The sequence below is a fragment of the Cheilinus undulatus genome, linkage group 13 (assembly GCF_018320785.1).
Source record: "Cheilinus undulatus linkage group 13, ASM1832078v1, whole genome shotgun sequence".
NCBI classification, from domain to species: Eukaryota; Metazoa; Chordata; class Actinopteri; order Labriformes; family Labridae; genus Cheilinus; species Cheilinus undulatus.
The window spans coordinates 37,981,575-38,033,873 of record NC_054877.1 but is presented as its reverse complement, the minus strand read 5'-3'; the positions used below and the strand labels follow the sequence as shown (position 1 = coordinate 38,033,873).

Sequence of the window (52,299 nt, the reverse complement as noted above, 5' to 3'; positions counted from 1 at the left end):
AGCAATAATGGATGAAGAAACAGACTTTGGCTGTTTGATGAAAGTTTCTGCCTTTATATAGATACCACTTAGTTTGAAACCTCCATCATATCAACAAAAAAGGTGACATACTGGTGAGGAGAAGTCTAAAGGAGCAGTGCAATCCCTCCCTCCCTCCTACTTGCCTGTGGTGAAGCTTTCTGAACGTTTCCTGCTGCATTCAAACAGCGATTCAACCCTGACTTCAAGTGGGGAATTATTAACAAGTAAGCAGGGAAAATCTCCTTGCCTTGAAACAACTCTGCCGTTTACATGCCCAGATGCAGCTCACCTAAAAAAGGCAGGATTTTTTCACAATTAACAAACTGCAAACACCAGAAATGAAAGAAAAACATTCAAATGCAAAAAGTTAATTATTTTCTCCTTACTTCTTTTACAAAAATTAACCACGGATCATCCAACTTAATCAATATAACATAATTATCTGGCACAGTAAGGCCTTTTTATGTTTTGAGGTTATGGTGGATCCTTCAATTTTATTTTTAAATCCATGACTATTTATTGGTCTTTTTGAAATATTGAATTCAGTTCCAATCCAGACATCTACTCCCATGCACTTTGGTGTTGAAATAGCCTATTATATTTACTCTTAGCAAGGGCTTACATCACAAACTGAAACTGTCCTGGTTCAATAACAATGAAAGTCAAGTGTTTAATACAAGAGATAAACTGATAGTCATCACACATTCCTCCACGTCCCCTTATGTCTGACTCCCTCTTAGGTATGGTCATGCAAACATGCATCATTTAAGACGGTGACGTGAACAGAACAAGTTCAATCAAACTCTGGATAGAGATAAACCTCCTGCTGCTTGATCTAACAGAGTGTGGAGAAATGCTGTTACTCTCTACACATATTGTCTGCGTCTGCGGTTTTTCCTATTGGCAATAGTTCCTGATTATCACCAAGCAGAGGTCTCAGGGCCAAAACAATTCTTTGCATCCTGTGATGGAAGCACTATCAGCACCTGACACCTCGAAAACAGGAAAAACAGTTCAGCAGGAGCACAGATGTGTGGAGGGTTCTGGGGGAGGAGCATGGAGACCTTAAAACCCCTGCAGCCAGTAATCTGAGCTTCATTCGTCCACACAGCAAAGGGAACAAGCATGTCGTACTATGAGGTAAGACTTGTTCATTCATAAATCTTTTTTTACTTTTCCATGCTTTCTCTGCATCCTAAATTATTCACATCTCATCTGTCTGTCTCCAGCACATCTTCCTGGACTATGACTTCAACGACACGGGCTCAGGCTCTGGTTCTGGGGATCTGGGAGAGGAGTTTGAGGAGCCGTGTGGTGTGGAGCATGTCATGGCTGCTGACCTGCATAGGGTCTTCTTACCTGTAGTCTACGCCCTCATTTTCACACTGGGGATCACGGGAAACGGCCTAGTGGTGGTGGTGCTTGGTTGCCAACGCAGGTAAGCAGACGGGTGGCGGGGAAAGTGGTTGATGTCTCTAACTTGGATACAACCTAGTGTTAATAGTAGTTAAGTATTGAAACTTTGGTTGAAGTTAAAGTAAAAGTTAAAGTAGCAGTATTTAGTCGTTGCTTGTCACTATACTACTTGAAACGGCGCGAGCATCCTCCTTTGTGTACGTTCTTTACCAAAAACGTTAATATTAAACATCCAATCAGGATTAGCTGACATATAACTAGCCAATCACGGAGAGCTGGGGAAGAGAATGTTTTGGTTGCTTGTCAACGGTCGAGTTGTCAAATTAGCTAAATGTATATACTGCTATATCAGTAGTGCGGAGGAGTGGCTTTTAAAATCCCCAGGCAAATAATATAAATAGAATATAGTATTATTTTATTAAACAAATAATTACTCCATTACCTTCATCAGAGTCTGGGAAAAAAGTTTTGATACTCTCCTACCCATTCTTTTGTAGGGAAGCTAATCTCGATAGGCTAATAATAGGCTAATATCCCTTAAAGAACTGCTTTGGGCCTTAAATGACACCAGAACCAACAGCACTTGCACTGTACAGAAAGGGAAATTATGTTTTTTATACTTCTTTGATGGATGTTTATTTAATAACTCAAAGGAATTGTATTTGAAAATACGAAACAGCTATATTAACTAGGCTAATGCTCCCAGTAAAGAGTCAAGCATGCGCAGTTACAGAACGACCCAGAGCAGCTTGGTAGCAATATTCGACATAACGTGTTACTACGTAAGATGAGTAAAAAGCTCTCCTTTGGCGTTCTCTCACACATGTTGCCACTTCTGAAATGTTTAGATCCTTTGACTCGAACATGAATTATTTAATGTGCCAGTTACATGAAAACAGTTAAATGTTTATGCTGCTAGGCACCCCATTAACTGTTTGGGCTCTGTTTGTCTCCAGGTCTAAATGCAGCCTCACAGACAGGTATCGCCTCCACCTGTCTGCTGCTGACCTCCTCTTCGTCCTGGCGCTGCCTTTCTGGGCGGTGGACGCAGCTCTGGCTGACTGGCGCTTCGGAGCGGCCACCTGTGTCGGTGTTCATGTTATCTACACGGTGAACCTGTACGGCAGCGTGCTTATCCTGGCCTTCATCAGTCTGGACCGATACCTGGCTGTGGTCCGAGCCACGGACACGAACACGGGCGGGCTGAGGCAGCTGTTGGCCCACAGGCTGGTCTATGTGGGTAAGTGTTTATAAGGGGTGAAAAGTAACAATTACATTTACTCAAACTACTGTAATTGAGTAGCTTATTTGCGTCCTTGTACTTTTTGAGTATTTTTTAAGTCACGACTTTAGTATATTTTGAGGGAAGTATTGTACATAAGTACATTCTCCGAAGTATCAGTATCAGACACTGATTAAAAAAAAATAACACTTAGAGGCAAAACAAGGAAGTCTTAGCTTTCTGCCAAAAACAAGAAAAAGGTTAGAAGTCTGACTTCCACAACACATGACTGTGAGTAGCAAATAGCAAGAGAATAATCTTACATTTCACCCCAAAACAGCTATTTCATTTCACGTTATGTTGTCACACCTTATAATAAACAAAGCATTATTCTGCGCATTAAGGAAAAGTCACATTTCACCCTAAAAGCCATAGGATCAGAAGTAGCTACCCAGTACTCAACACTGAGTAAACTTTAAATTCCAAACTTTTTACTTGAGTAGATTTATAGACCACAACTTTTATTTCTGCACAGGTAAATTTTAACCAAAGTAACTCTACTTTTACTTGAGTACAACAGTCTGGGACTTCTAACACCTCTGGTGTTTATGTTTCGAATTATGAAAAACTGTAGTGATACCAGTGATAACATGACATAAAAATACAAGAGCACGAACACCCATCATTGAGTACTTTCTTTGTTTTAAATACCACAAAGTGTAGGCAATTTCTGCTTGCTGTCCAAATTCTTGTTATAACATGGCAAACCAAAACATTATTGGTATAAAGCCAGTAGTCCCCTAAATGGTATAAAGCCAGTAGTCCCCTAAAATTGTCTCATGGCATTTTTTGGTTAATGAAATATCTGTGGTTTTATCCAAACCCTACTATTATTTTTGGATAACACCAATCATAAAAATAGAAGGCATTGTATCATTGTAAAAAATGTGCCATTAAAATGTCTCATCTATCAAAATTTGACAACCTTGGGCTGCTAATTAAAAAAACCTTTATTCATAAAGAAGAATATACAGGAGAGCTTTGTTACATGTGTAAAAGCATACTAAAAAAGCCTTAAATCCCAAACATAACCTAAACAATACTAGAACCCAAACAGGAAAAAAAACACAACCAGCATTGTTAATGCAAACGTCATAGAAACCCAAACAAGAAAAAAATGCACTAAGGCCAGGAGGGTTATCTAAGAGGATGTAGACAATTGAAAGAGAAGGAAACCGTCAAAACAGATTAAAGCAAATGAAAAAAAAGGGTGGCAAATTGAAAAAGTAGAGATGCATGCTGCAGTTAATTCATGATAAGAATCTGGATACTGGGTTCAGAACACCATCTCAATTTTTGACATGATTCAAAATTACCTTTTTTTTAATTGCTTGACAGTGAAAATGTAAAAGTCCCCATTTATATATCATCTTTTACAAAAACCTGTTTTTTTCTTTAATTTCTTAGGTAGCGTGGTTCTTGAAAATTTTATTAAAAGATTTCTGCATTTGACTGTTAAGTATATTGCAGAAATCAGCATAAACAACATTAAAAACAGCATAAAATAAAGACATCTATCTGTTTCTCCTCCTGCAGGTGCCTGGTTGCCCGCTGGTCTCCTGGCAGTGCCAGACCTGATTTTTGCTCGGACCCAGGAAGGAGGAGAAGGGGCCACCCTCTGCCAGCGACTCTACCCAGAAAAAAACGCTCCTATCTGGGTTGCAGTCTTCCACCTGCAGCTGGTCCTGGTCGGTCTGGTGATCCCCGGCCTTGTTCTCCTTGTGTGTTACTGTGTCATCGTCTCCAGGCTCACCAGGGGTCCTCTGGGAGGCCAGCGACAGAAGCGCCGTGCAGTCCGAACCACCATCGCTTTGGTTCTCTGCTTCTTCATATGCTGGCTACCATATGGGGCGGGGATCTCTGTGGACGCTCTGCTGCGGCTGGAGGTGCTGCCTCGCAGCTGCAGCCTGGAGGCGGTGCTGGCCGTGTGGCTGGCGGTGGCCGAGCCCATGGCGTTCGCACACTGCTGCCTGAACCCACTGCTGTACGCCTTCCTGGGAGCTGGGTTCAAGAGCTCAGCTCGCAGAGCCCTCACTCTGAGCCGGGCGTCCAGTTTGAAGATCTTACCTAGAAGACGTCCTGGGACTTCGACCACGACTGAATCCGAGTCGTCCAGTTTACATTCCAGCTAGTTTTTTTCTCATTCTGGTCATTTCTCTGGAAAACATCAGGAGACTGCTGTGAAAATGTCTTCAATGAACATTTTTCTATTAATCATGTACAATCCTATAATACTATGGTTTCTCCCAACTCTTATTTAGATATTTTCTTAGCAAAAAATACATCTGATTAAGAAAACCAGAAAAGTATTGGTTGTACAACTCAAACAAGTTAATTTTCATATTCAAACAACAGAACTGTTATGTCTTAGCCTAGGGATGAGTTCCTGTCTGGATGTCCTTAAATCAGGACCTCTTCTTGCATGGAAGCTATTCTCTTCCAGTATTCATTGAATTTCAATAGTCACATCAAATTCAACCTAACGGATGACTAATTTGGTGCCTACAAGACAAGCCATGGTATAACATCACGTTGCTGGAATTTTTGTGGCTCATCATCCAACAGCAGAGTGAAAGATGGTGCCATGTTGTGTAAAATATGTGGTCAGGGTTTTTCAATTAGACTTATCTGTAGTTTCAAGTTTAAGGCTCAATCCTGTCTCTAACTTTAACCCTTATCCCTTGATACCCCTTTGAAACAGGGGTAGTGGGAAATCTATATATAAGGTTATCCCTATATAATGGGACGACCTTTCAAGACCCTAATATGTCATTATAGTTATTGACAGCATTATGTAAACAGACATGCCAGTACTGGACATTAATACCAGTAATTTTAAAATCTTGCAGATGATTCAAAAAGTACTTTTGGAGGTTTTCCATAACACTTGCTTTGGAGTTGGCCGCTGGAAAATCTTTGAAGGTCAACGTAGCCTGAGCACTTCATCCTATCTCTCAGTTCCAACAAGAATCAGGACAAACCTAGATGTCAATGTGCAAAACGTTGGCGAGCTAAGTGGTAGGGGCAAGGGTACACAGTATAAGTATTCTGTTGTTTTAAATGCACATAAACTTGTTTTTATCACATTTTCACTCCATGACAATTACTGAATCTTATTTTTATCTAAACCAGTTTTGGCAACAAAACACCTAATTGAAAGTATTTAGTTGGGAGAAATGTCCTTTACAATAAAACAAAACAAATACAATGCATATACATACTTTGTCAAACCAAAGAAAGATTTTTGAAGTGGTCCTTTATATGTACATACTGTAAATGTAAGTGTAAGTGTTTAAAAGTTTTTAACAAAGTATTTGAGAAAATAAGGAGCAGTCTGCTGGCTCATGACTGTGATGTTTCTCTTGTGAATACTGTTTTTAGTCGTGTTTGTGCTGCTGTGCCTCTTTTTTTACTGTTGTTTTTAATAAAATATTCAAAATACCCTCACGTGTGAACATGTCTTCTTGTACTGATTTAGATTGTTGCTTCCTGAGTGAAACAGTGAAATCCTTTCTTGTAGTTAACCATTTGACATCAAATTCCACCCTAATAAAGAGATAAAGTGTGGCCTCATTAAGGCCCAATAACACCAGCGCTTCATAAAGCAAAATAATGAAACGCAGATGAAGGCATTTCAGCTTTATCACAGAAAACAGACTGAAACTGGGGACAGGAAAGGTGGAAAAGGAAAAATAACAAGCTCAAATCAATTCTCTTCGGTCTTGTTTGGGGTTTAGTTGTTGGAGAAAGCTGCTACATTATTCCAAACTTTGGATTTGGAAGTGCCACTGGTGTTTGGGTGTGCTTTGGGGATTAAAGTAGATGGTTTACAGATACAGATTGTTTGGAGAAAGTGTGGAAATCAATTGGTATTGTGTGATTTGCTCATCTAATCTCCATCCTGATCAGGCGCACTGTGTTGATTCAGAGTCAGTCAGCTAATGGCCATCTGAGTCCACTGATCCAGAGCGTGAGCAAGTTTCTTTAGAGACATGAAACCGTGCCTTTTGAAAGTTAGACCTGTGAAAGCCAGGTGTATCTGACTCACATGTGCATCATTCAGAGTGTGTGAGAGAGGGCAAATACGTGTGGATGTGTTTGTTTTGTGGGAGCAGGTCAGATTTATGTTGATGATATAAACAGTTTGTTTCTCCTACGTGGGAGAAAGAAGGGAGCATGAGGGGTCAGGAGGTCCATTTTTACATGGCTTCAATGCACACACACACACACTAAAAGTGCTTCCCACATGCCTCCTTCCACTTGGAAGTGAGAGAAACAGAAGCTGGAAGTTTACTGTGTCCTGTTTCCTGCGGGCTAAGAGGAGAAGGATGAAGAGGAGGGCTTTAAGAGACGAAAAGGAAGAATACAGTAATTTAGCATCACAATGAAGTCCTCACGGTGTTTGTATAACTTTGTTCATCACTGTCTCTGCATCCTGAAGCTTAAATGTATTTGTATTAACAGAGTTAGTGTGTTGAATCACTACAATCACAGCCAATGAAGACAAAAACCTGCATATAAGTTTTCATATTTTTGAATCTCTCCCTGTCATTCTCTCTCTTTCCACAACACATACACAAACCTACACACACAAGGATACACACTTCTCTTCTATTCATAGTGTATTCAAAACAGGAAAGACTTCCTGCGGCTCATTTTAGGAAAAACAAGCAGCTAAAACAATCAAACACCCCGGCGGCTCTGAGCTCACACCACAGAGTGAGCTACAAAATAAACCAGGATAGAGAAAGAAAAGGCTGGAGGGGATCAGGCATAATGATAATAGTGTGTGTATAATGGTGTAGAATTTGAGTTTAAATCTGTTTCACAGAATAAGAAGGTAGGATATTATTCTTTATCATGAGAGAAAACATTATAATGAACCAATCAGTTATTCTTTTTCCATGCTTCAAGTCTGAGCAGAGGTGAAAAAGGTAAAATAGGACAAAAAGATATAAATATATCCATGAAAAAAATTACACAGCCAAGAACATATTTACATTGGAAAACATACACATAAGGATTAGAACTCTAGAGGTCACAAGACGGTATTTTACAATACCATACAATAAGATATGATACAATAGGATTCAGTGCGATACGATGCAACGTGATATGACACAATAAGACACTATATGATATGATGCATCCAACACGATGTGATATGATACAATCAAATACATTACGATATGAAAACGATAACATTCCATGCCATAAGATATCATATGATTGTATTCGATGCAATACCATACCATACCATACCATACTAAACTATTCCACACCATACCATACTAAAACATACCATAAGAAACAATATATTGTGATACAATATGATATGATACCAAAGTATTCCATAAAATACTAAACAATATAGATTTGATGTGATACAATACCATACCATACATACAACTCCATAAGATCTAATATGAAACGATGTGATGCAATGTGATACTATACCACGCCACACCATACCATATCACACCATTCTATAAGATATGATGTGATGCGTTACCACTTCATACCATTCTATAAGATGTGATGGAATGTGATACCATAACATACCATTCCACTAAATATGTGAAGCAATGCAATATGATGCAATGCAATACGATACGATATGTTACGATACAACACAATACGATACAAAACAATTAAAAATAAAGAAATAAAATGGGCCTCTATAAGTAACAATCCAAACTGATGTGATCAAGTACAAAACAGTACAATGCAATGCAATACAATACCATTCCATACCCTACCACAACACAATGCAATACGGTACAATGCAGTGTGATGAGGTACCATACCATAACATTCTATACGATACGATACAATACTATAGATGATGATATGATGCCATATGATACAATTCCGTACCACCATATAATAAGCTATGATACAATTTGATGTGATGCAATATGATTATATCATATGGTACCTTACATACCATACAGCTCTGTACCATACCATGCTATACCATACAATGCAATACAATACGATGCAATATGAAAAAATACAAAAATAAAATAGGGCTCTATAAGTAACAATCCAAGCTGACATGATAAAGTACAAGCAGTACAATATGAAATGATGCAAGACAGTTCCATTTATATAATAAAAATACATAACTTTATGATGTGATTCAATATGATGCAATGACTAACAATATGATAAAATACAAAACCATGCAATGAGATGTGATACAACATGATCCATTACCATTTAATACAATACAAGATGAAACAACGCGATGGTGTGTGGTGCAATAAATATGATGCAATGGGCAGTATATAATATATAGGTATTTAATATGATATAATACAGCAACAGTCTATAACTTCTTGTCACTGTTGTCCAACAGACAACATAAACTTGGGATTTGTTTCCATTTATTCTTGATGTACTTCTTAAGTTGCTCTACAGTGCAGAATTTTGTGATTACTGCATGCACACCAGTCTAGTAATGGCATGCCACTGAATTCAAGTAAGTCAGCACACTGTACCAACTTTTACCACCATGATGCATATGTTAAATAATATCAGTGGACATGCTTAACAAAATATACTCTGCTGTAAATATATCTTTATTATATTCATCTTCTTCATTAATTCTGTAACAGGGATCTTGCATTTGTATTTATTATATTGAGGATATAACACTGCTGAGGTTTCATTTATTTTCAGGTTAATTCAGAGCTGCAGATGCCCCCCCCCCCCCCCCCAACCCCTTTGCATTGCACAGCGCATGTGAGCATTAATGAACTTAATTGCCAGCCCTTCAGATAGTTGCTGCTCTTGTTTCGAGTCGTGTGTTCATGTGCACAGTCTAAACAGTGAAATAACCGTCTAAATACAAAAACACCAGGAGGAAAAATATTTTAAAACCATCAGTCTCCGTCATATCCTCCTGCTCTTGTAAATGTTTGCTCCCACTGTCTTGTTTTCACCTTTTACCACACATCAGAGTTTTGATCTCTATGCCCAAACTGGTTTCATTCAGCTGCTCGGGGATCACCCTACAAATACATGCAGGAGAGTAACCAGAGAATGTCTGATCCATATCCGAGCTTTAAGTCAAGATTATATGATAAGAAAATGTATGTAACAGTGATAATGCTACTAATGGTGAGACTCAACAGTTTGGAAGGTTTATGTTTTTTACCCAGCATATTGACACTCGTGGTGTTTATATGTGAGCATGAGTGGTTTTATGTGTATGTGTCTGCATTAGTGTGTGTCTACAGATGGTCAGCTCCTTCATATTCAGACAGACTGAGTTTCCTGCTGCTGAACAATCGTGGGAACACCAGAGGTCAGGACAAAAGGAGAAATAAAGAGGCAGAGAGAGATTGGGCTGAGTCCAAATGGCCTGCAATAACTTCCTCCTTTGTTCCTGGTTGATTCATACAATGTGACAGGTGAAACCAATAGCCTGAAGGAGTGTTTGTGTTGACCTCAGCAGGTGGAGACGTGAGAACGATGTGGGAAAAAAATAGAAATTAATGGAATAATAGAGGAGAAATCACAGTTGGTTTGGCACAGGTGGCCATGGGACTGAACGCTGCAGCGGCTCCTGATGATTCAGATGTTCTCACGTACGTGTAGGAAATCCTTTGGCTGTCACGTCTGAGAGAGCTCAAAAGATGCCCAGTGGCTGCCAATCAGTCCTTAACAATAGGCATTATTCTGAAAACCTTTGTAGTACTGTACAGCTATACTGTAAAGCTATAAGACATTAAATAACCTCTACTGTCTGTTATGAAGTGTTTATTAACTGTTAAAGAAACACAAAGACAGGATGGTACAGACAAAGGTTGAGACCTCATGTTCCAAGTGTAAGGATTGAGTCTAAAATGACTTTCAATGTGTGTTTTTTTTAACATAAAAAAGGGTCCAAAAAAGAATTAAACAGCATCAAGATACTCTCTTTTAAAGCACGGTGAACTGCAGTTGAATTTGTTTTAAGGTGCTACATCAATAAAATTTGATTGATTAATAATTCACCATGCCTTAGAAGTTGTTGACGCCGCTCTGTTGTTTCACATTGTCTTCTGCTTCATGGTTGAGTTGCTGTTGTTCCTAAATGCTTCCACTTTCTCATAATATCACTTAAAGCTGACTGTGGAGTATCCAGCAGGGATGAAATTTCACAAACATCATATTGCAAAAGTGGCACCCATCACAATACCACACTTGAAGCCTCTGAGCTCTTCAGAATGACCTATTTTGTATAAAAACTGCAAGACTGCGTGGCTAAGTGCTTGATTTGATTCACCTGTGGCAAGGGGTCTGATTGAAACACCTGAATTTGGTGTTGTCAAGTACTCAAGCAAGGGATATGCACAAGCCCATGACCTTGACCTTTAACCTAGTGCCTCCGTCAGTCAGGGTGAACATTTCTGTTAGGTTTGATGAAAATCTGTCAAAGTGTTCTCGAGATATCACGTTGACAGGAATGCCCCTGACAGATGGATGAACAACTTGAAAACATCCTGTCTCCACCCTCAGCTACGCCAGCACAAAGGTATAGAAAGTTCCAGGGGGAGGATCCCTGTCACCAACAGATGGGTCTTAGCAGAGCCCCTAAATGCCCTCATATTAGGCAAATTTGTCTCACTGAGACATGTTGGTCTTTGCCTTGGTCCTCTATGTAACTAAAACGACACCTGGACATTTATCTGTTCAGTTCCTATAAAAAGTTTGTAACTGGTTATGAAAAGAACCAGAAATGATACTGATTCATCTTAATAAATCACAAAAACAAACAAGACAATGAGTGGGAAGGGTGAATCATTTCTGTGTCTTCCTTTATATCATCTGAAACCACAGCTGGTGGCAGGTGTGAGACTCTGTGACCAAGAAAGCACTGCTGGAAGAAGAAATGACAAAGAGATGACTTTTTATCAAGTAATTATTTTGGTAGATCCCCATGGACATGTTCAATTAATGAATCAGAGGATTTCTGTTTCTACGATTTGCTGCAGAAGAACAGCTACTGCACCAGAGACGATCTTATATTCTTATTTTTAAAGGTTACACCTGAACTACAGATATGCATAAATGTTTAGATGTGGTGAGGTTGAGTTATGATGCACACTAAGAGGTGATAAGCAGGTAATGTTGGGTATTTATATCTCAGATCTGTGAACACCCAGCAGTACTGTGGCTTCAGCTGAAGAGAGATGCTAAAAAATATGTTGTTCACGCACTATGATTCCTTTTTTTTTTTTTATCAGTCTTTACCGGGGGCCTCCAAATGACCAAGACTGCTCCCAGAAATAATGATATTTACATGAATAGATTGCTAAAGATCTTAGGTGAGCATGGCCACCCATACAGGGGGATGAAGGGGAGGGTTTCTGGGAGACCAGCCAAGTCAGGGGGCCATAGAGGTCTGCAAAATCATGGACTCTTTTTTCAGTAATACTGACAATGTAGATGGGTACACTAAAGTAAACCATCAGGAAAATAACATCAGACTTCAAAGATAAGCCATAATATGCACAAACTTCAGGATGCCAAACATTGAAGTAGAAGAAACTAAAGCAGCTTTAATGGAAAAAATTAAATAACTGTGAAAAGATGCACAAATGGACAAAAAGGTTGGTTAAAGAGACAAGAATAAGTGAAATTCCCTAAATTGGTTAAATGTTAGTTGAAAGTGGGAAAATAGATGGAAATAGTGGTGAAAAATTGATTTAAAAAAGTGTCTAAAGCGGGTTAACAGTGGCAAAAACAGTGGTAAAATAAATGTCACAAATAATGTATAAAAGATGCAGGAATGAGTAAAAAGTGGCATATTGGGTAAATGCGTGTTGAAAGTGCCAGACGTAGATGAAAATAGTGATGACAAGGGGTTAAAAGAGGCAAGAATACATAAGTGGCAAAAAATTGGTTAAATTTGGGTTAAATGTGGCAAAATGGATGGAAATAGTGGTGATAAAGGGTTTTAAAAGTGGCAAAAAATTGGTCAAAAGAGGCAAGTATAAATGAAAAAGGGCAACATTTGGTAAAATGCGGGTTGAAATTTGCAAAATGAATTGAAATAGCGTTTAAAAGGGGTTAAAAATGGTAAGAATTGGATAACAAGTATCAAAAACTGGTTAACAGTGGCAAAAAAATGTTGGTTGAAAGTGGCAAAAATGGGCAAAAATAAATAATTCCAACAGCAAAACCCCAAAATTGCTTGGCACTCTTTTCAGCTCCAAAATGAGGAAACTATGAGATGGGACACATGCTAGCACTGCTACTACTGATCTGACACACATGCATTGATACCATCAATAAATCATAATTTAGGAGCAGTGTTTATTTTGGTAGCTATTTTCAATTTTAATCTCAGTCTTAATCTTTAGATGAAATGGCTTTTAGTCATTTCTACCCTTTATAGTTTTAGTCTTCCTCTGGGAGGAATCTTTGCAACGATAGGGACATTGGATGAATGCAGAGCCAGCTGGTTTTCTCAGGGGAAGGAGGAGGATGTAGCGGTTAAGTGTGTGAAATATTGCTGAGGTCGAGCAGGATGACAGCAGGACACCGGGGTGTTTCTTGTAGTGTTTAGTCTTAAGTGTTTTGTTGAAGAGCAGTCATTCAGACCTCCTCTCCAGCATGTTCTACATCTTTGCTGTTGATTTATTTTGTAATTGGGCAACATTTTCTCCAGGATATGCATCAATATGAACTGTTTAAAGCAAAGTGTTACTACAATAGACAGTAACATAATATGTGAGCACATTAGTGCTAGAGAAGTGGACGATTTTCCTGTTTTTCTTAGTAATCAGTATGCTTATTCATATGTATTCATTTGAGATCTTTTTTCCACATAATTGGTTTTGATTTTTTTATGCTGCATTTTATTTGTCACTGAATAAGATACTCTAAAATGCTCTTTGTATTTCTAATGAAGTTGTCTGATACTTTCAACATGGAGGACATTCCTAATTGACTCTTCAGTTATTTAAACCTCTTGAAAATTGTAGCTCCTTGGCCTATTTTTGTGCTTTTCAAAATAAAACACTGTGCATATTTAGTTTTACAATGTGATTGAAGTTTACTTCAACATGTAAATGTCTTTAGGCAATATTATCAAGTATGCACTTTAGAAATTGAATAACAAACTGCTTGATTGGAAACATTAAAGACCTTATATAGATATAGATGAATATTTTTTTACTGCAGTGAGCATTTGATTGATTTAGAGGGTTGAGAGTATCTCAAAGCTGCATTTTATTGAATCATGAGTCGTCACAGCCCTTCAGTGGTCACAAAGGGGAAACACTAACTCATCCGTGCTGAACTGAAGGTTGACTTAAGTTTGTTTGTATCGCCTCAGAAATCCATTTTTTCACTGTCCTTCCTTCTTTATTTAGTCCCTTGAAACTTCAAAAGCTCATTTAAAGGTAAATAAATAAAAGTGTGCTTTGGTGAGCTGTGAGTTGTCATTGATGCAACTGCACTAAGCAGGAAAGAGTTGAGCAACAGGCCTACAGATGGCATCAAACATTTGAGAAACAGCACCATCCTGTGACCTTCTTGTGTTATTGTGAAATACAAGGAAGGCCGGTTAAAGGGAACATATTATGCAAAAATCCCTTTTTCAGGCTTTGTAACAAAAATGTGTGCCCCCGGCCTGTCCACAATCCCCTGAAGTAATAGAAAAATCCATTCACTCACCCCCTCTCTTTCTTCACCTTTCAGAAAACGTGTGCTGAAACAAGCCGTTCTCAGATTTTCCCCTCATGATGTCATGTGGGGAGTTAACTCCGCCCCCAGGTTCGGTTGGCCTTCCCCGCTTGGAAGAAAGTTCTGCCCTCCTCTCGACCCTCCTCTCAGCTGTCAGCTGAGAGGAGGATCAGGAGAGCTACATCCAATTCCTGAGAGGGGCATGGTCATTAACATTCAAAGCCACAGACACAGAAACAGCTTGTTCTAAGCAGGGCTGAAACAGGGTTTTTTTTTTTTAAACTTGCAAAAATCCTATACTGGAGAGCTTTTTCAGCAACAAACCTCTGAGAGCAAGATGAACTTGTCTTAAAAAGAGTAAAATATGTCCCCTTTAATGGCAATTTATGTTTTTTACTCCATTATGAGTTTCTTTTCTTTTTTGTGGAATTCAAGTTTTTTTATTGAAATTTTTTGCAGGCATGGTACATACATGGTACAGAATGCTTTGCCTCAAGACCGATCTTTTACATTTAGACATAATGGAGGCTGATTTCAACTCCCAAATCCGTTATGATTTTCAATTCGTTGATCACATTCAATTTTGAATAAACACCTGTTTATGTGTCCTGTGTAAATGTCTTGGATCCACAATAGATCAGATGGGGCAAGATAAATTGATTGAAAAAAGATAAGGGGAGGGGGAAGAAAAAAAATAGATAAATTAAAAAAAACACAAACACAAAAAAGAAAAGCCCTCTCACTTTTCTCTCCAGTATTTTCCTGTTAGATTTTTTTTCCTCCTCTCCCTTCTTCTCTTCCCTCTTACCCTGTATTCGCCCATGTTTTTTCTGATTTTTTTTTTTTTTTTTAAATTACAGCTAAAGCAGCTTGAGACACAAGGAATCTGATTTTTTTTTTCAGATCAGGAAGGTTACAGCATAAGTTTAATACAAGAAAAACAGATTTTACACAGTGTGTTAAAATAAAAAAAATATATAGTAAATTTACAATCATAGGCTTATAATAATTATTAGTATTTTAAACAATGAAAAAAAAAAAGTTGTTTCTCTGTTGCACTGTATCTGAATGTGCACGTAGTGTACCATACATATATTATGACAGGTGTCAAAACTTCAGTTTTTCTCATATTTTGACATTTTACACTCCCAATTTTGAATTCAAATCATATTTTTAACTTTTAAGTCATCATTTTGAATTCTATCTTGTATTTTGACATTTTCAACTCTTAATTTTGGCTTTTTAGTCCCACATTTTGAACTATCATGCTCACAGTTTAAAATTTTAAGTCATATTTTGACATTTAAACTCATGGTTTCAAATTTGATCTCATTTTTTGACTTTTCAAACTTATGATTTAAACTTTCTCTTTGTACATTTGCTCTTTAAAACATTCTTTTTCTATTTTTAATATCGTGTTCTGATCTTTTGAACTAATGAATTTGATTTTTTATCTCAGATTTCAGCCTTTAAACTTATCATTTTTTACTTTTTTGAATCTCTAAATGATTTATCATCAGTGCTGTTTTTTGTTTTGTTTTGTTTTTTCATATGTTATCACTGATGAAAATGGGGTTGATAGTTATGGTTAAATGTTGACCCTGTTAGGCCCTCAGGTGAGACCTAAACCAGAATCCGGTCCTGCTGTGATTGAGTTTGACACCCCTCGTCTATGGGTACAAGAGCCTCATCAATCAGTGGAAACACTTTGTTCACAAGGGGGCGCCAAGTCGACACAAACCACAAAGTTACTTTCTAGTTTTCAGTACTATCTGAAAGTTCGATTTAAAATGACATACATTTACAATATTGTGTTGCAACACTGATTTCAAGACAAATCCGAACCTCGTGTTCTTCTCGGGGAAGCTTTTCTTAGTTTATGGTGGCAAATACGAAACAAGATGAATGACAGCCTTGTTATAAGACAAACGGAATATTTTTTTGATTCAAACAGTTTATGTATTACTTCCTGTTTGTGTTGCATTTGTGATAATTTCACGTGTAAAGAGACGCGATGATCAATATTTCATTTTCCTTCACAAGTTTCTCAGTGAACGTCACAATCCTGAAACCGGAAGCGAACCACCGAAGCAACAGAAGAGGCTCGTCATTTGACTCTGTCGCTCCTGATTGGCCACTAGCTATAGAATATTAGAATAGCTTCGCTGATTGGTAGTAAATGGCGCGCCAAAGATCACGTGCCCCATTTTTCGCGCGAAACAGTCACTCTGCAGTCGGGACTTCAGAGTGCGGTGGGTGTCTGAGCTGTTGTCAGGATCTGGTCAACTTTTTACACTTTTTGTGATTTTTGTTCGCAGTTTGACAGATTTTCAGAATGGACGTTGCCACAGCAACAGCGGAAAATGCTGGAGAGATGGTGAAGGACGAGTTGGCTGAAAAATGTCAGAAGTTATTCCAGGCTTTCTTGGAGGAGTGAGTCTCTTAAATTATTCTTTGTGTTGTTGGGCTGCACACGAGTTGGTGCACCATGCGGCATGCAGCTCTGTATTAATGCTCTCAATCAGCAATTATTGCGATCAGCTGATGTTTTGATTTATTTAATCGTGTTGTCTCCACTTTTCCTCTGCTTTCTGTGTTTGTGGCCAGGTTTCAGACCGGGGATGGGGAGGTGAAGTATGTCCGGGAGGCCGAGGAGCTGATCCGGCCTGAGAGAAACACTCTGGTGGTGAACTTCACAGACCTGGAGGGTTTTAATCAGGAGCTGGCCACAACCATCCAAGAGGAGTACTACAGGTGAGATTAAAAGACACCTGAACTTCCTCTCATGAATACTCTGTGTCCTACAGCTCTGTTAATATCCAATCTGTCGCACAAGAAAGTTACAGTATCAGTACTAATGAATAACAGATGACTAAATGCTATATTTTTCCTCTTGATATTGCTGAGCGTCTCACTGTCTTCCAACACAGTGCTTCTCATGACTGAATAATATTTATCCGCCACACACTTGTGTAATATCCTATTTCTTAAAGTCAAATAACACTCGACTTCTATCATTGGTCAGTCCCTGACACAATGCCAACTGTTACCCCAAAACCACATTTTAAGTGAACATGGTTAAAATTTAATATTTTTATAGCTGTAAAAGGGCCCATAGTTTTTGCTGTGATTTAATCAATACATATTATCTGCATGAGTATAGATAATATGGATGTAGACTTGTCCAGTCCAACACTACTTTTTTTGACACCATTTCTGATTCGTGAAGCACAATCTGAACCAAATTCTGGTCTCAAAAAGTTTAAAAGTGACTAAGGACTTAAGAGAAAGTGGCCTTCCCCTCACTGGAATTGGTGTCATATAAAATTGATAACTCACATCATCATGTCTTTTTTACAGAGTTTACCCCTTCCTGTGTCGGGCTGTGCGTAACTTTGCCCGAGATCATGGAAACGTTCCTCTTAACAAAGAGTTTTACATCGCCCTTGAGGATCTGCCAACCAGACACAAGTAAGTAACATGATGTTAAAGGGTCAACAAGTGCCAGTTTTGTTTAACTAGACTTTGCACGCACTTTATTTGAATTAATTCCTTTATTTTCCTTCAATTTGTTTTATGATTTACAATGGTCATCACTTTCTTTCTTGTGTCTATTCCAGGATCAGAGAGCTGTCCTCAATGCGTATCGGGACCCTGGTGAGGATCAGTGGTCAGGTGGTGAGGACGCATCCAGTACATCCTGAACTGGTGAGATATTCTGCAGTCAAAAGCATGTATTGAAGTAAACAGTTTTATGCAGCAAGAATAAAAACCATACATTTGTATGAATCAATACATTGTCAATCAGCATCATCACAAAACCAGAATTAATGACACAGTTCTAGTGAAAATTTACTGTTATTGATGCAGCAGGAAAAAATAAATAACAATAAAAAGTCCTAGACAGTTGCTATTGGATAGCATGGGTCGACCTTTTTTTTTTTTTTCCTAGCCAACACAATGCTGATTATTATGGTTTCATAAGACCACTTACTGATATTTTGAGTCAATGTGCATTTATATTAACAAACAAAATGAACTTAATGTGAAAAAAATAAATAAGTGCATGATTAAACCAGTGAAGAAAATTATTTATCACCAGCTCTACTGAAACAAGAATCTCAGCAGAGTAACATAGCACCAGCATGATAAAGGGAAGACTTCTTGCAGCTTTAGAACAGAAAATGTCTACTTTCCTTACTGCTGACAGCACTAATAAGAAGTGTAATTATTAATATTCTTCTCTTACAGAAATGTTTACTTCAGATTATATGAAAATGCAGTTTTTTATATGATCTTTGAGGAGTTCAGTTATAAAACTTTGGTACTATAACACTGCAATTTAAATCCCAGGTCACTGAATTAAGTCCAATCACATCTAAGTGATGTTGGACTGATATACAAATAAGAACAGTTTTTTTGATCAGGTTTCTGAATAAGAAAGTGTTGCAACTATTGTTTGATGGTGCAGAGACCAGATGATCTTGAAGATAAAACCTAAAAGTAAGCAGTGATGTAGAAATGTGACACTGATGATGGTATTGACTTATTTGTGGTTGCAGGTGAGCGGTACATTCTTGTGCATGGACTGTCAGGCGGTGATCAAAGACGTCCCTCAGCAGTTCAAATACTCTCCACCGACTATCTGCAGAAACCCCGTCTGCAACAACCGCTCCCGCTTCCACCTCGACACACACAAGTCCAAATTCATCGACTTCCAGAAGGTAAAACAGGGCTGTGTTTGATGTGAGAGGAGATAGAGTTTACTTGAGAGGTTTCTCATTCAGCTTAACTCTCTGCTCAGGTGCGTATTCAGGAGACACAGGCAGAGCTGCCTCGTGGGTCGATTCCCCGCTCCTTGGAGATCATCTTGAGGGCCGAGGCTGTGGAGACGGCTCAGGCTGGAGACCGCTGTGATTTTACCGGGACTCTCATCGTCGTGCCGGATGTCTCTCAGCTCAGCACTCCAGGTAGATTTGGACCACAAGCTGCCTTAATTACATCCTACAACTTTGTTTTATAAATTGTTTCTAAATGTCTCTCTTTCCTCTCAGGTGTGCGAGCAGAGTCCAGCACCCGTGTCCCTGGTGGACGTCAGGGTTTTGAAGCTGAGGGTTTGAGAGGCCTGAAGGCTCTGGGAGTCAGAGAGCTCTCCTACAGACTGGCCTTCTTGGCCTGCAATGTTGCCCCGACTAACCCACGAGTAAGAGTCACACAGAAAAAAGAAAAACTGGATAAATCTATGCACTTGCCTTGTATTTAGTTAAAAAATTATCTTTTTTTCTCTAGTTTGGTGGTAAGGAGCTGCGTGAGGAGGAGCAGACAGCAGAGAGCATCAAGAGTCAGATGACAGAGAAGGAGTGGGAGAAAGTGTTTGAGATGAGCCAGGACAAAAACTTGTATCACAACCTGTGCACCAGCCTCTTCCCCACCATCCACGGTCAGTCCTGCAACAACTGATCAACATTGTCTCTAATCAGGAAAGCTTTATTCAGTGATATTCCTGTTAAACTTAAGATTTCTGACCTAACAATGACATTTTCTATGTAGGCAATGATGAGGTGAAGCGTGGCATCCTGCTGATGCTGTTTGGAGGTGTTCCTAAGACGACGATGGAGGGAACATCTCTGAGAGGAGACATCAATGTGTGCATAGTTGGAGACCCCAGCACAGCCAAGAGCCAGTTCCTGAAGTAAGCAACACAACACAGGCACATCTCCTAAATAAAAAACCTGGGATAAGCCTAGAGCAAAGAATAAGAAATAAACTCAGTGCACAAATCTTCCTGCTTATTTGATTGGTATTTGTATTTCTAGGCATGTGGAGGAGTTCAGCCCTCGAGCCGTGTACACAAGCGGTAAAGCCAGCAGTGCTGCAGGTCTGACGGCCGCTGTAGTCCGAGACGAGGAGTCCCATGAGTTCGTCATCGAGGCCGGAGCTTTGATGCTGGCTGACAACGTGAGTGTTAAAGTCAGAGGGAAACAGCCATTTATTATTGAGTGGATCAGTGGTATTGATTAATTTACTTTCCTCTCAGGGTGTGTGCTGCATCGATGAGTTTGATAAAATGGATCTGAAAGACCAGGTGGCGATTCATGAAGCCATGGAGCAGCAGACCATCAGCATCACCAAAGCTGGAGTCAAGGTAACAAAAGAGTCTGCCGACCTGCTTTAGCATGAGTTTGTGAGAGTTACAGGGGCAAACAGTTGTTGTGTGAGTGGGTAAATACCACAGCTGCTAGTGGGGTGATTAGCTCAGAGTTAGCCACAGTGGCAGTCAGAACTCAGTTTCTTTACTATAACATGGGCAGAGAGCTCCAAAAAAGCTGTATTTTTCAAATGGTGTAACACTGGTGATAGCATCATTTTGACACTTTTATAGTTTTTAATGTGTTAAAAATTAATGGTAGATGTAAAGGGTGACCAATAGCAATTACTCATGTCAAATGGAGGTACAAGGTTTTGGCTTGACACCAGCATTATGCAATTAGTTGCAATTAATTAATCCGATACCGATCCATTACAACTTAAAAAAAAAAAGACATTTAAAAGCCATTTTAAATCAGCTTGGAGGTGTTTGAGTCACCTCTTCACTTCTTTAAGCAGACTGCCTCCATTTCCTCCAGGCTACTCTGAATGCTCGCACCTCCATCCTGGCTGCTGCTAACCCTGTGGGCGGGCGCTATGACCGCAGCAAGAGCCTGAAGCAGAACGTCCAGCTGACGGCACCCATCATGAGCCGTTTTGACCTCTTCTTCATCCTGGTGGACGACTGCAACGAGGTACTCTAGCTTTTGATTCTGCAATCATCGTGTTTTCACTAATTACTTTGTAGCAGTTTTTCTTTTTGCATCTTGTAATGATAAAACTGCAGTATAGTGACTCTAAAAATTAAATTGGACCTGTTCATCTTTTAGGTGACAGACTACGCCATTGCTAGACGCATCGTGGATCTGCACTCCCGTGTGGAGGAGTCTGTGGACAGGCTGTACTCTCTGGATGAGATTCGCAGATATCTGCTCTTTGCCAGACAGTTCAAACCTAAGGTGTGTGTCCTATCATGGCTGTGCTTCTTCATCTGGTTTTACAATTATAACTTCAGCATTGCATTTCCACTTGTGTTTCTGTAGATCTCCAGTGAATCAGAGGAGTTCATAGTGGAGCAGTACAAGCGTCTGCGGCAGCGTGATGGAGCAGGAGGCATGTCCAAGTCTGCATGGAGAATCACAGTGAGGCAGCTGGAGAGCATGATCCGCCTTTCAGAGGGCATGGCCCGCATGCACTGCTGTGATGAGGTGAGCATCGAAAAACACGAAAAAGATGCAACAATGAAGGAGAAGAATCACGCAATTGAACCTCATGCTTCCTGATGCCTGCAGGTGCAGCCCAAACATGTAAAGGAAGCTTTCCGCCTTCTGAACAAATCCATTATTAGAGTGGAGACGCCTGATATTAACCTGGAGCAGGAGGAGGAAATGGAGGAAGAGGAGGAGGAGCAGCAGCAGGATGGTACAAGCACAAACATGACATACCTACACTAGACCTTCAGTTTGCATCCCCCCCTGGCATTATGGCTGAATCTTGTGTTTGTATTTGTAGGAAACATCCCTAACGGAGTAAATGGTGTGAATGGTCATGTTAACGGGGTTAACGGGATCAACGGGCATGCAAATGGAATAAATGGCCATGTTAATGGTATAAACGGACATGCTGAGCCTGGCAGCCAACCCAAAGCATCCCTCCGTCTGTCCTTCAGTGAGTACAGACGCATCTCCAACCTGCTAGTGCTGCATCTACGCAAGATGGAGGAGGGTAAGCCACTGCCCCTTAGTAATAAATGCTTGTTTTGTGTCACTTCAAGCGATCATTCAGTCTAACTTTCTAATGATATCTGCAGTTGAAGAAGAAGAGGAGCTGAAGAAAAGTGCAGTGGTGAACTGGTATCTAAAGGAGATCGAGTCAGAGATCGACTCTGAGGAAGAGCTCGTCAATAAGAAGGGTCTGATCGAGAAGGTCATCCACAGGCTGGTGCACTATGTGAGTACAGATAAAACCTTCATGTTTCAAACAGCCTTTGACCAAGTTGAAACTTACAGTATCTGATGACATGCATCTTGTCTCCTTCAGGATCACATCCTTATCGAGCTGTCCCAGGCTGGTCTGAAAGGCTCGGAGTCTGCAAGCACAGAGGAAGAAGTTGTACTGGTCGTCAATCCCAACTACACCTTAGAGGATTAAATTCTCGATTCAGCCCTCTGCTTTGAAGCCCTCCCTTTCTATAAAACATGTTAAACTTAAAAGACGATGTTAAAAGTGTGTTTGATCCCTCATATGCAACACATAACCAACAGTAGCATATGAAATGTTACAAGACTTGTTTTGAGTTTACCAGCTCTTTTGTACAGACTATTCTGAGGCTCTTGAAGAAAAAAATGTTTCTCATTCAAAGCGACTTATGTAAATAGACTGCTCTTTTTCCTCTAGTTTGCTGTTTGGCATCTAGTCAAGGAAACTGCCATGTAATGTGTCAGTGCTAAGTTTTTGTGACTGTTTTGCAGGTATAAATGAAATTCTACCTTTCTGTGGTTTCAAGTTAAGCTTTTTTGTAAAATACTGGCAAGAAGTGAAGAGTAATGTTGTATAAATAAATAAAATGTTAAAATTGTACCTGAAATTGTATTTTCAGTACCATTTAACCTCCTTCGTCAAAGAATCCTCATGTGAAGACATAACATTTTTAGATAATTCATGTTGGGTTATTTGCCATTTTATTTTATACAGCCATGTTCAAAAACATGTTCCTGTAGACATAAAGACTATTAAGGAGATATGATGTACTATTTGCCTTTCATTTTGTAGTACAGCCTTGTTTAAATATTTGAATAATGATGTACATTGGCAGATTTACCAAAAGTGTGCAATCTGTGGCCTAAGAACAAAAAACAAAACAAAACAAAACAAAACAAAAAAAATTGTAGAATTGCATCAGTCTTGCATATTAAGCAATATTTAGGTATTGTCATTAAACACAAAATATATTTCAGATAATCTTAAACAATTATATTAAGACCCATTTAAAGGGTACTTGGTTTGTGAGGTGGGTGTCATGAACCAAAACCTCTAAATTTCATTTCATGAGTAAAAAAGTCAGTTTCAACAATTTTTTTTCTACTGCATTGTTCAGAAATAACTTGGATTTATTTTACAAAGAAATAAAAAGGACATTTATTTCATATATATTTTTTGTCAACAACACTGCTGTCATAACGGCATCAGCATTGTCACTACCATAACATGGCAATATTTCTCAAAATATATTAAATATTGAGCCACTGTTTATGATGTTTTGATATTTGATTAAATGTGCATTAAAACTAATGCATCCTTAAATTTGACATTAGTTCAAAAATAATTGTTTCTTTCTTTTTTTTTTTTTTTTTTTACAAAAAATATAATTAAAATTAGATATATACCCAAAGAAATAACACTTAAAATGTTTAATAAAAGGCATTAACTAAATAATTTTGAAAATATATTCTGCATGTACATTCAGACAAAATCTGTGAAAGTATAAATGTGTGCCTAAAGTTTTTATCAAAGTGCATTCCTAATTAATCTCACTGAAAAAAGACCTTTTCTCTCAGGATAGTTCCAACTTTGTTTTGCACCAATTAGGTAGGTTAGCCCATATTGCGTTACACAATGGTATCTTTAATGTGTTATACGAGGATATCTTTTTTAAGAATGCTTACTGGTTAGGTACAATGTTTAGATGTAATTATGAGGACCTTCAAATCCCAAATAAATGGAAGATACCAAAAATGCATCACAAATGAAAACTCGGGTCTCCTCCTTCTCCGGGTCTTATGAAGTAAAGAAAGCGCTTCATCGAAATTGTCCAGTAGGTGGCAACGGTCAGATATCTTTAGAATGTAACTGCGCATGCCCGAGTATGATTACCCAACAAACATGGCGGCGCCCTACGTGACAACGATTAGGACAGCACTGACAGGTAAAATACAAATAGTTTACCACCTTATGGTACTTCATTTCTTATGTCAGTTGCTTTGAATTACGCTTCTGAGGCGTTGTAGTGATATTTTGCTAGAACTATCCACGATACAGGTGAATTATCATTATCTTACGACATAGAGCTTCTAGTTGTCTATCATCAGTGGCTAGATTTTCAAATAAGCGTATCAAAAGTACCGAGATTTCTAATGTATTTGACCAGACAGTTGTCCATGAGCAGAACTGAAGCTATAAAAAACTGAAAGTAGAGTTGTTCAAGTACACTGACAATACTTGTTTTAAGAGATTTGGATATTGTGAATTTAGACCGTATACACAAGTTTTATTATTTAAAACAATAAAGTGCATAGTTCTAGTCCCTAGGACATCACATCAACGTAAATACGATGACGCTGTATCGAAGTTTAACATGTTAATCGCGACAACCCCAGTAACAACATTAGATTTGTACATCCCATTACCTGGATTTAATCATGGACCGTTTCCTTTCCCAGGTCTGCACTTATTTCCAGGCCGTTTGCTCCTGTCTCAGAGGATCCAAACCCTGACAGTGTGTCAGTCTTTCCGGCTGCAGGCTGCTCGCAGTCGGCTGCTTCATGTCTCCTCTGCGCCCTCTCTGTGCAGCTCCAGGATGGAGTCCCAGCCTCACATTAAAGCCAGCTCACAGTCAGGTGATAAAAAAGCAGCTGAGGAAGAAGAGGAGGAACCTGAGGGTCCAGACTATATCCCTAGGACCAAAGCGAAAAACCCAATGATGAAGATTGGCTACGCCTGGTGAGCCTCCTCTGTCCGCTCATACACAAGAAGAGGGGTAACATCAGTAAACCACATCTTATATGTCCTTTTGAGACACATACCTTTACAAAGGAACACAGGATGGTTTAAGAAATGTAAAATGCCATCAAAAGTACAGTGTTTGAAATTGGGAGCATTGGTAATGGTCAGATTCTAGATTGTGATAACTTGTTACTCTAGTCACCAGAGGAAAAACCAGTGGAATTTAAAAATGTCTGTTATTTGGTCCCCTCTGTGATACTGTAGGAACATGCAAGATATAAAAATCCAAGATGGCAGTCTGTAGAGGTTCCCGTCCCACATATGATGAATAAAAAAGGAGTAAAACCATTTCATACACTCAGGTGATTAAACACAAATTTAGATAGGTCTACTTAAAAATAGATTTCATTTTTACCAAGTTTCTTCCACTAGGCTGAATATTACACTCTGTAGCTTTAATTCATAGGACTAGAAACATTAAAATTACTTGTATTAATTAGTAATGATAATAACTATAGCTTGGATTTATGGGACCCAAGGACACTTAGATAAATAACCGGATTCCATGAGGGGAAAGACTGGATAATGTCATTGAACAATGTAGATAAAAAAAACATCTGCTGGGTTCCAATTTACCCCCCTCTGATTCTGCAGTATGTTAAAGGTTTCTGCACACAGCCTCAGTAATGAATTCTGAATCTGTTCCCATCAGATCAAAATAGCTTTTGACCTCTCCCCTCCAGGATGATCGGCCTCCCCTCGGGAATCATCGGCTTTCTTCTGGCAAAGAGACAAGTGGACAAGAACCGCCTGAAGCAGCTAAAAATTCGACAGAGGATGAGGAATTCAAACGAGGGAGAATATGAAGGGAGCCGCTACCGCCATCAAGGAGAGGAGGTCAAACTAGACCGATAAACTGGACCGCACGCATGGCTGCTGTGATTTGCACCAAATCCTGAAGATCTCTAAAGAGAAGCTGACTCCTTCACTGCAGCCACACAGACTGAAACACAAAAGAAACTCTCTGGGAGGTTGTGATAGGGCTGATGCTGGAAATCAGTGGAGTATATGACTGAGCCTTTAATGGGGACATTGGATCACAAGTATGGAAATGTCTTGTAAATTTGAACCACTGACCCATTTTAACATGAATTAAAGTTAAGTAAATGACTAATATGTGTAAGCTTGTCCAATATGGTTAAGTAGCTCAGTGCAGCAATCAGATGAGACAGCTGTAATGGCATTCAAAGTAAATCCTGCAGGGAAAGGTTGTCAAAATTTGGACACTTCAGTATGTTTTGATACTTCTCAAAACCATATGCTATAAAAAAAAATGCTATATCTGCGATTTTAATGTTCAACAGAATTGAAAGTTATCAAAGCTTTGTAAAAATTTGTTATTTTCAGCCTTAGTTTTAACCAAATGAGTCCTAGCAAAAGACAGAGAAATGTCTAAGCTGCACAATAACTTTGGCAGCATTTCTACACTGAAACATTGCCAACATATTTGGGAAATTTGGACATTCTGCAAGAGTTTGCCTGTGAATAAAAGCTAGAATTTTTCAAAATTGAGTTGCCTAGGACTTGTGTTTTTGTTGCTGTGGTATCAAAACAAGCATTGGTGTGGTCTTCCTTCTACTAGAGTCTTGTCAAAGTTTAAAAATCTGGTTTTGTGAAAACTCTGGTGAGGAATGCTTGTGATCCAACCACGTCAACAAAAGAGTGCCCATTTCTGCTACTGTCAGGCTTAGGTTGTAACTGTTTTAACATATGACAGAAGTGATTCCTCCAGAGAAAACCAACGGTATTAAAGTTGTTTAAGGAGAAACAGAAGTAAAATGCTGTTTAAAGTCAGCAGACTTCAGAGAACTAGAGGGTTTCTTAACACAGGAGTTGTTGGATTGTTGCTTCTTAGATCAGATTTCTCTTTTTCATTTGAAATAGTGTGGCTTGATCAAATAATAAAATTTAAGATCAAAATACAGTGAACAATTCAGGGTGCCAGGGATAAGAAACCTTGGTACTCTGTGAGAGGAAAACGACTGTTTGTTTCTGGAGTGTGGTAACTTTGGAGACTTTAATTCAGGAGCGCATTTCTCTCAAAAACAGATGTTAGACACTTAGAATAAAATCTGTCTCATTTTGACTTGAGGATTACTTTGCAGCCGTCACAGCTGTGCAGACTGCAGCTGCAGACTACTGCAACAAAAAGCCTTTAAGACAAGTAAATTCCACTTAAAAACAGTTTAAAATAGGTTTAAGTAAAAAGATTTAAAGAACTGCTCTTTGAGATGGAGCGCTACTTTGTATTTTGGTTGAATTTAATGGAGAAAATAAATGTTTATTTATGATTGTGTGAATATGTAAAAAATAAAGCACTGTTCTGAGCCTTATGTAAACTCACAAATACAAATCTTTATTTGATATAAAAGGCAAACAGATCGTCCTCATCATTGATATGTGTATTTACACACTGATCATCGTCACTGCACATTCAAAGTGTTTGCCTTTGTTGTTTGACGTTTTTGTAACTTAAATATGAACATGTATTGAGGAACGGTTGTGTGAAGCTGTCGGGCAGCTCCACTTCAGCTTAAAAAACTCTGACATTCAGGAATGTTCCATTAATTTGATCCCAGAGTTTACCGTGATATCCTGTTTGGAAAAAAACTTCATCCTGCTGACAGTTTTGACCTAAATGTGACTGAAACACATGAAAACGGTTTGTAACAATAATATAAAAGCTAAAGAAGTACTGCACCTGTAATAAAGTAAAAAATTCCCAGGAACATTAAGAAGGCACCGAAGTGATTGAGGATGTATATGGTTACCATAGCAACACTTCTAATTAAGACTATAAGTAAAGGCTTTAGATGAACACCTGACAGATCTGAGGCTGAGCGGTATATCAGGGGTGGGCAGAGCAGTAACTAAAGAATAATACACATTTTGTTTGGGTATACAGACAATCATAAATACCATCAGGGTTTAGCCACATTAACACTCTTCATTACACAACGTTGGGTTTTGAATATAGAACTATTTTCCAAAACTAACCAAGTTTTTCTTGAAAACATGCATAATATTGGAGTTGATATATTTATAACCAACTAGTATAACATACAGAGAATCACGCTTTTTCTTGCTATGTTTGACCGATATACTGTGAAAAAATTGTAGTGTACAACTACAGTATTGTGCAGGTCTCTAGGCACTATTTGCTTTGTTTTGTGTATTTATATTAAGCAATTGCTCTACAATACAATACAATAATCTGCATATAAGATACAATTATCAGTATAGGAAATATTTAACAAAATTAAAAAGGACAATCTTTAGCAGAAAATTCAGTACTCAAGTGTGGCTTCCCTTTGCATTTACCACATCCTGAACTGTTTTAGATTGACTCTTTTAGTTTTATTCTGTAATCTTGAAGCCATCTTTCTTTTCTTTCTTTCTTTGTCCACACAATCTCCATTCAATTTTTGTTGTCATGCCCATTAATAAAACCATTCAGACAGCAGAATGACCTAAAATAAAACAGATAAAACAACAACTACAAATAATGGCCTGAGGCTTTTGCACAGCACTGTATTTCTTTAAGAAACCACCAATTAAAATTTAAAGGAAATGCCTCATATATAGAGACAAATATTAAAGATTCTTGCTCTAATAAATCAAACATTTCCACGCTCTGAAGTGACAGAACACAAGCAGCTTGTAAAAAATAGAATTAAAAAAATCCACCAGTATGGATATCTCGATTAGCCCTGGTAATGTAAACCACTCATAGTTTTAGAGCCCACCCGACCCTACTGGTAAATTTTGCACCAGAGTGAACAGAACTGCTCACATGTTCAACATGAATACAGGACCTGGTTTATGTTTCAGTATGTTTACATGCAGAAGAAAATGTTCAGACACTTTCAGAGTGAATAAATGCTACGTTCCAGTGATGATAGATATTAGCATTATGTATATTATAGCATTAGTAATATTCCTTAATAACCACTGGTAAGCTGCAAATGCAGATATAGACAAATATTGACTTCAGAAAAAGTGCATTGGTTTGTGCATAGGATTGACCTACACTCTGACAGAATATCCTTCAGCCCTTAGATATTAACCTGGAGTGCTTATAAATGTATTCTGATTCTGACCCCAAACAAAGCGAAGCTTTTAAAAACAGGGAACGATTCTGTGCCCATCGACCTCAGGTCATTGCGGTCACTTTGGTGGCTTTATTTGGTTGAAGCTCCAATGATCTGCAGCAGGAAGAGGAAGATCTGGACGATGTCGACGTAGATAGACAGCGCCGCAAAGACGTACTCCTCTGGACTGATAGAGTGTTTCCTGTTTCCTATCAGTAGCTGTGTGTGGTACGCCAGGAACTACAAAACACCAAAAAACACCCAGAACAACACTGTGAAAAGTGTTCAAAGATAGACAGAGTGACTCAACAAGAGCAAAAACACTCACCAAGGTGAAGGCTATGGCTCCTATGGCTGCATAAAGCATGTGAAGCCACAGAATCTGCAACAAAATAACCTCATTTAAGTCAGGCACTAGTAAAAATATGACACATTAAACAACTTTTGACTGAAAGCAGATCAAACTCACATATTTGAAGGATAGCACAATGGCAGAAATGATGCCAGTCACAAAAACTACGATCCCCAGGACACAGAAAAGGCCCTGACACTTAGTGAAGTCCACCTGGAAGAGGAGACCATGGAAACATAAGGATCCACATTTGAATAAACAAATACACTACAGCCTTTGTCAGTGCTCTCTCTCTAACACACAGTCTACCTTTGTCTGGAAGCAAAAGACGGTGACAGCGATGCAGACGACAGCGGTGATGCCCAGAGCAAGGAACACTGCTTTTGTGTCATAGAAACTAAAAACAAAGTACAGAACAGCGTCAGGCCAATGGGAAAACATTTCATAGTATCTTTAATGCAAAACTAGTTTTGTTTTCTTTACCTGGAAATGGATCCTGTCATGTAGGACAAAGCCAGAGTCTGTAAACAATAAAAATATGAAAGAAAAACATTCATTTTGCTTTTCAAAAAATACAAGACAAATTTTAAACTATTCATTAAAAAGCTATACAAAGAGTTGGACAGAAATATGAGCAGAAAGGTGACAATAATTAACCTGACACACCAGATAGACTGTTTCATATCTCCACTGCATGAATATATTTCACATTTATCTGTGAAAGCTCCTATAAAAAGCATTTGGGAAGAGCAGTGCTTTTAAAAAAAATTCTCAGAAGGTGATTGGAGGAATGTACTCATGACGGGCCAATCAGAGTAACAACACAACATTACGTTGTACGCATGTGCTACTCTTGAGCTGACAGGCTACTGCTCCTGTAGACTGTTAATCAGCTTCTCTGTAAATAAAGCTGAAGCCAAGACTGGTCTGGTGACATGCAAAAACAGATTCTCTGCCAAGATGTCTTCCAGTGCGGCTCTTTGCTCTTGTTTAACAGGAAATGTGGTCCAACATCACTGAACCTGTGAGACTTGATATCGAGTCTCAGCTAAAAAGTTATAAAGTTTAAAATCTTAAAACTAAGAATTTCAGTGCTTTGAAAAATTACGTAAGTCCAGGAAGCAGAGTTGTACATTGGCATAATTAAGGGAGAAAAAAAACATGTTAAAGGAGTTTATCTGCAGCTTTCAGGCAAAATTTAGCACCTACAAATGAGTCCTTAAAACTGATTAAAAACAGTTCGGCTCTTCTGAAATAGTTTTAAAATCAACATGTGATATTATTTAATTAGATATTTGTTTAAAAAAACACATTAGGATCATTAAATTTTCTAATCAATGTCAAACTGAAACATTTCCGTACATAAATGTGTGTTTGATCAGTCTGTAAGGGCCCTTGACTGTATTAATCTGGAGAGGCCCTCAGTCTCCAGTTGTAAAAAAGTGAAACTGAAATATTTCTGTGCAGGTGCTGACTTTTTGTTCTAGATTTGTCATTCAGAGTGAAGACATGCAGGGAAGGAATCTTACTGGTGGAAACCCCAAATTGATGCTAAAACCCACAAATCAGCCAGAAATGATGAGACTTACAAAGATGAACAGCAGAATAATGTTCCATGGATGTTTCCTCCTGCAAAAGAGCAGGAACAAGAAAAAAAAAAAAACACATTTATTAACACTCTCAAAAGTTGTCAAGACACCAGAAACATAAAAAATTCATCAGTTACATTGATAGCTGTTTCAATATCCTAGTTACCCAGTGTTGGTTTATTTCTTGATTCAGTAACCAAACTCCTGCACGCTGTCTAACTTACAATAGGTCTTCAGTTGTTCCCCCCAAAAAAGCCTTGACCAGTTTTAAATAATCCATCTAGCTCATGACTTATAATTCAATGAGTGAATGTTAATTTGACCAGGCTCCCACTGCTCTCACTCTTTTGCTTGAAGATTTTGGCTAAAATAAGACTCAAGATCTGAACATTTCATAAAGCTCAGGTACTTTCTGATATCAGCACAGACTAAAATAATATATATATTGTTATTCTGAAACACAAGATATTGAAAGTTAATGAAAATTTTGAAACCTCACACTCTGAGGACACTTTTTTCAATACTTAAAAAAACTCAAGCACTCACCTGGGCCCCTTACAGCAGACCAGCACCATGTGGGTGATGAAATACACTGCACTGAAACACACAAATATAAAGAATTTATATTAATTAATTTAATTTCTCTTGATACAAAACTGCATATCTTAGAAGTACTGGAATCACTACGTTATCAGACTTACTATGACGCCCAGTAGATGGCTTGGTTTCTCTGCACGAAGTATCTGACAGGCTGGCTGTGAGAAACAGAGGCAGAGTTACAGTGTGGCACACAGAACAAAGACAAAGTCAGTTTTAAATCAAATCAGCAGAGGCCAAATGGGATACATGCACTCTATATAACGGCCTGCTGCATGTACATATAAAATGACTGAACTAGAACCAAAATCTACAGTGCTGTGAAGAAGTACTGGCCCCAATCTGATTAACTGTGCTTTTGCATATTTGTCACACTTAAATGTTTCAAATCATCAAAAATATATGAAGACAAAGATAACCTGAGCAAACAAAAATGGAGTTTTTAAATGATTATTTCATTTATTAGGGACAAAAGCCATCCAAACCTACCTGAGTCTGCGTGAAAAAGTAATTGCCCACTAAACCTAAGAACTGCATGTTTCATCCTTGGCAGCAACAACTGCAAACAAGCGTTTTCTGCAACAGACAATGAGTCTTTCATATCTATGTGAAAGAGTTTTGGCCCACTTTTCTTTGCAGAATTGTTTTAATTCACCCACACTGGAGAGTTTTCAAGCGTAAATGGCCTGTTTAAGGTCATGCTACAGCATCTCAGTCAGATCTAAGTCCAGACTTAGAATAGGCCACTCCAAACCTTCATTTTGTTTTGTTTTTTTAAGCCACTCAGAGATGGACTTGCTGTTCGGAACATTGTCCTGCTGCGTAACCCAAGTGGTCTTGAGCTTGAAGTCCCAAAATGATGTCTGGACATTTACTGTCATGTAGAGAGCATAATTCATGGTTCAATCAATTACAACAGGTGATCCAGGTCCTGTAACAGTAAAGCAGCTCCAGACCATCACAGTACCACCACCATGTTTGACTAGGGTGTGATGTTCTTTTATGAAATGCTGTGTTAGTTTACTCAAGATGTCACAGGACAAACACTGTCCAAAAAGTTCAACTTTTGTCTCATCAGTTCACTGAATATTTTCCCCAGAGTTTTGGGTATCATCAAGATGTTTTTGGTCAAATGTGAGAGGAGCATTTTTGCTCTTTTTTGTCAGCAGTGGTTTTGGCCTAGGAACTCTCCCATGGATGCAATTTTTGCCCAGTGTCTTTCTTATCGTTGAATCACAAACAGTGACCTTAACTGAGGCCAGTGAGGCCTGCAAGTCTTTAAATGTTGTTCTGGGTTCTTTAGTGGCCTCCTGGATAAGTCGTTGTTGCACTCTTGGAGTAATTTTGGTAGGCCAGCCACTTCTGGGAAGGTTCACTACTGTTTTCAGTTTTCTCCATTTGTGGATAATGGCTCTCACGGTGGTTCCTGGAGTCTAAAAGCCTTAAAAATGGCTTTGTAACCCTTTCCAGACTGATCATTGTCAATGTCTTTGTTCCTCGTGTTCTTGAATTTCTTTAGATGGTGGCCTGGTGCGTTTCTTTTTGAGATCCTGTACCCTACCTCACTTTGTCAGACAGGTTCTACTTATGTGATTTTTGATTCAACTGGTCTGACAGTGGCTTGGTGTGGCTAGTGAAACTGAACTCAGCTTTTCAAAAAATTCTGGTTAATAACATTTAATTCATGATTTAACAGTGTGGGTGTGTGGAGTTCATTTTTCTCATAGGGCCAGGTTGGTCTGGATGGGTTTTGTCCCTTAATAAATAAAACTATATTAAAAACTGCATTTTGCACTTTTCCAACAGCACCATACAACATTATAAAGTATATCTTTAAGACTCAATATATTGCCTGGCCCCACTATAGACACTTAAAACACACTATGATGACTCACACAAATGTGAAAACAGCAACGATGGCTGTGGTGAGGAGGAGCTGAGCCGCTAAAATCATATACACCTGAAACACACAAGCAGACAAAGAGAAACTTTGTTTAGTGTTTAACATGTAAATAAAAACACCTGGCAGCCATCTGAGTTTAAAACAGCGGATTTAACAGTTATAAAACATTATCTGTGTGCCCCATCATGAGATGGAAAATGTTCATCCCCTGTGTTTGTTATGACTCTGTTTGTTTTACCTTCCTGATGAAGGTGTGTCGAATGCTCATACTGTCCCAGCCGCTACCGCTCGCAGCAAACTCGTCACCTGTGAAATCAGCAGAACAGAGATATGAGAAAAGTGACCACAGAGAGATAAAGGGAGCATGTTTTCAGTCACTTATCAGGGCTGAGGAAACCTGCAAACAACTAAGACTTTTTAGCTATGGTTCAACATATAAAACACTTTTAGTGGTTCTCTATAGTGGTCTAATACAGAGTTAATTTATTTAGTTTATTAGTTTAACTAAACAATCATTACACCTACTTTAACTATAAAACAATGCGCAGAAACTTCTGTGTTTGTATTCCTGAACTGTTTATTTTTTAGCTTCTGATGTAACTGTTTGACCTTTAAAGGTTTGTTTATGATCTTTAAATGTCATTTTTATTGTCTTTTACCCTGTGTCACCATGTTTGATGCCTTTTGCATAACATTTTGACTCACCTTATCAGTCATTGCTGGTTGTTTAAGTACTATTATTCATTTTTCATGCTGCCAAGAGATAAATTTGCTGACTTTCCCATCATAACTTATCCTCTCAATATAATAGGGCTTGTTTTTTTTGTGATGTATAGCTCTTTAGCAATCAGGTAAACAAAAATAGTCTGATCATTGTGAAAAATCAAGCAACCGCATGATATTATCAATGACTCAAGAAAACAAGTAAAGGTGCTGGAAAAAAATACATTTATGTTAGAATCACAAATATCAACGTCTAGAAATCTGAATCAATTCAATCTGCTCCCAAATCAATATTTTCTAGCCCAGTGGTTCTCAAATGGTTGAGCATCAGGACCCACAATCAACTCCTAAATAAGAAATTGCAACCCAAATTTCAAATATTTTTCAACCAATCAGATTTATTTAAAGGGTTATTTCAGTATTTTTAAAGCATAAAAATACTGAAATATCAACAATATTCCACCTGAAAAACAAGCAAAGGAATCCCAGCATCTCTGTACATCAGGCAACGTCCAAACACGACTTAAAACATACAAAAAGGCATCTAAACACTCTGCCCAAGGGCATGATGGGGAATTCTGCCCATAAATGCCCCCAGATTTGAGATGGCAGTGGGGATGGGGATCTAAAGCTGGGTCTGGATGGACCTGGTTCTGTGTGTTTCCCCAAAATACCCAAAAATGAATAATGTTCTGGCTTATCGATACTGCTGTCGAGTCTCACAGGCTCTGTGATGTAACATCATTTTAAGATATACCTGGTGTGAAAAATTACATCAGTTCTTGCAAAGAGAACATAAACTGAAAGCACACCAGCACTGTGCATCACATTAAACCAGAATGTGGTACCTTCAACTGTCAGCTTGAGATAAAAAAGACTCCACCTACATGTCACATGCAATCATATCTGCCTTTGCTGTGAGTAATACGCACTCATATCATGCTCTTCAGCTACTTCAGGACAGTTTTCTTCTTCAACTGCTCGGAAAAAAAAAAAGCTGAAAGGGCTCCCAAATTTTGTAGCATGTCCTGTTTGTTAAAAATATTAATCTAGTGTAGTATCAACTACAAAGTCCTCCTCCTCACATACAAATCTCTCCATGCTCTGGCTCCCCAGTACCTTTCTGATCTCCTCCATCCATACACACCATCCCGCAACCTTCAATCTTCAGACACCAGCCTACTTTCCATGCCCAAAACCAAACTCCGAACCTATGGAGACAGAGCCTTCAGTGCTGCAGCTCCCACCCTCTGGAACACTCTTCCTGCAGACATTCGTAGCGCTCCATCTCTGGACATTTTCAAAAAACGTCTCAAGCACCACCTGTTCACCACAGTCTACAGTCTTCACTAAACCACCCCTTACACTCATCCTACCCTCACATAGTTTGTCCATGTATATGTGTTCCTGTAAAGCGTCCTTGGGTTTCTTGAAAGGCGCTATATAAATTCAAGATATTATTATTATTATTATTATAGAAATCTGGGGTGGGATCTGCAGAATTAAAGGTAAGTTACAAACTTGACGAGCTAAAAAACAGAAAATATGATGCATTCAGGTAACCTCAGTAAATTAGATGACTGTATTCTATATGTTTAGTGTTTGACTTCAATAAATACAGTTGTGAATAAGAAGCATGTGTTTGCATGTGAGGGACACAGAATAGATGTGACAGACTGAATCATAGTTTTTTAACTTTAGCACTACTCAGCTAAGACCACTTGTAGTTTAAATATTTGCCTTCATTTTGTCTTTCCACCAAACTATAGAAAAGTATCGATAGTGGTATCACTAAGGACTCGGATCAATAAGGATCCCTAGATGACAGTGTGTGAAGCTTTGATTAATTGACTCTAAAGAGTTGAGCTAACACTGATGGATCAACACTGTCAAATAACTCCAACACTGAAGACAGTTTCACTCAGGATGGAGTTAAAATCAACTCTTAAGTGGTTAACCCTGAGATATTAGCGCTCAGTTTCTGCTGTTTTTGGGATGTAATGTGGAATCATTCTCTCTCTATGTGCTTCTGTGAAGTCAAGAGAGATGGAAAAAGTACTATAGTATTGTACTCGAGGAGTTACTGTTAAAACTTACTTTAGTAGAAGTAAAAGTACTGATTTCAAAATGTAATCAGAAAAGTACAAGTACCAAAAAAATACTCAACTATAGTAATCTGAGTAAATGTAATTAGTTAATTTCCACCCCTGCTCTCAACATCAGCTGGAGCTGCAAGACACTCAGCCTGCTCCTGTTTTACAGAGGAAAAGTGTTAGAACAGGCTGTGGACTCTACAGTAGCTGGGTAAGAAGATGCACAAGCCATTCAGTATTCTAAGTGCCAAACAAAAGTGAGGCACTTTACAAGTCAAATGCTCAAAGTCAGATGATTAACCTCCACTCAGAGCTGAAATAAGTAAAAAAAAAAGGCAACAGCTGCTGACTGTCACTTCAGGGATCTGCTAGCCTATAATTAACAGACAATAAAACAACAAGATCCATCATCTGTTTCATTTTTACAGACTTGAGCTACTACAGCGTGATTAACAGTCCAGGCTTTAGGTTTATGATCACATTATTTTTCCACAAGCAAGTTTCTGATGAAAAAATATCTTGCCTAAGCTTGCAAATGTTATTTATATTAAATTATTTTGCAATTTAAGCACACTTTTTTCATCTTTGTCTAAGGTTTTCCTCTGTGTATTTACATTTTTGTAATGAGCAGATAAAACACTTTAAATAAAGGCTAAAAGCTGCATTATCTTGGACATTTAATATTCTTTTTAAGTGCACGGTACGTTCTTAAACCAATACAATAACACAGTATGACCAGTCTAGACCAGTGCTGCCCAGATCTGCCCAACTCCACAGTTTAATTCTTGTTTTGAATCGAGAACTCTCACATTTTAAAAGCCCTGGACAGAACCAAAGCCAGTCATTTCTCTGTTTCCAAGTTTTATGTTACGCTAAGGAAAGTTAACCTTCTGCCTGGTGACATATTTGTACGATACGGATGTGAGTGTTAACTATGTTCTCTATAATTCAAGGCTGAAATAAGCCGCCACATATTTCCTACATTTTTTAAAGATGCGTTGTTTTATGGGTATATTTTTTTAAACTCAAAGTAGAATCATTTCATCAGGAGCATTGTTCAAGTTTAATCATTGCAGTAAAACCAGAGTTTTTCTCACTGTTTTGTCGTGTAATTTTAGAATTTTAAAAACACATTAAAGTTTCATCCCAAAGAAGCCAAACTTCATCAGTCACAGACACTCAGTAGCAGTCTGAGTCTTACCAGAGCTCAGGACGTCTGACGGGATGGTCGGTGGGACGACGGGCGGCATAGGAGGGGGTTGTGGGTAGCCAGCGCCAGGATGAGGCTGTCCTGGGTATGGGCCAGGCTGTCCTGGGTACGGGCCGGGCTGGCCTGGGTATGGTCCAGGCTGGCCTGGGTACAGGGGGGCATTTGGACCAGTGGGGTAAGGTGCAGCTGGCTGGCCTGGTTGTGGACCACCATAGGAAGGGAAGCCATATGCTGGGGGTTGTGGGTAATTTCCACCCTGAGGCTGGTATAGTGGGCCCCGGGAGTCATCGTACCCTGGAGGGTAGTCTGACCTTGACATGTCACCTGTGGGAGAGGAGGACAGAGAAAGCCCTGATCAGAAAAGTATAAAACAAGACACGATAAACAAAAGTTGTTGGATTTTGTTTTAAAGCTTTAAGAACTCAACAACAACACGCTAACCCGTCCCAGCAAAGATCTAAAGAAATCTTAAAAAGTCAAAACAGCAAAATGTAAAAGTCAAGTGTAATGTTTAGGGTTATTGATACTCCCTGATATCCGATATTTACAACCCTTATTTTGGTTAGAAACATCGGCATATATCAGCTCCAATTATTGGCCAAACAAATAAGTTAGTTTCAGGTCGATGATGCGGTCAATATTGCTTGATTTTCGGTGAGAAAGTGAAGGGAAAATGACTTGATTTACTATTGTCAAGTCAAGTAGTTTTTCTTTTTTATTTAACTTTTATTTAACCAGCAAAACCTTATTGAGATCAAAAATCTTTTTAAAAAGTGTCCTGGCCAAGGTAGGCAGCAGCACAGTCAAAGTTACACACAAACAACGAGTAGTCATACAGATAAAACGTCAAACACCAGTACATTAAGAAGAAAAACAGCAAGTATTTGTTAAAATCCACTACAATCAAAACACATCATTCAAAACATCTGCAGACAGATCTTACTGCCTGAGTCAACCAACTTCCTCTTAAAGGTTTCCAATAAGACCAGCTCACTAAATTTGAGGTCTTTCTGTACATCATTCCAGGAAAAGGGAGCAGCAGTTCTTCAGACTGATGTAAGTCAGAAGGTAGGAAGGTAGAAGACCAAGAATAGCTTTGTAGATAAGAATACCAGTGTTTACGTCTGCGTGAAGACAAAGCAGACCATCCTGCACGTTCATCCAAAAACAATGATGATGGCTGGATTTAAAGTTAGTGATGAACATCAAATCTCCACGATACACGGTGTCTAGAGCAAACTCTGAGACAAAACATGCATGTACAAAACATCACCATAATCCAACACTGGCATAAAAGTGGCAGCAACCAGTCATCTTAGGCTCAAACGAAAGGCAGGATTTGATTCTCAAATAAAAACCCAGTTTCAGTTTTAACCAGCTGCTGAATGCCAAAATATCTATAAAATCAGACAAACCTGATCTGTGAACCTTGAGAAGAGGTGATCACAGGCTCAGTGGTTTAGATTTAGCATTTGACAAGAGCATGACTTTAGTTTTATCCGCATTTAAAACGAGTTTCAGATCATTGTCAAACAGTATTAAAAGCAAGTTGTAACTGAGAAAGTGCTTAGTTTGGAATAGGGGCTGAGCAATAGATTAGTGTCATCAACATAAAAGTGAAAATTAGCATTAGACACTTATTGATGGATATCATTTCTATAAAGAATGAAAAGGTGTGGCCCCAGGACTGACTCCTGAGGCACTCAGCAGCGTTGGTGTTAGCGTCCTGGTCAACAGATGCCTTACTGTGGAGCTTAAAAGTGTGTCAAGCTGTTAATGGGTTCTGATTAAATTCTCTTTCATGCTACTTTTAACCTGTTTCACCACTTTCAAACCATTAGTGCCTATTGTGTTACCACTTTAAACCCATTTCTGCTGCTTTTTGCCAATTGTTGCCACTTTTATCCACACTTCTAAACCTATTTGGAGCTTTTTACCCATTGTCTCTTCCATTTTACATTTTTAGCCTTTTTGACACTTTCCTTTCATTTCTGCCACTTCTTTTGCAAATTTATTCAATTTGTGCCACATCAACTTTTTTCCACTTTTAATCAATTTTTGCATCTTTGTACCAATTTCTAAGCACTGCTTGCCCATTTTTGCAACTATTCTGCCACTTTTAATCCCACTTGTGTTCTTTTTCAACCTTTTCCCCCCTTTAAACTGTTTTTGCAGCTTTTAACCCATTTATGCAGCTTCGATTTTCCACTTTTTACCTATTTTTACAGATTTCTATCCATTCTTGCCACTTCTTTCCAATTCTTGCCACTTTTTTTCTCATTTTTAACAACTTTTTTGCCCCTTTAACACACTTATGCAACTTTTCACCCCTTTTTGTTTCTTTTCTTAAACTTAATTGTTCTTACATTTGTGCTCATTACTTTCCTAGTCATTTAGTTCAGTGTGCCCATACACATTGTTGACATAACCAATAAAAAGGTAATTCTGTTTTATGAAAAGGGGTTTACATTTTTGAAAGCCTAGATTGTACCAGAGCATAGATAATAGATGGTCTTTTTTGTTGCTTTGATAAGAGTGTTATTATTCAGGTGGGAAATAAATTATGGCTCTCACAAGTTCACTTTACAATAGACCATGTTTTTGCTGACCTTCACTGGCCCTCAGTTTGGTGGGGCCTCAGAAAGCTTTCCCTTTTATCCCACCTTATGGGCGGCCTTGCCTACAGTTAATAATAATATTCATAATTTGTAATACACAGTAAAGTCAACTGAAATAGTGTTTATTACATTAAAAATAGTGGGAAATAATGTTAAATCTGTTAAGCTAACAAACTCACAAGACAGATCAGACATCTTGCTCTTATAATCCTTAAAGTTTCTACAAATATTTGCCAGTGACTTTCAAATGGTAGTTTTCCCTCTTATTTGTACATCTTCCTAATAGAAATGATTGTAGTCAATACCACTATTATACTGATACATCTTTAGTAGCGCTGCAGTAATTATTAAACTTTTAACATTTTATCTGACATGACTGAAAGCTGAAAATTAAGGGGGGGGGAAAGAATAGATGAAAACAGCTGGAGCCTGATTGCCCATCATCATTAACCCATTACAGATCATATCAGTGTATATTAGGGGCCTTTAATGTTGATGCAGTCATTTTTAAATCAAATATTCATGAAGTAATCTGTGAAAGAGCTTGAAGTAGGAAGCACATACATTAATCGCCCAACTGACTCATCCCCGATTGCTCTCTTGTTTCTGTCATTCAGATCATTTTTGTTGCTCTGACTTATATCTGGTTGATGCAGGGACGTGTTTCAAATGGGAAAGCTTTTTCTGATTCTTCAGCCATATAGCAACTTATTAAGACAATGATGGATAAATGTTTAAATAATATCCTATTAGCCAAACCTAACACATTCAAAAGAAAAGACAAGTCAAAGGTTTAAAGTAAAATTAAATGCAGTACCAGAGATTTTTCTGACATTATCAAGAACCACTGATGCTGCTAAAAAAATAAATATGCATGTTGCTATATCCATCAGTGAGCTTTAACTTCTACTTTTAAGACTTCAAATGTCTTGTCTGGTTCTTATCCTGGTCAAAAACCTTCAATATTTGAATTTAAGGATTTCTTTCAAGGGCTGCACAATTTATTGTTTTATCATCCTCGCTGCAGTATGAGCATTCAAAATAAAAAAGTCTGAATGGTGCTGAAAGGGGATCTTGTGAGCTTAGTGCCCTGACAAAGGGGCATTCATTCCCTAAATTATAGTATCTCTGCAGAGCAGTCCACGTTTGCATCCAGAGAATCCCAGGTCAGGCATTCCCCTTCCTCATTTGATTAAACTCGCAGGGAGATCCATCTGTTCTTAAAAACAGTTTCCTCTTCTCTTTCTAAATGGGTTTGACTGGCAGCTGTAATGCTGTGTTGAAAGCTGCTTATCAAACAGAACACAGCCTTATTTACTCTGAGAGGCATAATTCACTTCCAAGAGTGGCAGCAGATAAATGGAGTTTCTTTTTTGCTACGGGACAAGATAGATCGATACGACCTAAAGTAATACAAGATTTCATCTTTATAATAATCGCCACGGGGACGATCTTAAGACACAGCTCCATAAATATGTAGGAGCTCACAAAGGGGGGAGGCTTTTCTTTTTGAGACAGCATCGAAACAAAGTGTTTTAGGCAGAGGCTGAAATTCAGGGTTTACATGGACAGCAGTTTAAGATGAATAAGGATTTTTTAAGCTGTAAACCCTGCAAAGATACTCAGTAGGAGCCCTAGACTACAAATAAAGGTGAAAGAGGGCATGATGGGTCATCTTTAAGAACTGTAGGGTGGATTTAAGCAAGACTGTACCACCACTAAGTTAGCTTAGCTAGCAGGCGCCAACTAACTAAACAAGCTTTTTCCTTTGATCCGGCTGGCTTTATTAATAAAGCCATACGGCCTGCTGCAATTTTCAAATCCCAGAAGGTGCAGTATTTCTTTGACCTGAAATTTGTGTCATAAAACAGTTTTAAACTTTTTTTTGTTGCAGCAGAGATGTTATGCATGACATATCATGCAATCATTCAAGTGCCATTTTTTAGAATAGTCTAAAAAAAATTCTAACCTCTTACATTTTGCACTTTTTTCTGATTAAATATGAGAATAACAAAAACCCTTCAATGTGACAATTCATATCCAATTTGCAATACCAGTCAAAATCATCAGAATTCAATATTTTTATAAAACTGTTCAGCCCTGATTTAGGAATAAAAGAAAGTTAAGGAATAATCATGTATCAAATTGCAATCCCAATATTAGGGGAAAAAAAATCTAAATTACATTACTTTCCACAAGCCCATGTTTATTAAACCAAATACAGGTCATTAGTTTGACTCGTAAATTTTAACTTGGCTAATTTGATAAAGGAATTTAAACGTTTAACCATGCCATCACTCATTAGAATCTACATTATATCAAAAAAAAAAAAACATATCAATCTAAATCAAATTGAATAAAATTATGCATAAACTATATGCCGCTTTAATATGGGAAGTATGAAGGACTGAAATTGTGCAGAAATATTTATTCACGTCCACGTGTGTAAGTATAATCATTAGAAATATTAAAATTAGAAGATAGAGGACAAAAAACTTGATCATGAGCATGACAGGGTACAGAAAAAGTGGTGGTTGTTTAGCTTGATCACAAGAAAAAAAGTTTGGGACTTAAATGGTTGGCAGCTTTAAAGTTCACATGTTTTAAAACGTCCAAATGTCCATGGTTATGCTCCTAATCTAAGGTATCATGATGAAACTGGTGATTTACACCCCTAGAATCTGAACAAATAAATTCTACTAAAATATGGTTGTATATTATTTACAGTCAGATTGTCTCCACCAGTTTGAAATTTGAGATTTATAAACACGTACCCCAAAATACCAGATGAAGACGGGGACAAACAGAGAAAATGAGGTTCTCTTTAATAGCTACAGGGAATTTCTATCAGGTTTCTATCCATCCGTAGAAATGCTCCTCCTGCATCAGACCCACATTTGTAGACAGTATTTATGGTTCAATGGTCACCGTGTGGTTAAGCGTCTGTAAATTTACATGATCACATATTTACTCAACATTATGTTTGTGCTTAATTGTAATTATACTTAACTTACAGAGTTATCCTCAGGGTTTTAGGGTTTACATAAACATGTGTTTCTGCTCAACTTTGTGGTTTCCTTAAACTACCACAGGCCCAGAAATCACCACATACACACTGGAGGGAAATTTCTAATAATAAACCATAACATTATTCATGCTAACAGTGCAGTCACATACAGCCCAACTGTTCCTCCAAAGAGTGCATAAAGAGCTGTGGTATTTTTACAGGATAATTTAAGTGCTTTGCCTACTTTTACAGCATGACTCATTTAGATTTTAAACACATTTCTCCCTCAATAGATTTAACAAACTAAGTCAGAGCTTTTACAAAGAGTAGTCTATATTTCTGTGTCAGTTCTTGTTTTTTTATTAATGTGAAATGTCCCCGCAGTGTTTTTTTTCCCTGGGACTGTTCATGAACTACACACAGTAAAAGAATTCAACAGCTGGCTCCACCTCATGCTGCCGTTACATCACTGCCACAGCACCAGGCAACAGCACTAAAAACACTGCATGGAAAAAGTGCTTCAGAGTTTAGTGCAGCTAAATAGAAACAGAACAAGACGCAGAGCTGATCAGTGCTCTGGTCAGGCCGGTGGACTCAGGGCGTGTTTGGACAGGAGGGTGTAATGCTCCTTCAGGAGTATGGCTTTAAGAGGATGTAGGAGGAGCTGGAAAGTGTGACATGGTGAAAATTAAGTTAAAGGTGGTAGCTTATGTTGATTTCCCACATATTTCATCTGATTGATGACGTGTTTGTGAGTCACTTTTGTAAAGTTTACTCTTTGGCTGCACTGCAAAAATTAGTTCTGTCCATGTAGCTTTAAAAAGCATGTCCTTACACGTCATTTCAAGAGACCCTTTGGTGAACGAAATGACAGAGATACCTCAAAGGTAAAACAAGTTTGACACGTCTTCTTTCACTTTGAGTCTGATTCAGGTTTTGTTTCGACTTAGAGATATCTGAAGTTGTTGTTGTAGGCTATATCTTCCTGTAATACTTCAGCTTATACTTCATTACAGTGTGGTGACAGCGTGTTTTAGACTTGGGATTTGTCATCGTGACTCGCATACTTCTCCTTTCTGAATCAGGTCATGCTGTTGTGTTGCCTCCCTTCTACAGCCATAACAGCCTCCACTCTTCTTGGAATGTTTTCCACAAGATTTTGGAGCGTTTCTATGGGAATTTGTGACCATTCATTCTGTAGAGCATTTATGAGATCAGGCACTGATGTTGGACTTCTCATTGTCAGTTGCTTCACAGTTTCTGTTCTCCTACATCCCAGAGGTGATCTAATGTTGTTGAGATCAGGACTCTGAGAGGGCAAATCAAGTCCTTCCACACTGAACTGATTAAAACCATCTCTTTATACTCATTGCTTTATGCACTGGGAAGCCTGGAAGCATAGCATTGTCCAAAATGTCTTGGTATGCTAAAGTATTAAGATTGCCCTTCACTGAAGATAAGGAGCCTAGCTCTGAAAAACCCACACTATTATCCCTCCTCCACTAAACTTCACAGTTGGCACAGTACAGTCACCTGGCATCTGTCAGACCCAGACACCCATCAGACAGCCAAACAGAGAAAGGTGATCTGTCACTTCACAGAACACGTTTCCACTGCTCCACAGATGCTCGGTCATGGAAACGCATTCATGAAGCTCCTTCTGCAGTTTTTGTGCTTACATTAATGAAGCACTAGCATTAGAACTGCCTATTTTGTATCACAAAGGTTTTGAAATGAAGACTGCATGGCTAGCTGCTTGCAAGCACCTGACGGAAACACCTGAACTCAATAATCAACAGATGTGGCCGAATACCTTTGTCCACATAGCATACCACACCATTGTCCACACCTGAAATCTCAAAAGCACTCTTAGAGTCGGCTGTATTTTTTTTAAAATCGCTGCCCTTAAAAGACTCCGCTACAATTTGTTCAGCTTTTGTTGTTTAAACAGCGCAGCTTTCATCACAGCATGTCACAGCTCCCTAAATGGCCAGTCAAAATCAAAGGGGGCTTGACCTCTGATATCATCTTTCTTTGAGGATGAATTATCTGACTTGTCTTTATGAGTGGATAATTTCCAGGTCTAAAGCTTCAACTGAGAGATACATAATGATTTTAAGTAGGGCTGGGCAATTAATCGCAAATTTTATTAAATCACAATACGGCCCACTGCAATTTTCAAATCATAGACAGCGCAATATTTCCTTAACCTGAAAGGTATCAAAATGCCAGTTTGATAGAATTTTCTTGTAGCAGAGATTTTATGCTCTACACATTATGCATACATTCAAGTATCTTTAGAATAGTTTACAAAAAAGTCCTACTTTTCCTGTTCATTTATGTTATCGTTTTAATCAAAACAAGAATAACATAAAAAAGTATCATGCCCTCAAGTATAGCAACTGATATAAAATTTGCTAAATGAACAAAAATTGCAATTTCAAATTGTCCATCCCTAGTTTAATTTATCTAATATTGTGCCGATTGTAATATAGAATGAATTATTGCTGGTGTTTGCTGAACATAAATAAGACGTGGAACCTAAAAATAATTGCATATTAAATTGCAATATTGGGAGAAAAAATCTTAATGAGATTATTTTTTGTAAATTGTTCAGCCTTAAAAGGATAAGAGCTCAGCAAAGAGACTGTAAACCCACTTGAATCTTACTGTTTGACCCCACAAGTCAACCATGCAGATTAATGGGCAGCGAGAAGCCAGCACTTCACCAGGGTTGGCAAGTTGAAACTCTCCTTCGATGGTTTTTCCCTCAGTTAATCCCACAACACCTCCAGAGAGCTGAACAGTGATCTCCACCATCCCAGAGCAACACCCCTAGCTCTCACCGCCAACCATACCTGACTTTTACAAGGATGTATGAGAGCATTTATCAGCTGAGTAGGGCTCCCTAGTCTAGGAGCTTTCTGAACCGTTAATGTGGATGGCCTTCATATATAAGCATTATTACTTTTAACATTATTAAAGGGGTACTAACAGTTAAAGTCTTTTTTATTCATTGTTGCTGTTGCTCTCCATCTAACTGTCTATCCATCTTTCTTTAACACCGTATCCTAACAGCATTCAAACGTCAGGTTCAGCGTTGAATTGCGCAGCAACATGTTTTCTGTCAACACTTTATGTTAATTATTTAATTCCCTGCCCTGTAAATTCTACTTTACCCTTAAACCCTCTTATTTTGAATGCAGAGAAAAATGAAAGTGTGATGCTTTGTATTAACCAGCATTAGATGACAGTGAGTGGGACAGTTTTGCTTTTGTGTTAACTTAAAGACAAAGCACATTGCACCACCTTATCGGACCACTATCTCCACTTTATTAAACAAGCTAACAAGAGCTGCGAGTAAAGAGAGTGAAAGAAAAGCAAGAAAACATTCCTGTCTGACTAGAGATGTACGAATGCATCAGTTTAACATCGGTATCGGACAGAAATTGTTATTTTAAAGATCTGTATTGGGATCATCCTGATTTTTACAATTGTTGCATCTCTATGTTTGACACTCCTGGTGTCTTGTCATCTCCCTATTTCCTTGTTCCTTGTTCCATATCAATACAAGTGACAGAATGGAAAAGAACCAGGCTAAAAATGTCTGTCAGGACAATACAACAGGCAGTGTTTTGCACTGAATGATGCTCTACTTGGATGGGAAACACTTGTATGTTTAATCACACAGAATCCATGTGAGGACTTGTTGTTGCTAAGACAGCATAACCCATCTATCATTTCAGAGTGTAGGAGCACAGAATATCAGCAGCAAGAAGCTACAGAAAACTGGTGAAAGGTTAGTATATACTGCTTCATGTTTTTAACATGAGACTTTGCATCTAAATCAGTGCGGTCACAGGAGGGATGTCTCTGTCTTGCACATCATGCAGGTGACAATACACAAATTGAAATAATAATAATCTGCAAATATACCTGGGTGGCTAAGTATCAATATGTAGGAAACACTGATACAGACACTGAATCAGTGTAATGGAGCTGATGTTTTGCTGGTGCTTGTTCACGTTGTGTGCTGTTAGGACAAGCAGCAAGTGAAACACAGTCTCAGCAGATGACCGTTCGACACGAGTCAGTTGGAGGTTTCTGCCTGTTAAAAGGAGTTTCCTTCCTATTTCTTTGCTACAAGATGCCAAGCTCTGTGCTCATGGTTGGTTAATGCTGAATCTCTATAAATGATATCATAAGGAGCACAACTAACTCACATTTGTTATAAACTGATCCTATGCGAGAAAAGCTTGATTGATCTATTCTGAATTATTGAAGGGGTCCACTCACAACTTAATGGAATATTTACATATGAAGAATTACAGCTAAGGGAAACAGGTGCTGTTTAGTAGTTTATTTCTTAAGAAGGTCAAAATACCTTTGTCATGAGTTTCAGGTACAGGGCCCTGTGGCTGTTCTTGTTAACTGGCTGTCACAGCTTACTGACACACTTTAAAAACCAGTTCAACATTAATGTAATTGGCTGCTCTTGTTGTTCTCATGGTATGACAAAACAAAAGTCTTGCCCTAAATGAAAGAAATTCTGAGGCTGGTGTGTGTCAGCAGCTTAAACTAGCACACTAAAATAGACTAATAAAAACTAGGAGCCTTGGGGAGATTTTGAAACCTATAACTTCAAGAAGTGTGCAACACAAAAAGTCATTTTAAAGTTCCCTATTTAATATTTTACTACAGATGAATGGCATTTGATTTTTGTTTAAATGCATATATTTCTAAACTCATTTTAGATTAGAGAGTATCAAGGAAGTGGACAGTCTGGTAGTTGCTTTTACGTTTGGGGTGTCATTTAGGACTCATGGTGGCTCCCCCTGGAGTGTGTGGGCCCCTAAGCAACCATCTGAACCTGATACAGTAAACTGAGCATATAACGTTATTTCAGGCAGGCCACGGAGTCAAGCACTGACACATAAGTGAGATCAGCTGATCTCACGCAAGCCCTCATCAGCTGATGGCCAGCTGATTTGCTTCTAAACACGCTATTGGCTAATCGCACTCATGCTACCATTTCTAACCTCCTCTAGCCTTGCTACACTTTGCTGCTCCCTCTGCAAGCTGCTTTTTGCACCCCAGCTCCTCCGTTATTCTGCTTCTGACTTAATCAATGTCATTCTGCTGTCACTGATGTCTGCTCTGGGTTTTTGCTGCTTCAGGGAAGCAGGAACGTGTGCTGTTCCTGCTTGATGCTTTCCACGTAGGCTTGTGGAAAGGCAGCGGGATCCCAGAATGGCCGCACCGCCAAATATAAATAACAGCAATAAGTGCAAACTAATAATTGCTAATAAAGAAAAATATTTTAACAGCCAATCATGAGTATTTCTTGACAAAGTGGCCCTAACTGAATTGTAAATTTTGTCAGTATTTTAGGCTAATAAACACCTTATTCCTGGGGGTCTACAGTAGCAACAAATGCTGGTGTAAATTCTGGTACAGTAATGATAAAAAAAACACTTTTCTTCCAATGACTAACTAAAGTAATTTAGCGCCAACGGCAGTTGTTTTGAAAGGAAAAAATCTTTGATTTCATTGTTAATGAGTGCTTCATTTTTTAAAATAAGGTATTCAGCTAAATGTTATTACAAGCAGAAAGTTTGATGTTCTATCCTGTAACACCAGGTACCTGTTGCTCTGATTGTGGCTCTAATAACCAAACAAAGTTCTATATTCCTCTCTAACAGAAGTGTTTTGAACATGTTGGTCACTAATGCATCAGAGATGTGGTTCTTTTTATTTCAATTTAATAATTCTTAGCATTGAATTTGAGATTTACTGAGCTGAAGTATAAAGTATATAAGGATGTGTCCCAACTCCTTCAACAAAATGAGATCGTCCCTACAGGTTCTTTGCAGATGTAGACCAAAAATAGAATTTTTCTGATCAGGGCAATTTAGAGTGTTAAGTACAATCTTTTCCCCATTCCCATTCATTCCTTATTGGCTGTTCCCCACTTCCTGATCCCCCACTGGAAATTCTGAATCATAATTGCAAAAAAAAAAAAAAAAAAAAAAAAACTACAATCAGGTCCACATCTCATACAATGCAAAGTCCCAGTGTGACAGAAGGGACAGGAGTCATGCCCACATTATGCCCAAAGTAAGGTCACTATGATTTATACTGCCAATTTGTATGGCCAAAATATGAACTGTAAATATCAGCAGAAATGTTCATATCTGTTGATACAGATATTTAACTTCATAAGCTAATAGCTGCTGATACTGTTATTGTGTAGATAATATTGTGTAACTCTTAGGGGTACTAAAGTTTTAAAACAGTAAAATGACTAGGGTTGCCATAGTTTTAGGGTTTGGTATCTTTTATGTTTTTCTAATACTGGTGCTAAATCAATACTTTTTAAACTGTCGGTGCACAAATAGAGCCTGAATTGAGAAAAAAGTAAAGGCAGTGGGTGAATAAAAGTTGTTTTGTAATCACAAATGATTCAAAGAAAAATCCTAAAATGATTTCAACAGAACATACATGGCTTTTTAGAAGAGACTCAAACAAAAAAGCATTCTAAGTCTTTCATTTGGAGTGGCGTCAGGGTGGCAGGGTGCTTCTTGTCTGATAAGCCGCTAGGTTGGTTTTATTTAAGGTTCAAAAAGAAAGCAAAACAATATCATGCTATACTTTGCGCTCACAAATTGTCTGGATTCAAACATCTTGGGGGGGTTGGATGGGAAGCCATGGGGGCCCTGATGAGGCCCCTGGGCCTCCAGTTGATGAACACTGCCTTAAAGCCTTTTGCTATCTGATCAAAATAATCCATAAATTACTTGAAGCCTTTTTGAAAACAATCTCATAAATAATAAAAATGTCATATCAGTTGCCAAAAATGCCTAATATATCAAATGTGATACAAAATAAATATGGCATTTTTTCTTTTTTTTTGGATTTTGGTAGAAGAGAAAACATTTAAATTCCAAAAAACAAGAAATTTCTATCATCTGAGTTATCAGGCTTTCAGGGAATAATACTGACGCAGTCAAATATTCTCTGTTGGCAACATAAATAGTCCCGGGCACCAAGAATTGGTTATCTCTTGTTTTCAGTTAGCCTATGAAACGTTGCCAGTTTTTTTTTGGTACAATTTAGACATTGTGCAAGAGTTAACCTGCAATGTTGTATGGATTGATGCCTCTCCAGTGTAGCTGTCTTTAAAAGAAGTTGCACTTTTGGAAAGTTTTGGTACTTTTCGATACCATACATTATTAAAATAGCAGACACGGGGTATCGAAAAAAATTCTAAGTACTGAGACTCTGACAGCCTTTGACAGTCAAAGTAAAGATAGCTGAGCTCCTACGTTTTTAACATGCTAGCAGACAAGCTAACATATGTCCTGCAGTCACTCCACCCTGCTCTGCCCACAACCGAACCTCAGCTCACAAAAAGCCTTTTCAGGTGTTTGACAGACGGCAGGACCAACACACCCACACTGCTATGAATAGACAACTGGTCACCATTACACCAGCAGCAACAGTTTGACGGACTCCCTATCTATAATTTAAGTCTGATGTCTTTAAGGTGGTTTAGCCGCTTGGAAAACTCTAAAAAGTATCTTTAAAATAAGCTTAACTTACCAGTTTAGAGAGACCGATGTGAGACAACCTGCTCGGGTTAATTCCCAGCGGTAAAATGAGAAAAACTGGGAGGTTTTTTTGTCCCTCAGACACGCCTTCTTCGTTTACATAAAAACCTCAAACGTGCCGTGGAGGTTTGGTACAAGGTTTAACTTGTTCAGCAGCCTGTCTGTCTGTCTGTCTTTTTGAGTCTGTCCTGGGTGTTGAGCTGCTGATGTGAAGCTGCAGAGAGAGAGCAGCATTTCCTGGAACAGAAGAGAGCAGCAGGGTGGAGTCCACAGGAATCTGACACACACAATAACACACAAACACGCCCAGTATGCATGTCTGTGTCTGTGGAACAAGGCCTGCCAGGTTTAGCTGACTCATTTTCATCAGGCTCTGCTCATGTTACTACTGAGAACGCGATCATTTATCAATTAGTCTAAAGCACTTTACCGTACTGAAAAACAATCCTCCAGACACAACATCCAGTTCACCTGTGACTAAGACTGTTTATTTTGACGTTTATCTGCCTATGTACACATTTTCATGTAAATACTAAGGCAATAGCTAAATTAATCCCTCTGATGGATAATTGCATGATTTATTATTGAATTTATTTCAGCATCCTTTGCTATAGGTGCCAACATGCGTTCATGCATAATATCTTGGCCAGTGATTTTCCATCTTTTTTTTTTTGCCCATGGCAAATCTGATGTAAAGTCAAAACCTCGAAGCACACCATACATCCGTACAAAACAGCCTTTCTAACAATTTTAGAGTAACTTTAGTTGATGTGTTGTTGAAATGCCCAGTGGCGGATTGAGCACTGAGCATATGTGGAACTAGGTCCTCCACATCTATTGTTCTCCCCCTTTCAAATTCTCATCAAAATCATCATACTTGTATCTTGACTTTAAACCAACCAAAAAAAAAAAAAGTATTTTTGTATAAAAAATGTCCAGGCAGACTTCTGGATGTCCATTTGTAGACCTTAAATAGAAATTTAGCAGGCATATGACATCAGAGCTTTGTAATACCAAGTTTGCACACTTATTTCAGTATCAAATGATAATTGTATCAAATGAAAAAAAAATGCCAGCTGTAAATAATAAAAAGTTAACAAAATGCAATTATTTATGTGAATTATATCTTTTTATATTATTATATCCCAGCCATTTGCTTACATTGGCAAATGGTAAAGTCCACCTCTGGACTTGGCTCAAGGCCCACCAGTGTGCCTTCCCACATGCTCGATGTGC

At 38.4% G+C, this 52,299-nt stretch overlaps 4 protein-coding genes across 4 annotated transcripts; 3 read left to right on the top strand and 1 right to left on the bottom strand.

Annotated features, from left to right (window-relative positions):
- Positions 1–1,007: 1,007 nt before the first annotated feature.
- Positions 1,008–6,111, top strand: cxcr4a (chemokine (C-X-C motif) receptor 4a). Its single transcript, XM_041803665.1, has 4 exons — positions 1,008–1,161; positions 1,251–1,459; positions 2,394–2,677; positions 4,256–6,111. Exons 1-4 carry the CDS (start codon positions 1,147–1,149, stop codon positions 4,849–4,851), a joined length of 1,104 nt encoding a protein of 367 aa, XP_041659599.1. The 5' UTR covers positions 1,008–1,146; the 3' UTR covers positions 4,852–6,111.
- Positions 6,112–16,628: 10,517 nt separating this feature from the next.
- mcm6 (minichromosome maintenance complex component 6) lies at positions 16,629–23,068 on the top strand. The gene is made up of 18 exons (XM_041802404.1): positions 16,629–16,834; positions 17,009–17,155; positions 17,762–17,872; positions 18,022–18,109; positions 18,964–19,125; positions 19,206–19,371; positions 19,456–19,604; positions 19,691–19,841; positions 19,952–20,093; positions 20,218–20,359; positions 20,439–20,546; positions 21,028–21,183; positions 21,319–21,447; positions 21,532–21,696; positions 21,781–21,910; positions 22,001–22,213; positions 22,299–22,438; positions 22,529–23,068. The coding sequence occupies exons 1-18, from the start codon at positions 16,737–16,739 to the stop codon at positions 22,637–22,639; spliced, it is 2,508 nt and encodes an 835-aa protein (XP_041658338.1). The 5' UTR covers positions 16,629–16,736; the 3' UTR covers positions 22,640–23,068.
- A 1,249-nt stretch (positions 23,069–24,317) lies between these two features.
- Positions 24,318–26,782, top strand: si:ch73-71c20.5 (DUF4748 domain-containing protein). The gene is made up of 3 exons (XM_041803320.1): positions 24,318–24,413; positions 24,928–25,207; positions 25,954–26,782. The coding sequence occupies exons 1-3, from the start codon at positions 24,344–24,346 to the stop codon at positions 26,123–26,125; spliced, it is 522 nt and encodes a 173-aa protein (XP_041659254.1). The 5' UTR covers positions 24,318–24,343; the 3' UTR covers positions 26,126–26,782.
- Positions 26,783–27,605: 823 nt separating this feature from the next.
- On the bottom strand, positions 27,606–51,301 carry tmbim1a (transmembrane BAX inhibitor motif containing 1a). The gene is made up of 12 exons (XM_041803319.1): positions 51,056–51,301; positions 37,820–38,152; positions 34,041–34,108; positions 33,795–33,859; positions 32,004–32,057; positions 31,849–31,899; positions 31,303–31,342; positions 30,197–30,234; positions 30,023–30,110; positions 29,831–29,926; positions 29,690–29,743; positions 27,606–29,601 (listed from the first exon to the last, which is right to left on the bottom strand). The coding sequence occupies exons 2-12, from the start codon at positions 38,145–38,147 to the stop codon at positions 29,452–29,454; spliced, it is 1,032 nt and encodes a 343-aa protein (XP_041659253.1). The 5' UTR covers positions 38,148–38,152; positions 51,056–51,301; the 3' UTR covers positions 27,606–29,451.
- Between the last annotated feature and the right edge of the window lie 998 nt (positions 51,302–52,299).

Coding starts and splice junctions, on each gene's coding strand:
- cxcr4a (XM_041803665.1), top strand. Junction 1,460..2,393: donor GTGCTTGGTTGCCAACGCAG/GTAAGCAGACGG, acceptor GTTTGTCTCCAG/GTCTAAATGCAGCCTCACAG. Junction 2,678..4,255: donor CCACAGGCTGGTCTATGTGG/GTAAGTGTTTAT, acceptor CTCCTCCTGCAG/GTGCCTGGTTGCCCGCTGGT.
- mcm6 (XM_041802404.1), top strand. CDS start 16,737: ATGGACGTTGCCACAGCAACAGCGGAAAATGCTGGAGAGATGGTGAAG. Junction 20,547..21,027: donor TCACCAAAGCTGGAGTCAAG/GTAACAAAAGAG, acceptor CATTTCCTCCAG/GCTACTCTGAATGCTCGCAC. Junction 21,697..21,780: donor GCATGCACTGCTGTGATGAG/GTGAGCATCGAA, acceptor TGATGCCTGCAG/GTGCAGCCCAAACATGTAAA.
- si:ch73-71c20.5 (XM_041803320.1), top strand. CDS start 24,344: ATGCCCGAGTATGATTACCCAACAAACATGGCGGCGCCCTACGTGACA. Junction 24,414..24,927: donor GATTAGGACAGCACTGACAG/GTAAAATACAAA, acceptor TTCCTTTCCCAG/GTCTGCACTTATTTCCAGGC. Junction 25,208..25,953: donor ATGAAGATTGGCTACGCCTG/GTGAGCCTCCTC, acceptor TCTCCCCTCCAG/GATGATCGGCCTCCCCTCGG.
- tmbim1a (XM_041803319.1), bottom strand. CDS start 38,147: ATGTCAAGGTCAGACTACCCTCCAGGGTACGATGACTCCCGGGGCCCA. Junction 29,744..29,830: donor TTGTGCTATCCTTCAAATAT/GTGAGTTTGATC, acceptor ATTTTGTTGCAG/ATTCTGTGGCTTCACATGCT. Junction 29,602..29,689: donor GAGCCATAGCCTTCACCTTG/GTGAGTGTTTTT, acceptor GGTGTTTTGTAG/TTCCTGGCGTACCACACACA.